At 38.3% G+C, this 72,089-nt stretch overlaps 1 pseudogene; it reads left to right on the plus strand.

Moving 5' to 3' along the window:
• Nucleotides 1–22,592: 22,592 nt before the first annotated feature.
• Nucleotides 22,593–24,836, plus strand: LOC110614372 (annotated as a pseudogene).
• The last annotated feature ends 47,253 nt before the right edge of the window (nucleotides 24,837–72,089 follow it).

The following is a 72,089-nucleotide window of genomic DNA, read 5'->3' on the forward strand; positions in this document are numbered from 1 at the left end:
TTGAAATTACTTTGTCCATTGCAGTATAAGCTTCTCTAAGACTTTCACTTCTTCTTGAAATTCTTTGATTTTCTCTTTTATGAGATCACAATTTTCACCTAAAGATTTAAGGACCTCTGACTAGTTCATTGAATGGAATTTCTTAGATCTTCTACACGCTATTTTTTTTCCTCAATCCTTTTTTTTTATAAATCACACAACTAAAATATTTTTTTTCTTCTTTTTTTTTTTTTTACAGAAATATAACATTTTTTTTTAGAATAAAATTAGAAGATAAACTAAGAGAAACTGAAACGAGATAAAATTAAAACTAAAATAAAAACAATTATAAAAACTTACGAAACAAGTAAATATAGATAAATAGGAATTTATCTATTACCATATTCTAATACCAATTAATGCGAAATTAAGGATCAACATGTAATCAAGAACGCTGAACACACTTGACATCAAATGAGGTTTAAAAAATTTCCAGAGATTACTTTACCATACTCCTAATTAACCAATATGATTAGAAACGAAGATTATGGAACAATAAACCAATTAGAAATACTACAAGGAAATCTTGATAAGTTTGTTAAACAAGGAGGCACACAAAGAAAACTCATCTTTGTATTAAGAAAATGGGTAATTTACAATTTAGTCCCTGAATATTGCCATTATTAATAAGTCAGTCCCTGTATTTTCAAAAACCTATTAAAACGTCCTTATGTTTTATTTCCATCAACGAAATAGTCCTTCCGTCCTATTTTCCGTTAAAATTAGATAAAGGAGGAGAGATAAAATTTTTAAAATCCAATTTTACCCTCAAATAAAACCATTTATTTAGTCCTTTTATATTGTAATTATTAACAAGTTAGTCCTTACATTTTCAAAAATCTATTAAAATATTTTTATCTTTTTTCATATCTATTAAAACGTCCTTATTATTTTTTTCCATCAATGAAATAGTCCCTATCTTTTCTCACATCTATTAAAACATCCTTGTCGTTTATTTAAGTCAACGAAATAGTCACTCCTCATCGTTTCTTTCTGTCAACGAAATCGTCTCTCCCTATATTTTTAGAAATATATTAAAACGTCCTTATTGTTTCTTTTTGTCAACGAAATAGTCCCTATCTTTTCTCAGATCTATTAAAACATCCTTATTGTTTCTTTTTATCAACAAAATAGTCCCTATCTTTTCTTTTCTCTTCCTCCTCCTCCTCCTCCTCCTCCTCTGAAAAAGAAGAAGAAGAAGAAGAAGAAGAAGAAGAAGAAGAAGAAGAAGAGAAAGAAGAAAAAGAAGAAGAAGAAGAAGAAGGAGAAGAAGAAGAAGAAGGAGAGAAAGAAGAAAAAGAAGAAAAAGAAGAAGAAGAAGGAGAAGAATGAGAAGAAGAAGAAGAAGATAAAGAAGAAAAAGAAGAAAAAGAAGCAAAAGAAGAAAAAGGAGAAGAAGCAGAAGAAGAAGGAGAAAAAACAGAAGCTGAAGAAGAAGAAGCAGAAGCTGAAGAAGAAAAAGGAGAAGAAGCAGAAGAAGAAGAAGCAAAAGGAAGAAGAATTAATGAAGAAGAAAAGGAAGGAGGAGGAGGAGAAAAATAATTGGAGGTAATTTAGTCTTTTACTATATTTTTAACGGCAAAAATAGACAGAAGGACTATTTCGTTGACGGAGAGAAAACATAAGGACGTTTTAATAGATTTCTGAAAATACAGGGACTGACTTGTTAATAATGGCAATACCCAGGGACTAAATCGTAAATTACCCTAAGAAAATTAAAATATTATTCATAACATTATCTCTATTGATTAATTCGTAGCTATCACCTTAAGGGTATTTTTATAACCTCTAAACTCTAATTTTAGTGTAGGAAGGTGTAATTATAATATAGGAAGGATATGTAGTCAAATAGTCAAATTTAGATTATATTAAAAATCATTTTTCTAAATTGTCTTAGAGAAATCTTCTTCCTAACAGGACTGCACAAATTTGACTTCTAAATTAGGACACATTAATTTAAAATAAATCTAACAAAATACTAAATACTAAAATAATAAAATTGATCTAAGAGCAATTCGACCATATATGAATTACGCGATCTGAAATTGAATTGTGTTCCATATGTGTGGAAGAGTGTGTTACTTATTTCCTTATTCTCTCCTGCTTTCCAAATATAGTTCTCATTTCGAATACCTTTCTTCTACATATGATAATGTTGATATTGGATGATTCAGAAGTTGGTTTCGAGTTTCATAACTTGCATGTTTGAAAATACTTTGAGCTCTTGTGTGCCTAAGTTTAAAGTAATTGCCTCCTTGTGCACGCATCACCATTAAAATGTCCAATCGATCAAATCGAACTGAATCGAATTAGACCGATTCGATTCAAATTGATTTATGTTTAAAATTGATTCTGTTCGATTTTCACAAATACTAATATTTTAATTTTCGATTTATTCAGTTATGTTCGATTCAAAACTGAACCGACCGAATGCTCACCCCTACTAGTAAATGTCATAATATATATTTATTTTTTTCATAGGCATTTCACCAATCATTCATAATTTTATGCATGTGAATATTATTTTAGTTTGGTCACTTTGGTGACTAATAAACTAAACAATTGTTGATATAGTTCGACCACTAATTTAGTGACTAATAAACTATATCATATTTATATAGTTAGGTCAATTTAGTGATTAACAAACTATATAAAAATTAAAATAAAATCATGCATAATATCAATAGTAATACAATAGCTATATCATATAAATTTAATAATAAAATTTAATTATTGTTCTTAATTAAATTGGATAATAAATATAATTTAATTTTTTAATAAAAAAATTAATATTATTTATTTATTTATTTCCTCATAGGAACCAAATCCCCAAATAATAATCCTTTATTCAAAAGGATATCTTCATGGTCTTATACAATTTGGCCAAACTTAAATTTCTTGTCTTATATAATTTGGTCAAACTTAAATTTCTTAACATAATAATAATAATAATAATAATAATAATAATAATAATAATAATAATAATAATAATAATAATAATTATTATTATTATTATTATTATTATTATTATTATTATTATTATTATTATTATTATTAAAAATTTTCACTTTGCTTAAACCGTTGAAAGCAAATTCTTCCAAAATCATCTTGAGGCGTGATTCTCATTTAGCCAAATTCATTTGGTTTTCATAATTTTTTTAAAAAATAAAATTCTTTACATCCCTCGGCCCAAAGGACTGCATCATGATTTTTTTGCCGTGATTTGGCAACTTGTTCAAATTGCAATATAATTATTAAACATAAATTTAAATTTTAGATTATAATTATATCCAAATCTAACATCAACAATATCAACAATATCAATATTATGTTATTCATACATTTTTAATGGAGAAAAGTAATTTATTCAAAACCAGCCCTTAATAATTTTTTTGTAATTATTATAAGCATGAATGTTATGTAATCATAAATATAAGATTCATCTAATACACAAATAATAGATCTTAAATAAATTAAATCTTACAGATATAAAAAAGCATACCTAATGCATAATTAATTTAAGTTATTTTAATTCAATAGAAAGGAGGCGTAAATTCGAATAATTGATTTCTCTCTCTTTAACCCTTCATGATTTTGTGCAACTTTAATGATGGATACTTTCTAAAACAGATGAATGTAATTATCTATGATACTTTAGAAAGAATATATGTATAAACTTATTCTTTTGACCAAATAAACAGATATAATTTGTTTTAATTAAAGTAGACATCATTATCATATCATTTTATTGGATAGAATTTTAATTTAGGAATTATAATTATGGACAAATTCTTAAAAGACACTTTTAGCTTTCCTCTTTGTATTTATCTATGGGTAGTAGTCCCAAAAATTATATTGGGTAATGAATTCACCTAATATTTCATAGCATCACTCAACAAATGAGGAGGAAAGACTATTTTCTATGACATTTTTTCTGAATTTATCTTTTTGCCTTCTATATGGGTGGTTCAAAGGAAGAAATTGGCAATAACAAAAAAAAAAAAAAAAAAAAAAAAAACACATAATTTTTCTCCATACTGCAAAATAAATGCTTTATTAGTTTCTATGCAATATGAACATGCTAATTTTCTATGTGTACTCTATCCTGATAACATATCATATATAGAGAAATTGCTTATTATCTGTAAAAGTACTTTTCAACTTATATCTCAAAAACTGTAAAAACACATCTAAATTCTTATTAGGACTTTTTGGACTTGGAATCACTATAGTTAAGAATATATAACGCTTTTTCATAGCCATCCAAAAAGACACGCTGTACACTACAATAATTACTAACGAACAAACGTAAGGATTGAAGTGTTGTCTAAAAGGATTAACACCATCGGTGCATAATCAAGTCGCCGTTACATTCAATTATGATCAACAAATATGATAAATATATTTTGAAATTGGATAAATAAAGTAATAAATATATAAAAGATGGCAAATAAAAACTAAAAACATATAATAAAGTAAACGGAGGATTAGTAATCTATAGTTGATTGCAATCAAACCATAATAAGTGGTTAGTATTAAACCAATTCAGATCAAAATGCGTAAGTATCATTATTTGATATTGAGTTAATTAAAGTAAGGTAATTACACAACGGACATGGATTTCTAAATTGAATATAACTTCATTTGCTTAAGGCTTCAATTTATTTAAAACAAAATTAACGGAAGATAAAATCTAAGTACAATTACAAACCTTATTTCTATTATTATAAGCCAAACCTTATAGTGAAAATTTCGTCACTGATACTAATATTCTGTAGTGAAAATTAGATAAATAAAACAATAAAATAAATATAAGATGGCAGATAAAAATCGAAAACATATAAAAGGTAAACTGAGAATTAGTGATTAATACTTGATTGCAAACAAATCACAATATGTGGTTAAACATATAACAAGGTAAGGTCAATTAAGTAAAAGAAAAATAGAAGCTATTAGTTAATTATGGGCAGGAAAAGGCTTTGTGCATATGATGTCATAGCACAAAGGTACTGGTAGATAAGCCTATGTGCACATGCACGTAATTTTTGGTCGATAAATTCCAGAAATGATGAATCACAACTAAAGTCAAAATTTCCATGCCTAAATTCTGCTTTGGAAACCTCTAATGAACCCAAATAAATACCACTATTTTATAAAAGGATTTAGAAAAAAGAAAATTAAAGAAAAAAAAAAGAAAAGAAAAGCAAAGAAAAAGAATGGAACCCTCTAATGGATCTTAAATGTAAATAAATACATAAATAAATAAACTGTTAATCAATCACTTGGCCATATAACGGAACCAATTAATAGTTAAATCTAATAATAATTTAAATTTAGAAAATAGAAATCCGACTTCTAATGGATAGATTCAGTATGGGATTTTGAGAACCATTGGACTGTTTAGGCTATATATTGTTGCTTTCTTTATTTTCTACTTCGGGCATGAGCTGTTATGAAATTGCCAAGTGGACAACTAGGAATAGGAGTCACCCAGAGAGAGAGAAGGGAAGATATGATATCATCAAATTATTAAGAACACATGATATAAATGAATTAGTAGGTTTAAAAGGCAGTAGTTTTTTTATTTTAATAAAATTTTACATTGCTTCTACCTACTGCAAGCTGATAAAGATTCAGAAACTAAGAAGGTCAGATCATGAAAACAATATCTTAAGGCATTAATGAGCGTGATTCAGACAAAGTTGGCCAAACCTGTATATATGGTATATTCATAGATAATATGATTTCTCATGTATAATTCTTGCTTCTCGTACATTAGATAGTTTCAGCAGTAACTGTATAAAATCAAGCTTATAGTTGCTTTTTACATTTTGTCCTATTAAGAAGGAAAAGTCGACTAACGTAAATTGCACTGTAATTAAATCCAGCAATCAAATCTTTCTATAAATAAAGTTGTGACTATTACACTTGAGGCAAGTTCAAGGCTTGAAAGGCAAAGCTTTATTGGAAGTCAAGTTTTGGAGGGCTCTGTTGGAATATGCTACTTGTTCGGAATATATGCTAAATGATTTTAGGAGAATATGTTAACATCAAATGAAAATACATTTTAGATTAAAATTAAGATTATTCATGATTTTTCTAAGATATGCTTGTTAAAATTTATATATTGTTTAGATTTTTCATTATGTTTTTTCTTATATATAAATCCATCATTCAATGAACAAAACGACAAGATCATATTCTCCTCCATCCAAAAAACAACAGGCTCTCCATACCTGGTTAATTGTATGAATTTTAGATGTGGCTTGAAGCACAGGGATATATTACCATGCAATTCAAGGTTCATTGAAGGTTCCTTTAGAAGAACATATGGGTATGGTTGTTTTTCCATTGTAACACTCCGATTTCAACAGCGCCAAATGGGTTTTAGATTTATTTTTCTACTTAATTTAAAATATTTAATTTAAATTATTTATTAATTTTTATTAACTATTTATAAAATTTTTAATTTTTTGAAATTTTTTTTTGAATTTTATATCCATCGTGGAAATGGATAATGTATCCAGATCATATACACTCACCTTTATTGAATTAGTTTTTAAAGTGAGTTAGACTGAATTTAAATTTAACATGATATTAAAGTCTCTCCATCCAATGATATTAAATCTAATATAAATATATCAGGTATCAGTAAAATTTTATGTGTGAGAAATGTATTAAATTTTATATCAATTGTAAAAAGGATATTGTGTCACTTATATAAATTACATTCACTTTAATCTTTTAAATTAATTTTTAATGTGAGTTGAATTTGATTTAAATTTAACGCTTTCAATGAACTGTCATGTTTGGTGAATAGTGTAGAGTCATGTCCAGCTATCTGCGACATTGTTTTTAGCCGGTTCTCGAATATTCACGGTGCTGATTGGCTCTTCTGGAACACCTTTAATGGTCTTGAACATGAGGTAGGCTCCACGTACCCTGCACTCTCTAGTTCTCTATGTTGTATAAAGACAAATATAAAATAATTATTTGTACTCGACTTCATGTATTTAAAAATAATCGTAATAGTGTGGAACCAATATCTTACTTCTTCTAAACATAATTGGACCCTGGTATTTGAGTGTCGGTGGATCTTCATCCTCACGTTCCAACATACAAGGCCTGCTGGAAAAAACATAATATTAATTTATCACTCAACATAAATGAAATAATTTAATTTGAATATTCAGTTAATTCATTGTTCAAGTCTTTTGTCCACTTTTGTTTGTTAAAAGTATAAGTAGGAATGCAGCTATTTCAGTTGTTAGTCCTCCTTCTCCTCTTATTTTTATTTACGAAATTCAAATTTTTCTCAAATTAATTTTGAGGTCTATAATTATCAATATTAATGAAAAAAATTTGACTTCTAATACTTTATTTATTTATGAAAAATAATTTATATTTATAAATTATTGTACGTAATAATTTTTTTAATAAAATAATTTATTTTTTATTATTAAATTTTAATTTAAAAATAAAATATATGAATGAAATTTATATATAAATATATTAAAAAGATCTTCAGAAATTTTTTATCAAAAATATTTTTTTATTAACTCATTCTTTAAAATATTTTAAATGCTAAAAAATATAAAAAACTATTTTTTAAAAAATATTTTCCGCATGAATATAAATTTATAATCATGAAATTGTCTCCTCTTTTGGATGTTTTTCTCTTTTGTCATTACCCAGATCCTATTCTAATCTGTTTCAATTGTTAGTCTTCCTTTGCATGTGGCACTACAAGATTGATACTGATCACTAACGGAGTTTACCAATGGATTGAAGTCCGTTAATGACACCAGCAGTATCTATAATGAAAGAGGATGCACTGTATTATTCACTAACAGAAATCCATACCGTTAATAATCCATAAATGAAATACTAACGGATATTGTTTCGGTTAGTAATCCGTTAGTGATTTAATTATTTTTTAATTTAATTTTTTTCACTAACGGATTAATCATCCGTCGATAAATTTTAACCCAAAATAGGCCTAATAGTAAATGAGATCCTAAATCGTGAGATTGAGAAATCAAAATCTCTCTGAGCGTCCAACCTCTCTGGTTCTTTCACCGCTGCTGCCATCCATCATCCGCCGCCGCTAACCGCCGCCGCTAACCATCGTCGCCGCCAACCATTATCCGTCGTCATCCACGGTCTGCCGCCATCCACCGTCGACAGATGCGCCCTTTCTCGGCATCATAGTCCACGAGTGAGCCCCTCTCTCTCTTCGGTCTTGCCTTTATCGACGGACACTGTAAAATCTCTCTAAACGTCCAACCTCTCTGGGTCTTTACCGCTGCCGCCATCCATCATCCGCCGCAGCTAACCATCGTCCGCCGCCGCCAACCATCGTCCGCCGCCATCCACGGTCTGCCGTCATCCACTATCGACAGGTGCGCCCTTCCTCGGTATCACAGTCCACGAGTGAGCCCCTCTCTCTCTCAGGTCTTGCCTTTATCGACGGACACTGTCCACAGGTACCCTATTTCCTTGCATGTACTCCATTCTTGTGAAATTGTTGTTAATTGTTTTATATATTTGAAATTTTTTATTTTTGTGAAATTTGTGAAATTATCCTCTGCCCCTTTTGATTTTTGTGAAATGTTTTACCTGATTCATGTTTTTTATTTTTTTAATTTAACCTCTGCATTTGTCGACTAATACTCAATTGAGTATGTGTCGCTTACGTTTAGGAGATATTAAGCTTAAAATAAATCTCGGAATCTATGATTTGTCACCGCTCCAATTTAGGATTATAAAGAAGATTAATCTATGTAATTTCTTACATGATACGCTACCAGATTGTCCTGATATGATGATTGGTACTGGCCAAGACCCTAATATGGTATATGTGCTTATGCCAGATAAGTCTGATGTCTTGGTCTTTATGGGTTTATCCTTAATGTTGTTTCGTCTTTCTCAAGGTGGCTGCTTGCCAAAAGATGGGTATCAAATAAATGATCAGCGTAAGTCCTTACTTATGAGTTTAACTTCAGTGGGAAAGGTAGATAGACTGTACCGTCTTGAGTTAAAGGCTTCATTAAGCATTATTCCATCCAGAGTTGTTTTAGAACATGTTAAGCAATTTGTTGGAGATGATGGTTTTGTCTATAAATAGAATTTAAGATCACTATCAGCAGGTGCACTGTGCACTATGAGGGCCTTGTGCTACCTCTGATGATCTCAAATATGCTTTGTGGTCCTTCAGGTACATCCAGAGCACCTGTGCTACCTCTGGTGAGGGTCTTTATGAGGGCTTGGACTGGCTCTCCAATAATATTGCTAACAAGGTAAAGATGAATGACTTTCTGCTCAACAAAAATTATGTGCATTGAGTATGTAATAATAAGCTACCAATCTATTGGAACTGCCAATTTTCATGTCTGCAAGTCAAGAATTTTGTGTAATGATCATGCTGTATGGTGTCAATGGTTAGGCAACTGCAATGAATTTCTAGTTTTATAATATATGCATTTTCCAATTCTCCATGCAATTGTCATTGCTCCATTTCTGTTTAAAATTCTCTGGTGATTGAGAAAATGGTAAAGATAATGAATTGCTCTATTTAGTAAGTTTGAGTTTTTAATGGAATATTGTCCTTTTTTCCCAACGTCGTAATTGGACTTGTACCATCATTTCTTGCAGGCGTGAAACAAACGATGAGACTTTTTGTGGATTGAGAATTCTGGATGCAGGGTGAATATTATCTAGTGATTTTGATTTTCTTTTTGAGAGAACTGGATTGTGTTTACATTCCTTTCCTTTTTGGGATGATCCTTACACTTGGGACCTGTAATACCCGGCTAGACTCCGGTATCAGAATTCCTACCGTCCGGTGGAATCTCGGATGTCGGAGATCCCTAGAGGGGTAAAACCATGTTTTCATGAAATGTCTTAATGTTTTTGATGATTTTAAGTAAGTAGAAAATGAGTTTTTGAATAAAAACACCCTTGGAGGAAACTCAGGTTCGGCCGCCGAAACTCAAAGTTCGGCCGCCGAACATGCATGCACTTCGGGAGTGCTTTAGGCCCCCGAAGGCATAAGTGAGGAAAGTCCAGGTTCGGCCGCCGAACCTCAAGTTCGGCCGCCGAACATGGCATGCATGCGGAGGCACTTTCGGCCCCCGAACGTGGCCTGGCCAGCCACTATAAAAGGGTCCCTTAGCCGAAAACGGGCGAGCTTTTTCCCCATTTTCGGCCAAGGTGAGTCCTTCCGCCATTCCTCACCATCTTTGAGTTCTTCCCTTCAAATCTTTCAAGTTTTTCACAAGCTTTTACTTTGTTTTGAAGATTTTCGAGTTTAAAGCAAGTTTTGGAGCTTTGAGGTTCAAGAACTCAAAATCTCCCACCTTCGAGTTTAGGACGTCTCTCTCTCGATCTTCAAGAGGTAAGAGCCGATCTTAAGCTCATTTTATGTTTAAAGTAAGTTTTATGCAAGATCTATGGGGTAGAATGCATGTTTAGCTCATAGTTAGGTTTTTGAGTTAATGTTATGTTTTGAGCAATGTATGTTGGATTTGTGTTGTTGTTGTGTGTTGTAGTTGGGGTTTAAGTTAGTTTGAAGCCCCTAGGAGCCAATGTATGTATATTTGCATGATTTGGATGAGTTATATGCATGTTGAGGGATTTGGGAGGCAAATGTGCATAAAGGAGCCAAGTTTCTGCCCTTTGGCAGAAACCAAGTTCGGCAGCCGAAGGAACTTTCGGCCGCCGAACATGGCTGGGGAGGCAGGCCTTTCGGCTGCCGAAGTTGCCTCCGAAAAGAGACTTTCGTCTCTGTCTGGGACTTTCGGTCGCCGAAGGTGCCGCCGAACCTGCCCTGTTCTGCCTTCCTTTACATGTTTTTGCATGATCGTTTGAGGTGTTTTAGGGGGTTTTTGGGGGATGTTTTCAGAGTAATGTTCTAGTTGTTTGGTCCCTCATTTGAGTCCGCCTGTGTAGGTTCGGACCCGAGGAACCGAGGACCCCAGCAGTGAGTTCAGCTACTTCTGAGTCAATAGAGCTTCAGCGAGAGGTGAGTGGAATGACTTTTATGCTTTAAATAAATAAATCAGTTTTAGCATGATTCACGCATCATGAATGCCATGAGATATAATAGGATGCTTGCATTAGAATCACGAATATGTTGCATTGCATATTATGTTTGATGATGTGGATGAATGTTGAATGATCCTTTAGTCCCCATATGTTATGATGATGATGATGTTACGGCACGGAAGACCAGTGAGGCCCATTCTACGCCCCTGGCACCATGTAAGAGAAAGACCAGTGAGGCCCATTCTACGCCCCTGGCACAGTTGGTCCATATTATGTTATGTTATGTAAGAGAAAGACCAGTGAGGCCCATTCTACGCCCCTGGCACAGTTGGACCATGTAGGGGGCTATTGGTGACAAATTCATCCTTGATGTGATTAGCTGTGATGTGATGCATTTCATGTTATCATGTGTTTTAAAATGTTTTATTATTCTGCTCACTGGGCTCTTATAGCTCACCCCTCTCCCTTAACCCCCAGGTTTGCAGGTACAGTGTAATACCCGGCTAGAATCCGGCACCGGAATTTCTGTTGTCTGGTGGAATCCGGGGTGTTGGGATTCTATATAAGGGTAGGAGTTATGTTTTCTCAGTGTTATGATGTGTTTTATGGTTTTACAGTTCGATAGTTTTGAGTTGAAATGAACCAAGGCAGAGGAGCCAAGTTCGGCCGCCGAAGATAAGTTCGGCCGCCGAAAGTGCCCAATATTCGGCTTCCGAATTCAGGTTCGGCCCCCGAATGTTGCATGGTTTTGCATGCGATTCGGCAGCCGAAGCTGAGTTGCTTAGCCAGCAGTTTTGTATTCCTTAGTGTATTCCTTAGTCAGCATTTTGGACAGGTGTTATGTCCAATTTGTTGCCAGAAGCTTGGCCACGTCTCCCCTGGTTTATTTGCTGAGTTTGAGCAGCTCATGCAGAGTGTTTTGCTCGTTCACAAGGTTTTGAATGTTTTGAAGCAAAATGCTCCGTTTGTGCGAGTTTGAGAGTTTGAGGAGTGTGGGTCCGTTTTCCTTAGTTCAGAGTGTTCAGCTTCTTGTTACAGGAGGTAAGTAATGCTCTTGAACCTGTTTATGTGTTTTCTGAAGGTTTTATGGAAGTTAAGGGAGAGAGATGCATGTTTAAGTGAGAAGTAGTGGTTTTGATGAGTTATGCATGTATACATGTTTCTGTGTTATGTTTGCTTTGTTGTTTGGGGTTATTAGATAGTTTTGGACCCCTGTGATCATATACGTGAGTATATGTGTGTTGAGGAGTTGGAGTATATATGGTTTGAGTGGTTGAAGGGAAGGAGAAGATGGTTTGCCGTTGAAGCTGAGTTCTGGATGAACTCAGGTTCGGCAGCCGAAGGTTCATTCGGCCGCCGAACCTCTTGCATGGTGGCTTGGCTGCCACAGCCTGTTTTGCATGTTCGGCTCTGTTTGGGGGATTCGGCCGCCGAAGGTACCGCCGAAGGTGCTTGAGTTTCGTCTCTGGAGAGGACTTTCGGCTGCCGAACCTGCCGCCGAAAGTGTCCTGTCCAGCTTTCTTTTGCATGCTTTGCATGGATAGTTGAGTGAGTTTAAGGGGATTCTTGGGGAAGTTTAAGAGAGTTATTTTTACGCTTGTTTGGTCCCTCATTTGAGTCCATCTGTATAGGTACAGACCAGAGGAACCAGAGAGAGCAGCAGTGAGTACTGCTCCAGAGGTTCAGAGCCTGCAGAGTCAGTCAGTCCAGATAGCCAGAGGTGAGTGGAACGAAACGTATGACTTTTAATTGAACCACAAACTGCTTTTAGCATATCTCATGCATCATGTTTATGCCATAGGTTGATTGCATTAGTATTCACGAATATGTTGCATTGCATCGTTATTTGGTGATGTGAGTGAATGCTGAATGATCTAATAGTCTCAGACAGGAAGTCCAGGAGCCTTTGACTACGCCCTGGCAGGTATAGCGAAGTCCAGGAGCCTTTGACTACGCCCTGGCAGGTATAGTAAAGTCCAGGAGCCTTTGACTACGCCCTGGCAATGGTAAGTACAGAGGTGTTATATACACATATACATATATGACAGGAAGACCAGGTGCTCGATTCTACGCCCTGGCACAGAGTTACTGGGACTATGTGGTGACAGGTTTACTCGTGATGTGGCTTGTCTGTGATATGGTGCATTCCATGCGATCATATTTTACTGAGATGTTTTACTGTTCTACTCACTGGGCTATAGAGCTCATCCCACTCCCTTAACCCCAGTTTTGCAGGTTCAGTGTACCGTGTTCAGTGTACAGTGTACAGGGACAGTCCAGCAGAGTACAGGAAAAGTAAAGAGATCTGTAATAGCTTAGAGTGGACATGTAATATTAAAGAGATGTACTAGTTGTTGCTTGACCTAGTGATGTATGTTTTGTACATGATCTGTATATGTATATATGTTTTCCTGTATGTGAAAACCAGGCTTAACAGGTATGAGTTAACCCCTCTAGAGCAAGCTCTAGTCAGGGATACATGAGTACAGAGTACAGAGCTAGTGCATGCACAGGTTAAGCCTTGGTTCAGAAAAGAGTTTTATTTTCACAGCAAATGTATGATCATGTATGAGTTGTACAGGTACACAGAGAGTATAGCAGGCTTGCTACGGGTTCTGGCGGCCTTAAGCCGACCTGAATCCTAGCGCCGGTGACGGTCCTTTTTGGGGTCGTTACAGATTGGTATCAGAGCCCTAGGTTCACATGATCGGACCTATAGAGACAGTGTTGGGCTCAGACAGGTTAGAAGTGGTCAAGCACAATAGGAAATCATGTCCACTAGGATAGGGTCTTGAGTCCTATCTGCTATGATATGTCATGAGTGTTGCATGTGTATGATTGATATGTGATGTTTATGTGCTAAAGTGGTATGTTATTTGTTGTGTGTCCAGAGTAAAGATGCGAGGAACTCGTCGATCAGCTCGATTGACTGGAGTCCCACCAGAGAATGAGAGACCAGCTGCTCGTCCTCCTGCATTGCCAAGGGCAAGGTCTCAGAGATCTAGCAGGGAAGGTACGTCAATAGACCCTCGAAGGTCTGTCGACGAGAGCAGAAGAGGTACAGCTAGGGGAGGAAGATCAGAGGAAAGGAGGGAAGCTATGGAGATTGATCAGTCTAGAGATGACAGCATAGGTATAGGCAGTTTTGAGGAAGGTATGGGAGAGTCGCAGGGAGGTGCTCAGACCTCAGGTTTTGGCTATCCAGAGTATCCGATGGGAGGTATGTCGGAGTACTCGAGTTTTGTGCCATATCCTCCTTATATGCCTTATATGCCTTATCCTTACTATCCACCATATCCTATGTATCCCTCTTCCCCTACCCATCCAAGTGCAGCACACCTAGAGCCAAATGAACCAGTACTACCACCAGAACCAGTAGCCCCTGTTGTTGACAAACATGAACCTAGCTCATCTGGAGGTAAAGTCCAAATGACGGAGTACTTGAAATTGGATGCTCCTAAATACAACACGGGAGATGATCCATTTGATTACCTCAGAGCAGTTAGGATGATAACCAGTGAATTGGGAGCAAATGATAGGAGAGCCATTGACATGGCAGGTTTCACATTAAAATGCAAGAAAGCCAGAGAATGGTTTAAGAATTATGTGGAGCCTAGAATGGACAGCATGTCATGGGGAGAATTCGCCAATGAGTTTGCAGGGTGGGCTTTTCCTGATAGTTCCAGAGAGATGAAAGTAATTGAATTTGAACAGTTGAGACAGACAGATGAGATGAGTGTTGATGACTTCACAGATAAGTTCCTGGATCTGCTTCAGTACGTGGGTCAAGCCTATGATACTGATCAGAAGAAAGCAAGGAGATATACTATGAGACTGCATCCCAGGTATGCTTCCTTGATTCTTCCAGCAGAAAAGGAGAGTTTCCATGCCATAGTAGACGCAGCCAGGAAAATGGAAGCTAGTGCCAATATTCAGAAACAGTCAAAGGCACAGGCTTCAGGTTCTAAAGCCCCCACTCCAAGCAGTAAAAGATGGGATAGAGCAAAAGGAACAAAGAGTAAGTTCTGGAGTAAAGTCAAGTCCGGTCTGGGAATAGGTAGTGGCTCAAGCTCTGGCACAGCTCCAGTCTGCAGACGATGCGGAAAACCACATGGAGGAGTTTGTCGGTTGGGATCTACAGCTTGTTTTCGATGTGGACAGGAAGGGCATATTGCTCGGGATTGTCCGCAGATGACTTTTGCACCATCCCAGCAGATGAGTTCAGGCAGTGTGGTACAGCCAGTTGTACGGCCAGTAGCTCCAGTCATGCCTCAGACTAGTGGCAGAGGTAGAGGGAGAGGGGTAGCCTCTACTTCAGCAGCAGGTTCCCGAGGTGGAAATCCGGTAGCCCCAGCACGGATTTTCACAGTGACACAGGAGGAGGCTAACACGTCGAACACAGTGGTGTCAGGTAATCTCATCATTGGGTGTTCAGATGTGTATGCTTTGATGGACCCCGGTGCTTCTCATTCCTTTATTGCTTCGAGAGCCATAGAGAGATTGGGTTTGATCAGTTCTGAGTTAGAGTATCCTCTCTGGGTCAGTGGACCTAGATGTGACCCATCAGTGGCAGTGTCAGTCTGTCGTTTCAGTCCAGTGTTTATCAAGGGTAGATACCTTCCAGCTGACCTTGTGGTTCTAGATTTGACGGATTTTGATGTCATTCTAGGGATGGATTGGTTATCTACATATAGTGCTACATTGGACTGTCGAGAGAAGCTAGTGAGTCTCAGAGACCAGGATGGGTCAGAGTGTGTCTTCAGAGGAGACAGGAGAGGTACACCCAGAGGTATGATTTCAGCCCTTCAGGCTCGTCGTTTGCTTAGGAGGGGTTGTCAGGGGTTTCTAGCTCATGTGAGAGAGCTAGACAGTCAGGTGAGGGAACCAGCCACAGTACCAGTAGTCCGAGAGTTTCTCGATGTGTTCCCAGACGATTTGCCAGGACTACCACCTGATAGGGAGATAGGGTTTGAAATTGAATTACTGCCAGGTACCAGACCTATCTCTATTCCTCCCTACAGGATGGCGCCAGCTGAGTTAACAGAGTTGAAAGAACAGTTGCAGGACTTGGTAGATAAGGGTTTCATCCGCCCTAGTACCTCACCTTGGGGTGCTCCAGTGCTCTTTGTCAGAAAGAAGGATGGATCCCTTAGACTTTGTATCGACTACAGACAGTTGAACAAGGTCACTATCAAGAATAGGTATCCCTTACCTCGGATTGATGATCTATTTGACCAGCTAGCTGGAGCAGGTTGTTTCTCGAAAATAGATCTGAGATCTGGGTATCATCAGTTGAGAGTCAGAGAGGCAGATGTGCCTAAGACAGCTTTCCGGACCAGATATGGGCATTATGAGTTCTTAGTGATGCCGTTCGGGTTGACTAACGCCCCTGCAGCATTTATGGATCTCATGAACAGGGTATTCAGTGAGTTTCTGGATCACTTTGTCATTGTGTTTATCGATGATATCTTAGTGTATTCCAGAGATGCAGAGGAGCATGCCCAACATCTGAGGATCGTTCTGCAGACACTGAGAGAGCATGGTTTATACGCCAAGTTCTCGAAGTGTGAGTTTTGGTTACGGAGCATTGCCTTCTTGGGACATGTGGTATCAGCAGAGGGTATTGAGGTAGACCCCAAGAAGATAGAGGCTGTAGCTAACTGGTCCAGACCCATGACAGTGACTGAGATTAAAAGCTTTCTGGGATTGGCAGGTTACTACAGGAGGTTCGTTCAGAACTTCTCAAAGATAGCAGCTCCTATGACCAAATTGACTCAGAAGAACCAGAAGTTTATCTGGTCAGACCAGTGTGACGAGAGCTTTGAGGAGCTCAAGAAGTGATTGACAACAGCACCAGTGTTAGCTCTGCCTGTCAGTAATGAAGAGTTCACAGTGTTCTGTGATGCATCTCGAGTGGGATTGGGTTGTGTATTGATGCAGAGTGATAGAGTAATAGCTTATGCTTCTAGACAGTTGAAGAAGCACGAGTGGAATTACCCTACCCATGACCTAGAGATGGCAGCAGTTATCTTTGCACTTAAGATGTGGCGGCATTACCTCTACGGGGTTAAATGCGAGATCTTCACCGATCACAAGAGTTTACAGTACATCTTAAGTCAGAGAGAGCTGAATTTGCGGCAGAGAAGGTGGGTCGAATTGCTCAGTGATTATGATTGTAAAATCCAGTATCATCCGGGTAAGGCGAATGTTGTCGCAGACGCCCTAAGCCGGAAGTCACTAGGTAGTTTATCCCATATAGCAGCAGAGCGGAGACCAGTTGTGATGGAGCTTTATAAGCTCTTTGACGAGGGATTACAGTTAGAGTTGTCTGGTACAGGTGCATTGATAGCACAGATGAGAGTGACACCTGTGTTTCTGGAGCAGATAGCTCAGAGACAGCATGAGGACCCTGAGTTGATGAAAATTGCCAGGACTGTTCAGTCAGGCAATAGTGTAGAGTTTAGATTTGACAGCAAAGGGATCCTTCGCTATGGGAATCGCCTTTGTGTACCAGATAGGGGCAGTGTGAAGGAAGACATTATGAGGGAAGCTCATAATGCGAGGTATAGTGTTCACCCAGGAACCACCAAGATGTATCAGGATCTGAAAAGGGTCTATTGGTGGCCAGCCATGAAGAAAGAAGTGGCGCAGTTCGTGACAGCCTGTGAGGTTTGTCAGAGGGTGAAATTAGAGCATCAGAAACCAGCCGGTATGCTTAACCCATTACCGATTCCAGAATGGAAATGGGAGAACATAGCCATGGATTTTGTAGTGGGTTTACCAGTAGCATCCAACAGGATAGACTCGATATGGGTGATTGTGGACAGACTCACAAAATCTGCTCATTTTCTTCCAGTACGGAGTAACTATTCTGTGGATAAGTTGGCACAGGTCTATCTGGATGAGATAGTGAGATTACATGGAGTTCCAGTGTCTATAGTTTCAGATAGAGGACCGCAGTTTACCTCCCGCTTTTGGCGGAGTCTGCAAAGTGCGATGGGCACGAGATTGGATTTTAGTACTGCTTTCCACCCACAGACTGATGGACAGTCAGAAAGGACCATCCAGACCATAGAAGATATGCTTCGACTATGTGTGTTAGACTTTGGCGGTTCTTGGAGGCAGCATCTACCTTTGGTAGAGTTTGCCTACAATAACAGCCATCATGCGAGCATCGGGATGGCTCCTTATGAAGCTTTGTATGGGAGGAAGTGCAGATCCCCTGTTTGCTGGGAAGAGGTAGGAGAGAAGGCTCTTGCAGGGCCAGAGTTAGTAGACATTACCAGTAGAATGGTGCCCATGATCAGAGAGAGAATCAGAACAGCTCAGAGTAGATAGAAAAGTTATGCAGACGTTCGCAGAAAGCAGTTAGAGTTTCAAGAAGGTAATTGGGTATTGCTGAAAGTGTCTCCAATAAAAGGAGTGGTTCGTTTTGGAAAGAAAGGTAAATTGGCTCCACGGTACATTGGACCCTTTGAGGTGTTGCAGAGGATCGGAAATGTGTCGTATAAGCTGGATTTACCTGCTTCTATGGAGAGAATTCACCCGGTATTTCATGTTTCTATGCTACGACAGTTTGTGTCAGATCCGAATCAGGTTCTGAGTGAACCTGAGGTGGAGATTCATACGGATCTCACCTATATAGAGTAGCCAGTACGGATTCTGGACACGCAGATCAGACAGCTAAGGAACAAGGAGATTCCGATGGTGAAAGTTCTATGGAACCACCATAATCTAGAAGAGTGCACCTGGGAGACGCGGGAGTCTATGCTCCAGCAGTATCCACATCTGTTTTGAGGTTAGTTTCCTCCTTGTGTTTTGTTTTTGTTGTTTTAGGAACATCCGAGGACGAATGTTCTTAAGGAGGGGAGAATGTAATACCCGGCTAGAATCCGGCACCGGAATTTCTGTTGTCTGGTGGAATCCGGGGTGTTGGGATTCTATATAAGGGTAGGAGTTATGTTTTCTCAGTGTTATGATGTGTTTTATGGTTTTACAGTTCGATAGTTTTGAGTTGAAATGAACCAAGGCAGAGGAGCCAAGTTCGGCCGCCGAAGATAAGTTCGGCCGCCGAAAGTGCCCAATATTCGGCTTCCGAATTCAGGTTCGGCCCCCGAATGTTGCATGGTTTTGCATGCGATTCGGCAGCCGAAGCTGAGTTGCTTAGCCAGCAGTTTTGTATTCCTTAGTGTATTCCTTAGTCAGCATTTTGGACAGGTGTTATGTCCAATTTGTTGCCAGAAGCTTGGCCACGTCTCCCCTGGTTTATTTGCTGAGTTTGAGCAGCTCATGCAGAGTGTTTTGCTCGTTCACAAGGTTTTGAATGTTTTGAAGCAAAACGCTCCGTTTGTGCGAGTTTGAGAGTTTGAGGAGTGTGGGTCCGTTTTCCTTAGTTCAGAGTGTTCAGCTTCTTGTTACAGGAGGTAAGTAATGCTCTTGAACCTGTTTATGTGTTTTCTGAAGGTTTTATGGAAGTTAAGGGAGAGAGATGCATGTTTAAGTGAGAAGTAGTGGTTTTGATGAGTTATGCATGTATACATGTTTCTGTGTTATGTTTGCTTTGTTGTTTGGGGTTATTAGATAGTTTTGGACCCCTGTGATCATATACGTGAGTATATGTGTGTTGAGGAGTTGGAGTATATATGGTTTGAGTGGTTGAAGGGAAGGAGAAGATGGTTTGCCGTTGAAGCTGAGTTCTGGATGAACTCAGGTTCGGCAGCCGAAGGTTCATTCGGCCGCCGAACCTCTTGCATGGTGGCTTGGCTGCCACAGCCTGTTTTGCATGTTCGGCTCTGTTTGGGGGATTCGGCCGCCGAAGGTACCGCCGAAGGTGCTTGAGTTTCGTCTCTGGAGAGGACTTTCGGCCGCCGAACCTGCCGCCGAAAGTGTCCTGTCCAGCTTTCTTTTGCATGCTTTGCATGGATAGTTGAGTGAGTTTAAGGGGATTCTTGGGGAAGTTTAAGAGAGTTATTTTTACGCTTGTTTGGTCCCTCATTTGAGTCCATCTGTATAGGTACAGACCAGAGGAACCAGAGAGAGCAGCAGTGAGTACTGCTCCAGAGGTTCAGAGCCTGCAGAGTCAGTCAGTCCAGATAGCCAGAGGTGAGTTGAACGAAACGTATGACTTTTAATTGAACCACAAACTGCTTTTAGCATATCTCATGCATCATGTTTATGCCATAGGTTGATTGCATTAGTATTCACGAATATGTTGCATTGCATCGTTATTTGGTGATGTGAGTGAATGCTGAATGATCCAATAGTCTCAGACAGGAAGTCCAGGAGCCTTTGACTACGCCCTGGCAGGTATAGCGAAGTCCAGGAGCCTTTGACTACGCCCTGGCAGGTATAGTAAAGTCCAGGAGCCTTTGACTACGCCCTGGCAATGGTAAGTACAGAGGTGTTATATACACATATACATATATGACAGGAAGACCAGGTGCTCGATTCTACGCCCTGGCACAGAGTTACTGGGACTATGTGGTGACAGGTTTACTCGTGATGTGGCTTGTCTGTGATATGGTGCATTCCATGCGATCATATTTTACTGAGATGTTTTACTGTTCTACTCACTGGGCTATAGAGCTCATCCCACTCCCTTAACCCCAGTTTTGCAGGTTCAGTGTACCGTGTTCAGTGTACAGTGTACAGGGACAGTCCAGCAGAGTACAGGAAAAGTAAAGAGATCTGTAATAGCTTAGAGTGGACATGTAATATTAAAGAGATGTACTAGTTGTTGCTTGACCTAGTGATGTATGTTTTGTACATGATCTGTATATGTATATATGTTTTCCTGTATGTGAAAACCAGGCTTAACAGGTATGAGTTAACCCCTCTAGAGCAAGCTCTAGTCAGGGATACATGAGTACAGAGTACAGAGCTAGTGCATGCACAGGTTAAGCCTTGGTTCAGAAAAGAGTTTTATTTTCACAGCAAATGTATGATCATGTATGAGTTGTACAGGTACACAGAGAGTATAGCAGGCTTGCTACGGGTTCTGGCGGCCTTAAGCCGACCTGAATCCTAGCGCCGGTGACGGTCCTTTTTGGGGTCGTTACATACAGGGTAGACCAGGAGACCGCAAGAGTAAAGAAGTCTTGTGTATGTAATAGTTAGAATGTGGACATGACAAATTGTATAATGATGTATAGATATGTAATGTAACGATGTTGAGGTTAAAAGTGTGCTTGACCATAGTTATTGTAATCCCTTTTTGATACATGATCTTAATGTTTATGGATGTCCATGTTTAGCCAACTCAACTCTTGTTATGCCACCCATTGGGGGCATTGATGAGATCCCACAGAGGGGTCAAGTTTATGATTATGTATATGTTCAGTGCATGCACAGGTTGAGTTTGGCGTATGATAGAATGCATGAAAGAGAAGTTTTAAATTTTTATGTATGATGTTGATCATGTATGGGATTAAACAGGTTTTCAGGTTGTATGTTAGGCTTGCTACGGGTCCCGGCGGCCTTAAGTCGACCCGGATCCTAGCGCCGATAGCGGTCCGATTTTCGGGTCGTTACAGGACCCTTCAGATGGTTATATGTTCTTGTAGAATATTAGGTGGATGTACCCTTAATGTATATAGCCATGTAGTTTTACAATGAATAAAGATTATCCTTTGTCCTGTAATTCAGTTTCTGGGGTTGTAATATTTTTTGGGTAGCGGTTTCATGGTGTGCAAGAGATTGTAGCAGTTTCATGGTGTGCAAGAGATTGTAAAATCTTCGTTTTTCTCATTCTTCTGTGCTCTAGATTTGATTGCACATCCTATCATTCAATTATTGGTCAAGTTTAGGATTATGCAACAAATAGTATCACTTGAAAAACCTCTTCTACGTACATGCTACAGCCCTCGTAACAAACACACTGACGACTCCTTGTGAGAACTGGGTTATGGGTGAATTAAAAAAGAAGAATTTCCGTTGGTGTCATTTTGAGATCACTGACGGATTTCTAACGGAATTTCCGTTGGTGTCTATTTTTATTCACTAACGGATTACTAACCAAGAAATCAGTTAGTGTCACTAACGGAAATTATCGTTGGTTATCCGTTAGTGTCACCAACGGAAATTTTCGTTGGTAATCCGTTAGTGTCACCAACGGATATAAATTCCGTTAGTAAATAATTTATCAACGAGAATTTTCCCAACGGAATGAATCTGTCACAGATTCGTTAGTGAAAAATTCCACTAACGGAATATCAAAATTTACCGACGGAAATTTTCGTTGGTAATTTTGTAAATTCTTGTAGTGTGGTGACTTAGACCTATGGAGAGATCTAAATGACAGCTGGATATAACATGCTATAACTCCAAATCATTAATAAAATCAATTTGCTCATACAAAATAAAAAAACTGGATAAACCTGGTTTATTATTATTTCAATATCAATGCTATCATCTCTTTAACTACCACTACTCATTCTTCTTTCAAGCTCACATCTCTGCATTCCAGTGTCACATTCAGATTTTAGAAAGAGAGAGAGAGATGGAGAAGATAGAAGGAGCTGCTAGAAAACATGTTCTAATACTTCCTCTCCCTCTGCAAGGACACATAAATCCAATTCTTCAATTCTCCAAGCGACTAGCCAGCAAAGGACTCCAAGTGACACTACTCACCTTCACCGGCAAACCATCCACCGAAGGCGAAGATGGGTTAATAACTTCGAATCCCTTTCCAATACTAGCGAAGAAATCAGCAAGGATATGGATGCTGATGATACGAAGAAATTGCAGGACACGGTGGCACTAAAATTGCCGGAAATTGTTGCAAAGCATAAGGAGTCTGCCTTCCCTGTTAGTTGCCTTATCTATGGCTCCATCATGCCATGGGCTCAGGAGCTAGCCAGAAAGATTGGAATCTCTACAGCACCATTCTTCACAATTTCATGTGCAGTTTGTGCTATCTATAATGCAGTTCATGAAGGGAAGCTTAAAATTCCCATTGCCTCTGCATCAATACAAGGGATGCCACCCCTTGAGGCCTATGACTTGCCATCTTTCTTTTATGACTTGGGCAAGTATCCAGGTGCATTGAGCTACTTGGCATGTCAGTTTTCGAACATTGGAGAAGTTGATTGGATCTTTTGCAATACTTTCGACATCTGGAACAAGAGGTATATAACTGAATTAATTTTAAATATTTAAACTCGGTATATTTCATAAGAAATATTTTTTAAAAATAATTTTCATATTTTACAGTGTGTAGAACTTAAGAAAATTTATGAAAAGAAAATACTTTTTTAACAAAAAAATTAAGTCGAGTTTAATAAGAAAGATATTTAATAAGAAAAATATCTTCATCTTTTTTTAAAAATGAAATTGTTTTCATGATTTTGAGAATGGTATTGATAGTATTGAACTTTCTATAAATTAATTATGTTAACAATTTTTGTTTTCTAATATCACAATTAAACAATAAAAAACTTACTTTTAAAAAACAATTTTTTTTTCAAAAAAATATTTTTAAATATAAATTATTTTTACAAAACAAATAGAGTTTTAATATGTTGAAAAACAAAAATTAACGGAAAATATGCATGTTTAAGAGAATTAACTTTGAATATTATTCATTAAGAATTTGTTACGTATATATTTGCCACTAAAAATAAATCACAATTATTGATAAGTTTTTGTTGCTTGAAAATTAAATTAATTACGTCTTTGTCCAATTTTGATTAGTGGGACTAATCGAATTTTAACTCTTATTTTAATTCCATTTCAAAAAAAAAAAAAAAAACTCTTATTTTAATTATTATTAATAGAAAAATTGAAACTACATACACTTTATTTAATTTCTTAACGTGTAAATAAGAATGCAACTAAATATGATCGAAAAGAAAGGCTAGATTCACTCACTATTCAAATGATTTTTTTATATAATTTATTATTAAATAATAATATTTCCTTTTTCCTCTAAATTTGAGCAAAACATTTTTTTGGCTTAATATTGTGTGCAGGCCTATATTCTAATTTCTTATTAATACAACTTACTAAATTATCAGGTGGTGAATTGGATGGCAAGCAAATGGCCGATCAAGTCAATTGGACCAACAATTCCTTCAATGTTCATAGACAAGCGGCTGAAGGATGATGAGGAATATGGTCTCAGCCTCTTCAAAACCAATTCACATGCTTGCATGAAGTGGCTAGACAAGGAACCAGGCTCTGTTGTTTACGTATCATTTGGGAGTCTGGCAGCCCTTGGAGAAGCACAAATGGCAGAATTGGCATGAGGTCTAAAAAGAAGCAATATTTGCTTCTTATGGGTAGTAAGAAAACCTGAAAAAGAAAATCTCCCAAACAACTTCATAGAGGAGACTAAAGATATGGGACTAATTGTAACATGGAGTCCTCAATTAGAAGTCCTAGCTCATAAGTCTGCGGTGTGTTTTGTAACTCATTGTGGGTGGAATTCAACCCTAGAGGCATTGAGCTTGGAAGTGCCAATGGTGGCCACGCCACAGTGGACGGATCAGCCAACCAATGCAAAGTTTGTGAGTGATGTTTGGGAAGTAGGAATTATAGTGAAGATAGATGAAGAAGGGATTGTTACTAAAGAAGAGATCGAAAGATGTATAAGAGATGTCATGGAAAGAAAAACAGGAAATGAGATGAAGAAGAATTTAGATAAATGGAAGAAACTAGCTTGCATAGTTGTAGATGAAGGGGGAAGCTCTGACAAGAACATTGACGAATTTGTAACAAAACTTGGGTGTAGTTCTAATGGTTTTAAAGAGTGAGAAACAATTTGTAATACCCGACTAGACCCCGGCATCGGAATTCCTACCTTCCGGCGGAATCTCCGTTGGAATCCGGAATTTCTCAGATGTCGGAGCCTTCTAGAAGGGTAAAATAAAGGTTTTCTAAAAATGTTTTTATATGTTTTTATGGTTTTAATGAAAAAAGAAATTGAGTTTTGAAAAAGAAAAGAGCTTGAAGGAAAACCAGGTTCGGCCGCCGAACCTCATGTTCGGTCGCCGAACATAGGGCGGATGCGGAGGCACTTTTGGCCCCCGAAGGTGGTCTGGCCAGCCACCTATAAAGGGCCCCCTGTCCGAAAATGGACGAGTTTTCTCTCTCCATTTCCGGGCAAGGTGAGTTTCCGCCACCCCTTGTCAATCTTGTGCTTTTCCTTCAAGTCTCTCATGATTTTTATGAGTTTCTATCTTGTAATGTAATGTAAAGTATTGTACAGTAATGTAATGAGGATTAGTATTGTGCTTGGCCCTAATGTATGGTTAATCCCTTTGGTACATGATCTTTATGAAATATTTTTAATGATAATATATATGGAATCAAGCTTGATGTATGTAATGTTGACCCAACTAGAGCATTTGATGAGGGCTCTAGTAGAAGGTTTGTATGTATAGAATTATGGTGCATGCACAGATCAAGCTTGGTATATGAAAAGTTTAAGTTTTTATGGAAATGTATGATCATGTATGGGATTATCAAGTATGACAGGATGTATGTTAGGCTTGCTACGGGTTCCGGCGACCTTAAGTTGATCTGAATCCTAGCGCCGGTAGCGGTCCGGTTTTCGGGTCGTTACACAATTAGTTTTTCCATTAGATTAATAAATCAATGATGGATTTAATTTCTGTTTGTTTCTGGGTAAGCAATTACAGGTTCAAAATTTCAGCCAGCTTTCCTTTAAGAATTTTCAATATGATGCGGTCGAAAAATAGAGTTGTACTATGATTGGCTAAACCTACAAAAAAGAGAATGTGAGGCGGTGGGTGCTTACAACAGCCACTCTGATTCTCAAGTCAGTAAACTGAAGAATATGACGAATATAGAACTTGAGAGTATTTGTGTAAGAGAGTTGTGTACATTTGCCTCTGTGATCGTTCCCCTTTTATACTGTAAGAAGATGGAGATAAATATAGTATTCTTGATAATCCGACAATGATGTAGTCAGTTGCTTGATAAGGGATCCTGTCGGATTGACTGTCAGGGATCCCGTGATTACAGGTATAATGGGAGTCTGTTGGATTATGCCTGCTAACAGTAACTTTATCTAAAGGCTTGACCTCTTTAGGGAAGGGTGATTCTTGATGAAGAATCAGGTATAACAGTATCCGGGTATTCTTTTCCTCAGATAGGACTGGATACTGGCTTATCAGATGCTTGCTATGTGGCCCTATTTTGTGGTGACAGCTCATGGTTCACTTTGGGCAATTCTTATGTAGCATTAGAAGTCCTCCCGTTGGTCTTCGATTCTTCAGATTCGAAGATGACAGTTGTTCTCACGATCTGGAACATGTGGTCCATTGAGACTGGTCCTTACCTAATCATGCCATTTTGCCCACCTAGCTCTTCAATGATAGCTGCCTCGTTTCTCAAGCCGCATTTAAAACATGCCATCAAAATCGTCTTATAATAAACCTTTTATCTTTTCCAAATATTACTTTTGCTCCCATATGTAATCTCTACTTTCAAAAAGACTCAGTCACTCCTTTCCCGATTACTCTCTTGCTCTTATGGTAATTCCTTTTTTTCTTTTAAAAATAATAGGAATACTTCTTCTTCTTCTTCTCTTACTCTTGGTGGAAGCTCCGCCTTGAGTTCCTCTTTTGATGGCCCCATCCGTGCCCCAGCCCTTATCGTCCTACTGAGGGCGGCTCACCAAAAGTGAAGGCAGCCTAATTAATGACATCTTCTCCATACTATTGGACCAAGATGTAGGTCGTCTTTACGACCAATACCAAATTTCTTGAGAGGATTTCCGTATTTTGGCTCATTCCTCGGACCTTCATGTGACTGACTAGATCTCTACAGAAGATACTATCATAATCTTCAAAAAGCAAAAGGCGAGTCTTCGATTTCTTATGGACCCATTTTTCATTGAGATTCTTCGATTTCATAAACTTGCAGTCGCCCAGCTGCATCCTAATAGTTGGAGAATTTTGGTGACCTTTGAGTTTGTTTGTCTTAATAACAATATTGAGCGAGTGTGGCCTTTTTCTCTCAGCTGTACCAGTTGGGTACTCGCAAAAATGAAGAGTTCTAGTTTTTTAGCCATCGGACGCACCAGAAGATGTTTGACTGGATTCCTTCTTCATTAAAATGATGGAAAAATAAATTTTTTGTACTCCATCACCAAACGTCCAGGGGTTTCAGGCACCTTTGAACGAGTTGGAACCTGTGGGTGGAGTAGAGGAAGGATGAGGTCCAACCACAATGGGATGAGGGCAAAGCTCTAAACTTTCTTTTGAGGATGGCTAAGTCTCCAAAGAAAATGGATATCACCCAGGCAATGAGGAATGCCATTTTGTCTTGGCAAATTCGTCTCCAAGCGAGGCAAACTCGGGGTCCTCACCCGCCCAGCATTCCTAACCTTGGGGAGAGCACTTCCCTAGCTAGAGATTAGGGTATTTTTCTTTCTGCCTTCTTTTAGATTTCAATCTGCATTACTTGCTTACTTTTCAACTTACGCAGATGGCTGAGTCAAGAAGCAAATTTTCTGAATCGACACGTGTTGCCCATAAAGACAAGGCTTTTCTGGGGCAACTGGTCCCCTTCGAAAGTGTGCACACCAGGTAGAAGAAGTGATCATGCTTCTTCCTCTTCCCCCTTAACCTATAGAAGAAGAGTCGGCCTACTCGTAAACTAAGTCTTCTAGAATGGGCAACTCTGCACCTGTCGCAGCTTTCAAGCTTGCTGTCGTCATTCCCACTCCTATTAAGCCCATTCCTGCAAACGTGGGAGTTGACTCCTCATGGCCTCCCAGCATCCAACACTTGGCATTGGCTCTAACCCAAATGCCTTCTCTCCTTTATGATCCGAACCTGGCCATCCTGTTAACCAAGAATGCCCTGAGGCTTGGGGACTGTCGCTGCTTGAATGAGCTCAAGACAGATGAGCTTTTTGATAATGTCATGCACTCTGCCCTTGAGAGCGCCCTTTGTGCCTATATGGCTAAAGAGCATAACAAAGTCTTGAGCAAGAGTTTGCTAAAATAGATAGAAGGCTCTTGGTAGAGGAGTGCTCGAGGCTGAAGACTTGGGTTGATGAGGTGAAAGGCGCCATGAAGGAGACACTAGAGTTAGTGGATAGGCTCTAGGCTGAGTTGGGTGAGGCAAATGCTTCCAAACTGGCCGTAAAGAATCGAGCAAAGAGCAATGAGGATTAAGTGTCCATGCTTCAGCGCTAAGTTCAAGATCTGCAATCCTAGGTTGAGGAGAATCGGGCTGCATCCAATAGAGTTGCTAAGCTAGAGGCCGAGCTTTAAAAGATAGTGGCTCGAGGAGGAGAGATGTTTGTTGAGGGCCTAGATTCTATAAAGAAGGAGCTAGTGAAGCAGTTTCCTTCTAAAGACTTTGCTTGGATAGGTGACATCCTTCCAGAGGAGGAGGAGGACAAGGACGAGCATAAGGAGGGGAGAGTTGATGATATTGACCAAGCTCCTACAGAAAATATAATAGATATAGGGAATGCTGACATAGTAGAGACTCCTAGAGTTATCCCTCCCCCTTTGTAATCTTCCAAAGCTTTTAATGAAGAATATTTTTGTCAAATCTTTATTATCTATGTGTGCTTTGTATGATTGATACTCGCCCTCATTCATTTATTTGTTAATCCAGATTTCTGCTAAGGGATCAACACCCAATCATAACACTTGGTCTTTGGTTTAATGACTGGTCATAAAATAGCCCATCCTTTTTGTAAAATAGGACCAACACCTAGGCATGTGGCTTGGCGGATACCCACCTACCGGCATGAAATGGCTTGAAGAAATCTTCATATAGGACTAACACTTGGCTGTTGCATCTGGCTGACACCCGCCTTGTGTTCAGGTATCCAATGCCTTAGAAACATTTATATGGGATTAACACCCTATCATTGAGCCTGACGGGTACCTGCCTTGTAGCCTAGCATGAATGCCTTATTTAGTGGGACCAATGCCCGGTCTTCTAGCTTGGCGAAACCCACCTTGTAATCTTGTTTAGTGGGACCAACATCCGATCTTTTAGCTTGGTGGAACTCATTTTGTGGTCTTGTTTAGTGGGATTAACGCCTGTTCTTTTAGCCTGGTGGGGCCGCCTTGTGGCCTTATTTAGTGGGACCAATGCTTGATCTTCTAGCCTAGTGAAACCCGCTTTAAAACTTTTATTTAGTGGGTCCATCACCCAAATGGCTTGGCGATTGCCTTATGGCCTTTGTTTTAGTGGGTCCAACATCCAGATGGTCTGGCTAAAATTGCCTTGTGGTCTGGCATAAGATGCCTTATTATGCGGGACCAACACCAGGATGGCCTTGTGACCTTTTATGAATTTGTTTTGTTTTCACGGTCTACCGCTCAGATTATGGCTTGGCTAAAGTTGCCTTGTAACTTGGTATAAGATGCCTTATTATGCGGGACCAATGCTCGGATGGCCTTGTAGCCTTTTAGTAGGACTAACACTCGGATGGCCTAGTGGAACTCATCTTTTGGCCTTTGTTCTTGTCTCCACGCTTTCATCCATCCAATATTTCTGATTTTTCTATCAAAAAAGAAGCTTGGAGAATGCATCCTAGTTTTATAATATTTCCATAAATCACAAATATTTTTCTAAGGATAAAATAAAAGACTCGGTCTAACTTGAGAACATCTGTGACATTCTCCTTATTGTCACTCCTATTAACACTTGTTCCTCCTGCAGTTACATGAATAACCCCCACAGTTTCACTATGAAGGATGGTTTCGGGAATTGTTACCTTGAGCTCGGTTCTCCTATCTTTTCTAATCTTTCTAAAGAATTTCCGAAATGTGTCATTCCATGGTCCTCATGAAAACGATAGTACTTGGTCTTATATTGCCTTCTGCCTTTCTTAAGGTTGAATTTAAGAGGCCATCTAACTTCCTTATCATTTTTCCTAATCTACACTAAAATATGTGTTTGTGAGTCATTCAATGGAGTGTAATTCTTATACTTACCTAGGTCATTCTTTCCTCGGGAGACTGGGTAACTTTTGTATTCTTCCTCGTATCCTTCTTTAGCTTTTGGTTTTGCTTTTGACCCATTCTTTTGTCCTCTTCCTGTCCTTCTTGATAGGGCTGAGCAGTATTCGGTTCAAACCGAAAAAATCGATCGAACCGAATCGATTTGAAAATTTGGTTCGGTTTTTTATATATTTCGGTTCGGTTCGGTTTTTAATTTTAGAAATTTCGATTATTTCAGTTCGATTCGGTTTTGATCAGAAAAAAATCGAAAAAACCAAACCGAACCGATTAGTGAAAATAATATATTTTTTCAATAATATAGAGAAATTAAATCATATTAAAATTAAAATATTTTAATTAAATTTTAAAATACTAAAAATAAAGTGTAAAAAATAAAAAAATTATTAAAAATCGAAACCGATTAAACCGAACCGAATCGAATCGAATCAGACCGGTTCGGTTCGATTCGATTTCTGACCAAAATCGGTTCGGTTCGGTTTTCATAAACATATAAATTTCGGTTTTCGATTTATTCGGTTCGGCTTTGCACCGAACCGACCGAATGCTCACCCCTACTTCTTGATACCTTTGAGTAGCCCGTATTGACTTCGAGTCGATGCCTTTTGGAGCGTCGTCTAATGACTCCCCTTTCTCAAACTTGTCTGTAACGATCCGAAAATCGGACCGCTACTGACGCTAGGATCCAGATCGACTTAAGGTCGCCGAGACCCGTAGCAAGTCAAACATACAACCTGTCATGCTTGATAAATCCCATACATGATCATATATTTACATAAAAAATTTAAACTTTTCACAAACCAAGCTTGACCTGTGCATGCACCATAACTATAAACATAAAACCCCACACTAGAGCCCTCATCAAATGCTCTAGTGGGGCATCATATTATATGTCAAGCCTGGTTCAACATAACTCATCATTAAACATTTATTAAAGATCATGTACAAAAAGGGATTACTATACATTAGGGCCAAGCACAATATTAATCCTCAATACATAACCATACAATACCTTACATTACATTACATTAATTTACATATTATGTCCACTGCTAATCTATTACAATAACATAGCTTTTACCCTTGACGACTTCCCGGTCTATCCTGAACCTACAACCCTGGGGGTTAGGGAAAGGGGTGAGCTACTAAAGCCCAATGAGCAGAACAATAAAACAATTTAAATATCACATGCTTTTATGAAATGCATCACAACACAAGTAAATCACCTTAAGATGCTATTGTCACCAATAGCCCTCTACATATCCAATAAATGTCCGGCCCTCGACGGAGCTCCTCAGGACTTCCTCTTAAACATAACATAACATGTCCAACTATGCTAGGGGCGTAGAATGGGCAACCCTGGTCTTTCCCTTACTCTATGCCAGGGGCGTAGAATGGGCAACCCTGGTCTTTCCGTACCATATCATATCATATCATATCGAGGACTAATGGATCATCCAATGACCATCCACATCAACATCATATTATGCAATGCATCATATTCGTGAATTCTAATGCAACAACCTATAAACATGGCAATCGTGATGCATGAACATGTTTAGGAGTTTAATTACTTTTAAAATAGAAAGTAGTTCTGTTCTACTCACCTCTGGCAGATACTGGACTGACTCTGAAGCAGCTATCTCACTGCTAAACTTCTCGGTTCCTCGGGTCCGATCCTACACAGGTGGACTCAAATGAGGGACCAAACATACTCTAACATGACTTTAAACATCTCCCCAAAAACCCCCTAAAACATCATAAAATATTCATAGAAAACATGCAAAGGAAGGCTGGACAGGGCACTTTCGGCGGCAGGTTCGGCGGCCAAAAGTCCCTCCAGAGCCGAAAGTCAGGCACTTTCGGGGGCAGGGTTCGGCCGCCGAAGGTTCTTCCAGAGCCAAAAGTCACCAACCTTCGGGGGCAAGTTCGGCGTCTGAAACCTCCCTCCAGAGCCGAAAGTCCAACTTTCGGGGGCGAGATATGGCGGCCAAAACTGCCTCCACAAGCAGGTTCGGCTGCCGAAACTGGCTTCGGCGGCCAAACCTAGGCTTCCCCAAGGGCAGAACCCAATTCTGCCTTGCAAATCCAGCCACCCTCAACAACCCAACATGCATCAAACCATACTAAAACATGCATAAACACATTTCCAAGCATATAGGGGCATAAAACTAACCTATACCCCAACAACATCACATTAAGCATACATTTAACAATAACCACACATAAACCCTAATATTTTACAATTAGCCTAAACATGCATTAAAACCCCTTTACCCTTCATAAAACTTACTTAAAAATATCAGAGAAGATAGGATCTACACTTACCTCTTGAAGATCGAGAGGAGAGGTGATCCAAACTTGGAGATTGGGAGAAATCGAGCTCCGGGGGTGTCCAAGCCTCAAAACTTTAATCTTAGCTCAAAAATCTTCAAAACAACGTAAAACTCATAAAAAACTTGAAGAGATTGAAGGAAAACACAAAACCAACCAAAGGAGGGTGAAATCTCACCTATGCCCGAAAATAGAGAGAGAAAACTCACCCATTTTCGGACATGGGGCCTTTTATAGGTGGCTGGCCAGACCACCTTCGAGGGCCAAAGGTGCCTCCGCAAGAGGCCAATGTTCGGCGGCCGAACATGAGGTTTGACAGCCGAACCTGGCTTTTTCCTTCCTTGGTCTTTTCTTTCAAAACTCAATTTCTTTCTTTATTAAAACTATAAAAACACATAAAAACATTTTAGAAAACCATGTATTACCCTTCTAGAGGGTTCCGGCATCCGGGATTCCACCGAAAAGTGGGAATTCCGATGCTGGAGTCTAGCCGGGTATTACATTCTTCCCCCCTTAAGAACATTCGTCCCCGAATGTTCAACAAACAGACATCGCATGGCATAAACACACATAACAACAAGGAAGCACATAAACAAACACACTAACCTTAGAAGAGATAGGGGTATTGCTGGAAGATAGACTCCCATGTCTCCAAGGTACATTCTTCTATGTTGTGGTGATTTGATAGAGCATATTTTAGTCCACTTTCTCATTATGTTCTTGATCTTTATTTGCACCTTTTCTACCTAATTTTGTGGTTTTAATCATGTTTTGTAGAAATTAGGTGTAAAGAGACAATCTGGAGAAAATGCTCTTAAAACTGCCAAAAAGTGCCAAATATGGAAAGTGCCAAAAAGAAAAGTTTTCAAATATGGAAAGTGCTAAATAAGGAAAGTTTTCTGATAAGGAAAGTGCCAGAAAAGGAAAGCGCAATCAACAGATTCTTTGAAATTCAAATTGCAGATTCTTCTTTCCTTATTCAGAAGGTGAAGCCAATTATGAAAAGTGTCAAATCAGGAAAGTTTTCAGAAAAGGAAAGTCCTCAAATAAGGGAAGTGCAGAAGCAAAAGCAAATAAGGAAAGCTTAGTCAGAAGATTATTTGAAATTCAAATTACAGATCTTTCTTTCCTCATTCAAAGATATGCACACACTGCAGCAGTCAAATCTTCCTATTTAGGCAGCAAGATCTCATGAAGACGCACTTGCCTCTTTTGCATTCAACATTCAAAATTCAAATGAAGGCTCCACCTAAAAAGGAAAGACTGGACATATTCACTTTCCCTTCTGTATTCAATGACTGCGCTCCACTTCCTCTTCTGCAATCCGTGCGCATCCTTCCTCTTTTGAAGCTTGATCCGCGCGCCTCCTTTCTTCTAGAGAATTTGCAATGCGATTCTTTCCTTTTCAGCACTTTGGGCAGCCTCTTCACTAATTAGGAAGCAAGTATGACCTAGAGCAGCACTTTCAACTATAAAAAGACACATAAGGAGCCTCCACACAATCTTTAAGCCCCCTTTGGGAGGCACCTACGAGATTCACATCTCTTCTTCTACATTTCTTCTTTTCTTTTATTTTTGGTTTTTGTGTCAGCCATGAGAGGCTGAAATCTTTTGTTCTAGTTGAAGATTAGGTGATGCTTTAGTTGTTTTATGGATTGGGAGACTTGATCAAACATGGTTTATCTTTTGGTTATTCAATATTCATGCAATCTCATGCTTAATTCCATTGTTGCTTTGTTGTTTTGATCAATATGGCCAATTGATTCTTGATTGCAAGGTAATTAATTGTTAGTTTGGATAATTTTTAGTCCGTAATTGCTGGAATTATTCAAACATAAGAACACTTGGTGTAACAACTAAGGAATTGTATGATCTAGCAACATCTCTTGCGTTTGAGTAGCTAGGATTGGATCTCTCTCTTTCTTCATGCAATTAACAATTGTTTAATGCCTAAGTCCCAAGGACGTTCCTTGGCAATTTGTTAATTAGTAAGTAATTAGAGGACGTTCCCTAATTGGTTTAATCATAAGGAGAGATATGGTGGTGAGAAGCGTCTTCCATCTCCATAACTAATCTATTGAATCAATCAAAAGAAACTAAGTGTCAATGATCAATCCCAACAACTGAAGTGGATCCAATTCTTCAACTAGAGCTTTCTTATTATTTATTTCTCTTTTATTTTATTATTCGCTTATTTTAATTGCTTTCAGTAGTTTGTTAATTAAATCAATCTCAAACCCCCCATTTTACTTTTACTGCAATATATTTTCATTCCGCTTTCAGTTTATCTCGTTTTCAGTTTTATCTCGTTTCAGTTTATTTCGCTTTCAGTTTATTTTGCTTTCCATTTATTTCTCTTTCAGTTTAACTCGCTTTCATTTTTATCTCGTTTCAGTTTATTCCGCTTTTAGTTTTATCTCGTTTCAGTTTATTTTGCTTTCAGTTTATTTCTCTTTCAGTTTATTTTTGTTTCAGTTAATTCTCTTGGTCTTGGTAAGAAAAATAGGTAAGTATTCAATTCCCTGTGGATTCGATCCTTTCACCATTATCTGCAGTTGTAAATTGTTGATAACCGGAAAGGTTATTTTTGACCGGCTTCGACAACCGCGAGTCAAAAATTGGCGCCGTTGCCGGGGAATTGATTTAACTAATCTGTTTTTCTTTCATGACCAGATCTGAACTCAAGAAATTGATTCATGGATGAGGTAAGTACATATGCTATTTCCTTTCAGCTTTCTGAACTGACCTCTCTTGTGAATAGATATGTCATAGGTCGTGCTCAACAATTTCAGCCACCAAGGCCATGTAGGATCTGTGTACATATAGGACATCCAACTGATCAATGTTCTACACTTTATGAGGATTACCAACCAGTGCATACATTTGGAGGATTTTATGAACAGCCAAGACATGATCCATACTATAATACATACAATCCAGGTTGGGGAGCCTATCCAGACTTCAGTTATGCAGAGGCTAATAACTACCAGAATTATCAAGGATATCAAGCCCAACCAGAACCTCCAAGTTCCAACCAGCACCTTGAGAAGATGATAGAGACATTGGCAATTTCTACGCAATGCCTTCAACAGCAGATAGATCAATTGGCCACCTCAATGAATGCAAGAAAGGAAGAGCTTCGAGATGATGAGACAGATGATAAAAGCCCACAAGTACAAGAACAAGCTGCTGAAGAAACACAACCAGAAAACTGTTTGTCCAAACAAACTGGTCAAACAGAACCTGTTGATAGTTTAGATATCATTGATTGTTTGAGCAAAGATGTTTTTTATATAAATCAAGATGATATTCTAAACAATGATTTTTGCAGGGAAGAAAACCAGAAAGAGCCAGAATTGAAAGAAACTGACTGTTGCATCCAACAGGTGAACTGCAGCCAAGCACAGACTGAAGAGAGCTCTGTCGCACCTCTTCAGGAGAATTCACAGATGAGCTTTGCGTAACCTGAAGCCACCTCCATCGCATCCTTTCAGCTTCAAACGCAGTCAAGCTCCTCCATTCCTCCTTTTCAGTCAAGCCTTGCGCAGAAGGAGCAAACTGAAACCATTTCAGCCATAGATCCAACCCATGCTCACAAGGAACAAATGGTATTCCAAGCACCTAAACTAAAGGACCATGCGGATCAATGCCTTCCCAAACCTCCGGATAAGGTAGAGTTTGTTTTGCCTGAATTCAGCACTAAATTGCAGCTAACCATAGAAAAACATGAATTGGAGTTCAAAGTGCTTCCCAATCATCTAAAAAATGCAAACATAAGGGCTAGAGGCACACCTCATCTGAAAGAGGAGAAGCTAATCATGTTACTTCATGAGTACATTGAAAAAATAGGATGGGCTATGACCAAATCAAAAGGAGTGCTACACTTTCTACTCAATGCAATTGGGACCCTTTTCCCTTCCCCAATTACTTGAGCCTTGATCAAGTGGATCGCACCATGCACACCACACCTAGGGGAGTACTCAGTTTCTTTTGCATTTTAATATTTTCTATACATTGAGGACAATGCATGATTTAGGTGTGGGGGTGCATATTTCTGACTTTTTATTTTTAATTTTTCCTTTAGTTTTCAGTTTGAATTTTTGTTTTCATTTTGAGTGTGATTTTTTTTTCAATTTTTTTCATTTTTCCACAGCTTCTCGTTTGTGTTTTGATTTGCTTTACTCAAACTTATGAACTATGTTGGATGAGCTTTTCTTTCCACGACCCCATTGATGTGATGACTCTTTAAACTTATGTTGAATCAATTGCAGTGAGTTATATTCATGCTTGAGAATTGCCTTTTGAATTGAATCTTTGAGCTTGCCATGGTGAAAAATGTATTGATGACACTCATTAGAGAGAATGAATTTAAATTGTGTGAATGAACTTAACGTGACTTGTTTTAGCAATTGGTGTTGATTTGCCCAAAGCATTGAGAGAAAGAAAATTCAGCAAAGGCAAAGACCTCAAAAGCATAAAGTAAAAACTATTTCAATGGTCAAAAGACTATGAACAGAGCTAGTAGCCACTTGGACAGGTGACCAACTGAGTAACTGGGGGTGGGTATCACCAATATGTACCTTCACATCAAAAGGTTGGTGACTTTTTCAAGCAAAACTTAAATGCAAAAGGCTGAATATGGTACTTCAAGGTAAGGGCAAATCACTCCGAAAGCTAGAAAAAGTCTTAACTAAACAAAATATGTGCATGTATAGTCTCTCTCTTGAGTAAAACAAATCCTAGCCATGGTAAGTAAAGGGAAACAAGGAAAGAAAGTAAGTAATCTTCATGCATATATTTTTCACTGCAATGATTCAAAATAGGGGTCTAGAGTAAGAGTTTAAGTGGAAATAAGGATCTAGAGTAAGAAAGCTTGTTTAACTATGTTTATTTGCTTGAGGACAAGTAAAAGGCAAGGTGTGGGGGTACTTGATAGAGCATATTTTAGTCCACTTTCTCATTATGTTCTTGATGTTTATTTGCACCTTTTCTACCTAATTTTGTGATTTTAATCATGTTTTGCAGAAATTAGGTGTAAAGAGACAATCTGGAGAAAATGCTCTTAAAACTGGCAAAAAGTACCAAATATGGAAAGTGCCAAAAAGGAAAATTTTCAAATATAGAAAGTGTTAAATAAGGAAAGTTTTCTGATAAGGAAAGTGCCAGAAAAGGAAAGCGCAATCAACAGATTCTTTGAAATTCAAATTGCAGATTCTTCTTTCCTTATTCAGAAGGTGAAGCCAATTATGAAAAGTGTCAAATAAGGAAAGTTTTCAGAAAAGGAAAGTCCTCAAATAAGGGAAGTGCAGAAGCAAAAGCAAATAAGGAAAGCTCAGTCAGAAGAATATTTGAAATTCAAATCGCAGATCTTTCTTTCCTCATTCAAAGATATGCACACACTGCAGCAGTCAAATCTTCCTATTTAGGCAGCGAGATCTCATGAAGACGCACTTGCCTCTTTTGCATTCAACATTCAAAATTCAAACGAAGGCTCCACCTAAAAAGGAAAGACTGGACAGATTCACTTTCCCTTCTGTATTCAATGACTGCGCTCCACTTCCTCTTCTGCATTCCGTTCGCATCCTTCCTCTTTCGAAGCTTGATCCGCGTGCCTCCTTCCTTCTAGAGAATTTGCAATGCGATTCTTTCCTTTTCAGCACTTTGGGCAGCCTCTTCACTAATTAGGAAGCAAGTATGTCCTAGAGCAGCACTTTCAATTATAAAAAGACACATAAGGAGCCTCCACACAACCTTTAAGCCCCCCTTGGAAGGCACCTATGAGATTCACATCTCTTCTTCTATATTTCTTCTTTTCTTTTATTTTTGGTTTTTGTTTCAGCCATGAGAGGCTGAAATCTTTTATTCTAGTTGAAGATTAGGTGATGCTTTAATTGTTTTATGGATTGGGAGACTTGATCAAACATGGTTTATCTTTTGGTTATTCAATATTCATGCAATTTCATACTTAATTTTCATATTACTTTGTTATTGAGATCTACGTTGATTTTTTATTGCAAAATAATTATTTGTTAGTTTGAATAATTTAAGTCCGTAATTGCTTAGATTATTCTTACATAAGAACACTTGGCATAGAAAACCAAGAAAGTTGCATGATCTAGCGTTATCTCCATACGTTTGGGTAGTGACTCACGGTTGTCGAAGCCGGTCAAAAATAACCTCTACGGTTATCAACAATTTTACAATTGCAGATGGTGGTAAAGGATCGAATCCACAGAGATTTGAATACTTATCTATTTTTCCTAACAAGACCAAGAGAATCAACTGAAAGCATAATTGGAAGCAAGTAACTGAGAGCAGAATAAAAGTAAAGTGCAATAAAGTAAAAAGGGGGTTTTGAGAATGATTTGACTAACAACTATTGAAAGCAATTAAAACAGCAAGTAACTAAAATAAAAGAGGAAATCAATGTGAGAAAAGTCTAGTTGAAGATATGGATCCACTTTGGTTGTTTGGATTGATCATTGAAACTTATGTTCCCTTGATTGGTTCAATAGATTAGTTATGGGTGTGGAAAACGCTTCTCATCACCATGTCTCTCCTTATGATTAAATCAATTAGGGAACATCCTCTAATCAATTACTAATTAACAAATTGCCAAGGAACGTCCTTGGGCCTTAGGCATCAAAACAATTGTCAATTGCATAAGGAATGAGAGAGATCCAACCCTTGCTACCCAAACGCATGAGATGTTGCTAGATCATACAATTCCTTAGTTTTTACACCAAGTGTTCTTAGGTCAAAATATTTCCAGCAATTACGGACTAACAAATATCCCAACTAACAATCAATTAACTTTGTGATTAAGAGTCAAATGGCCAATTTGATCAAAACAACAAAGCAATCTTAGAATTAAGCACACAATTGCATGAATATTGAACAAACCAAAAGCAAACACTTTATGTTCAGATCTCACAACCCTTTAAACAACCTTGGTTTCAACCAAACTTCAACTAGAATTAGGGTTTCAGCCACTCATGGCTGAACCAAAACAGAAAATAGAAGAAGAGAAGAAGGAAGGAGGAGCGGCGGCGGCAAAAGTGGAGGAGGAGCGGCGGCCGAAGGTTGGAGGAGATGGGGTCTTGAATTCTTGGAATCTGCCACTTCTTGTCTTCATAAGGCCTTTAAATATGTCTTGGGAGGTTGTCTAGGGTTTCTTAGGTGTCCATGCATCTTTTAGAGGTTGCCCAAAGTGCCCTTGGTCTTATATGTGTCTTCTAGGTGCATGTGTGAAGTTGCAAGGACTTTTTGGTCTTTTAATTGCTGCCCAAGTGTGTCCAAGAAGTTTCCTTCACATTATTCTTGCCACTCATGCACTAAAGAGGAAGGTGGAGCCTCTTTTGAATTTTGAATGTGCATGGCATGAAGTAGGAAACATGTGATCTTCAAGATTTGGCTTCTTGAATAAGGAAGAGGCAAGTTGGGAGGATTTTCGGCCGCCTAAGCTTATTTTCGGAAGCTGGGCTTTCGGCTCTAGAGCAAACTTTTGGCCACCGAAGATGCTGCCGAAGATGGATGACTTTTGGCTCTGAACGAGACATTCGACCACCGAAGGTGCTTCCGAAGGTAGTTGAGTTTCGGTTCTGGACGACCCTTTCAGCCGCCGAAGGTGCTTTCGAAGGTGGCTCTTCTAGATTTGGCAATTTTTGGCATTTTTGAGAGCATTTTCTCTTGATTGTCTCTTTACACCTAATATCTGCAAAACATGATTAAAACCACAAAATTAGGTAGAAAAGGTGTAAATAAACATCAATAAGATCATGATTATATGGACTAAAATATGCTCTATCAAATACCCCCCACACGTAGCCTTTTGCTTGTCCTCAAGCAAATAAACATAGTCAAATAAGCTTTCTTTGCTCTAGATCCTTATTTCCACTTAAGCTCTTACTCTAGACACCTATTTTGAATCATTGCAGTAAAGAATATATGCATGAAGATTACTTACCTCCTTTCCTTGTTTCCCTTTGCTTACCATGGCTAGGATTTGTTTTCCTCAAGAGAGACCATTCATGCACATTAATTTGTTAAGACTTTTTCTAGCCTTTGGAGTGACTTGCCCTTACCTTGAAGTACTTTATTCAGGCTTTTGCACTTAGATTTTCCTTGAAAAAGTCACCAACCTTTTGACGTGAAGGTACATATTTGTGATACCCACCCCCAGTTACTCAGTTGGTCACCTTTCCAAGTGGCTACTAGCCTTGTTCTTAGTCTTTTGACCATTGGAACAGTTTTTTATTTTGAGCTTTTGAGGTCTTTGCCTTTGCTGAATTTTCTTTCTCTCAATGATTTGGGTAAATCAACACCAATTGCTAAATCAAGTCATGTTAAGTTCATTCACACAATTTTCAATTCATTCTCTCTAATGAGTGTCATCAATATATTTTTCACCATGGCAAACTCAAAGATTCAATTCAAAAGGCAATTCTCAAACATGAATACAACTCACTGCAGTTGATTCAACATAAGTTTAAAGAGTCATCACATCAATGGGGTCATGGAAAGAAAGACTCATTTAACATAGTTCATCAGTTTAAGTAGAGCAAATCAAAAAGAAGAAGAAGGTTGTGGTTGTGTGTGTTTTATTGAAAGCAAAAACTAAAAAAATTCAACTGTGGCTATTCAGAATGAGTAAATCGCAAATGCTGAAAGAAAAGAAAAAATTTTCGCAGAACTGAAGCTATGTAAAATCGCAGAAGGAGAAAGGAAGAAGAATAGAAGAAGAAGAGGAGGAGAGAAGAGATATGCACCCCCACACTTAAATCATGCATTGTCCTCAATGTATAAGAAACATAAAAGAACAAAGGAAACTAAATACTCCCCTGGGGTGTGGTGCATGTTGTGATTTATTTAGGCTGAGGGATGTTGTAGTGGAATTTCTTCCACCACTTGTACTGCGAATCCTTCAAAGTATGGCTTCAGACGATGTCCATTCACCTTGAAGATTTTTTTCAGTTTCTATGCTTCAGATGTCTACAGCTCCATGTGGGTAAGCATGTTCTACTATGAATGGTCCAATCCACCTAGACTGTAGCTTTCCTGGAAACAATTTCAAACGAGAGTCAAAGAGTAAGACTTTGTCACCAACCTCAAATTGTTTTCTTGAAAGATGACTGTCATGGGAGGCTTTGGTTTTTGTTTTGTAGTTCCAAGAATTGTCATATGCATCTCGTCTTATTTCCTCTAGCTCTTGCAGTTGCAGTTTGATCCTTTCTCTGATGATGGGTACTACTTTACTGGTGATCTCTACTAGCTCAGGCCCTGCTAAGGCCTTTTCTCCAACTTCTTCCCAGCAGACAGGTGACCTGCACTTCCTTCCATACAAAGTTTTATATGGAGTCATCCCTATGCTAGCATGATAGCTGTTATTGTAGGCAAACTCCACCAAGGGTAGATGCTGCCTCCAAGAACCGCCAAAATCTTGCACACACATTCTGAGCATATCTTCAATTATCTGGATGGTCCTCTCTGACTGTTCGTCAGTCTGTGGATGGAAGGCAGTGCTAAAGTTCAGCCCGGTACCCATAGCACTCTGCAGACTTCGCCAAAACCTGGAAGTGAACTGGGGTCCCCTATCTGACACAATTGAAACGGGAGCCCCATGCAACTTGACAACCTCTTCCACATACACCTGCGCCAATTTGTCCACAGAATAGTCACTCCTGATAGGGATGAAGTGAGTAGATTTGGTCAGTCTGTCCATAATCACCCATATGGAGTCCAATCTGTTGGACGTTGCTGGTAACCCCACCACAAAATTCATAGCTATATTCTCTCATTTTCACTCTGGAATCGGTAGTGGGTTAAGCATCCCAGCTGGCTTCTGATGTTCCAGCTTCACCCTCTGACATACTTCGCAGGCGGACACGAACTGTGCCACTACTCTTTTCATAGCTGGCCACCAATAAACTCTTTTCAGATCCTGGTACATTTTGGTGGCTCTAGGGTGAACACTGTATCTGGCATTATGAGCTTCCCTCATAATGTCTCCCTTCAGACTCACGTCATCTGGTACACATAACCTGTTCCCATAGCGGAGGATCCCCTTGCTGTCAAATTTGAACTCTTCATTCTTGCCTGACTGAACAGTCCTGGCAATTTTCACTAACTTTGGGTCCTCATACTGTTTCTGAGCCACCTGCTACAGAAACACGGGTGCCACTCTCATCTGAGCTATCAAAGCACCTGTACCAGACAACTCCAACTGCAGCCCTTCACCAATGAGCTTATAGAATTCCCTCACCACCGGTCTTCTCTCTGCTATAATATGGGATAGACTGCCAAGTGATTTCCGGCTTAGGGCATCTGCCACAACATTTGCCTTACCCGGATGGTACTGAATTTTGCAATCATAGTCACTAAGCAGTTCTACCTATCTCCTCTGCCTCAGATTCAACTCTCTTTGACTCAAGATGTACTGCAAGCTCTTATGATCTATGAAGATCTCACATTTAACCCCATACAGGTAATGCCTCCATATCTTGAGTGCGAAGATCACAGCTGCCACTAGGTCATGTGTAGGATAATTCAACTCATGCTTCTTCAGCTGCCTAGAAGCATAAGCAATTACTCTCTCATTTTGCATCAACACACAACCTAGTCCCACATGGGACGCATCACAAAACACTGTGATGTCTTCATTACTAGTAGGCAGAGCTAACACTGGTGCTGACATTAACCTTTTCTTCAGCTCTTCAAAGCTTTCCTCACATTGATCAGACCACACAAACCTCTGATTCTTCTTGGTCAATCTGGTCATAGGAGTGGCAATTTTGGAGAAGTCCTGTATGAACCTCCTGTAGTAACCTGCCAAACCTAAAAAGCTTTTAATCTCTGTAACTGTAGTGGGTCTGGGCCAGTTAGCTACAACTTCTACCTTCTTGGGGTCCACTTCAATACCTTTTTCTGACACAACATGTCCCAAGAAAGATATGCTCCTTAACCAGAATTAACATTGGGAGAACTTGGCATACAAGCCGTGCTCCCTCAGGGTCTGCAAAACTATCCTCAGATGATGGGCATGCTCCTCTGCGTTTCTGGAATACACTAAAATATCGTCAATGAAAACGATAACAAAGTGATCCAGATACTGACTGAAAACTCTATTCATGAGATCCATGAATGCTGCAGGGGCATTGGTCAGCCCAAACGGCATCACTAGGAACTCATAATGCCCATATCTGGTCCTGAATGCCGTCTTCGGCACATCTTCCTCTCTGATTCTCAGCTGGTGGTACCCAAATCTCAGATCTATCTTGGAGAAACAACTTGCTCCAGCTAGCTAGTCAAATAGATCATCGATCCTAGGTAACGGATACTTTTTCTTGGTAGTGACTTTTTTCAACTACCTATAGTCGATACAAAGTCTTAAGGATCCATCCTTCTTCTTTACAAACAGCACTGGAGCATCCCAAGGTGAGGTACTCGGTTGGATGAAACCCTTGTCTACCAACTCTTGCAACTGCTCCTTTAGCTCCTTCAACTCTGCTAGTGCCATCCTGTAGGGAGGGATAGAGATTGGTCTGGTTCCAGGCATCAATTCTATTTCGAACTCTATTTCCCTAGCAGGTGGTAGTCCTGAAAGCTCGTCTAGGAAGACATCTGGAAACTCTCTGACCACGGGCACTGAGGCGGGTTCCCTAACCTGACTATCCAACTCTCTCACATGAGCTAGAAACCCCTGACAACCTCTCCTGAGCAACCTACAAGCCTGTAGGGCTGATATCAGACCTCTAGGCATACCCCTCCTGTCTCCTCCGAAGACAACCTCTGATCCATCCTGATCTCTGAACCTGACTACCTTGTCTATGCAATCCAAGGTAGCACCATGAGTAGATAGCCAATCCATCCCTAGAATGACATCAAAATCTGTCAAGTCTAGAACCACAAGGTCGGCTGTAAGGCATCTACCCTCAACAAAAAATGGACTGAACCGGCAGACTGACTCTGCCACTGATGGGTCACACTTGGGTCCACTGACCCAGAGGGGACACTCTAACCCAGAGACTATCAAACACAACCTCTCTACGGATCTCGGAGCAACAAAAGAATTAGATGCACCAGGGTCCATTAAAGCATACACATCTGAACAACCAATGATGAGATTACCTGACACCATGGTGTTGGATGTGTTTGCCTCCTGTTGTGTCATAGTGAAGATCCGAGCTGGAGTTGATGGACCTTCACCCCGGGAACCTATTAAAGAAGAGGCTGTCCCTCTCCTTCTGCCTCAGCCACTGCCCTAAGTCAAGGCTGGAGCTACTGGCTGAGCCACACTACCAGAAGCCGTCTGCTGGGACGATGCCATAAAAGCTGCCCTAGGACACTCCCGAGCCATATGTCCCTCCTGGCCGCACCTGAAGCAGGCCGTTGTCCCAAATCGACATACTCCCTTGTGTGGCTTACCACACCTCAAGCATTCTGAACCATCTGAACCTGAGCTCGAGCCACCACCAAAACCCAAACCTGACTTCAAACGGTTCCAGAACTTATTCTTCTTGGGCTTGGCTCTGCCCCACTTTTTACTGCCTGAAGTTGCTGCACTCAAAGAAGAGGGATCTAACTTTCTCCCGCCTGGGGTCTTGGAACCCGAGGACTGTGCCACTGTCTGCTTAACTGTCCCCTGAATAATGGCACTAGCCTCCATCTTTCGTGCTGCATTCACTATGGTGTGGAAGTCCTCTCTCTCAGCTGCTAAAATTAGGGAGGAATACCTAGGGTGGAGCCTCATGGTATACCTTCTGGCCTTTTTCTGATCTGTGTCATATGCCTGGCCCACATATTGCAGCAAGTCCAGAAACCTGTCTGTGTATTCATCTACACTCATATCCTCAGTCTGCCTTAGCTGCTCAAACTCTACAACTTTCAGCTTTCTGGAACTATCAGGAAAAGCCCATCCTGCAAACTCATTAGCAAACTGCTCCCAGGATAAGCTCTCCAACCTCGGGTCCACATAGTTTTTAAACCATTCTCTTGCTTTCTTGCATTTCAGCATGAACCCCGCCATCTGAATGGCTCTACTATCATTTGCCCCCAACTCATCTGTAATCATCTTTACCATTTTGAGATACTCAAACGGATCATCTCCCATCTTGAACTTGGGAGCATCCAGCTTCAAGTAATCGGTCATCTTTACCTTGCTCCCCACAGATGAGCTAGGCTTGGGTGTTTGGATTCCAGGGGCTACTGGTTCTGCTGGTGGAGGAGGGGGTGCAGCATTCCCTGGGTTAGGGTTTGCTGTACTTGGGTAGAAGGGTGAGGGTGGATACATAGGGTATTGGGGATATGGTGGGTAAAAAGGAGGGTAGGGCATATAGGAGGGATATGGGTTGAAACTGGAGTAATCCGATGTACCCCCCATCGGATACCCTGGGCCCTGAGGAAAGGGTTGATACTGGGGTGGATAACCAAACCCCGAGGCCTGAGCACCTCCTTGAGATTCTCCCATGCCCTCTTTCGACATGCTCATGCCCAAGCTACCATCTCTTCTCTGCTCATCCTCCCTTGATCCCCTTACATCAGCTGACATACCACCCTGAACGGTTCTCCTTCTGCTCACATCAAAAGACCTTCTAAGGTCCCTTGATGTTCCCTCTCTACTTGATCTACAAGACATTGCCCTTGGCAAAGCAGGGGGACAGGCATCCATGCCCTCATTCTCTGGTGGGACTCCAGTCAATCATGCAGATCAATGAGTGCCTCGCATTATGTTTTCTGAGAAACAACAGAAAACACAAAAACATTAACATCATATGGTTCATGTGAAAACACATGAACCCACATCACATACATAGCATATCGTTAATGCACATGCATATAGTCATGGCATTTCACATCATTATCAAGACAGGACTCTATATCCTATCCTGGTGGACATGATTTTTCCTATTGTGCTTGCCCTTCTATGATATCTATGAGCCCGACACTCTAGGTCCGACCATATGAACCTAGGGCTCTGATACCACTCTGTAAAGACTCGAAAACCGGACTGCTACCGGCGCTAGGGTCCAGATCGACTTAAGGTCGCTGGGACCCGTAGCAAGCCAAACATACAACCTGTCATGCCTGATAAATCCCATACATGATCATACATTTACATAAAAATTTTAAACTTTTCACACACCAAGCTTGACCTGTGCATGCACCATAACTATAAACATAAAACCCCACACTAGAGCCCTCATCAAATGCTCTAGTGGGGCATCATATCATATGTCAAGTCTGGTTCAACATAACTCATCATTAAACATTTATTAAAGATCATGTACAAAAAGGGATTACTATACATTAGGGCCAAGCACAATACTAATCCTCAATACATAACCGTACAATACCTTACATTACATTACATTAATTTACATATCATGTCCACTGCTAATCTATTACAATAACACAGCTTTTACCCTTGACAACTTCCCGATCTATCCTAAACCTTCAACCCTGGGGGTTAGGGAAAGAGGTGAGCTACTAAAGCCCAGTGAGCAGAACAATAAAACAATTTAAATATCACATGCTTTTATGAAATGCATCACAACACAAGTAAATCACCTTAAGGTGGTATTGTCACCAATAGCCCTCTACATATCCAATAAATGCCCGGCCCTCGATGGAGCTCCTCAGGACTTCCTCTTAAACATAACATAACATGTCCAACTGTGCCAGGGGCGTAGAATGGGCAACCCTGGTCTTTCCCTTACTTTGTACCAGGGGCGTAGAATGGGCAACCCTGGACTTTCCGTACCATATCATATCGAGGGCTAATGGATCATCCAATGACCATCCACATCAACATCATATTATGCAATGCATCATATTCATGAATTCTAATGCAACAACTTGGCAATCGTGATGCATGAACATGTTTAGGAGTTTAATTACTTTTAAAATAGAAAGTAGTTGATAGAACATATTTTAGTCCATTTTATCTTGATATTATGGATGATTATTTACATGATTTCTGTTTAATTTAGTGCTCTTGATATTATTTTGCAGAAAATGGTGAAAAAGGACTTTTTGGAGAAAATACCCTTAAAACTGCCTTAAATGGAGCAAAGGAGAGCAAGCCTGCCAAGTTGGAATCAAGTGAAGCTAAATAAGGAAAGTTCTAAATAAGGAAAGTGGCAAAGAAGGAAAGAACATTCAGCCAAAGCAATTTGAAATTCAAATTTCAAATCTCCACGTAGCCTTTTCCTTATTCAAGAAGCCAAGTCTCAAGTTGCCATAAATGAAGAGCCAAATAAGAAAAGTATTTTGAAATTCAAATCTTCAAGATTCATATTCAAATTTTGAATTTCAAAATCCAGCTTATTAAGGAAGCTAAATTCAAAGATCACATGCTTGCCACCTCATGCCTTGCACATTCAAAATTCAAATTGCAAAGGAGGCTCCACCTTCCTTATTAGTGCATGGGCGGCAAGGAGAGTGTGAAGGCAAGTCTTGGGCACCTTGGGTAGCATCTTGAAGACACTTGGGCAGCAAGCAAAGACCAAAGGTCCCACTCCTTGCACTTGAACACATGCCCCACGTTTTTCCCTTCTCACATGTGCATGGATGGCACATCTTGGACCAAGGGCATTTTGGGCAGCCTCTTGAAGTCTTTTGGGCAGCCTCTTGACACCTTGGGCAGCATCTTCACTAATTAGAAAGCAAGTATCATCTAGGGCAACACTTTTCAAGTATAAAAAGACACATAAGGAGCCTCCTCATGCTCTTTCAAAGCCCCCCTTGGAGGCACCTACGGGATTGCAAGTGACACCATCTCTTTTTCTTCTTTTCTTTATTTTTGGTTTTTGTTTCAGCTATGAGTGGCTGAAACCTTTTTTTCTAGTTGAAGATTGGTTGAAACTTTGGTTGTTTTATGGATTGTGAGATCTGAAATTAAGTTGTTTATCTTTTGGTTATTCAATATTCATGCAATCTCATGCTTAATTCCATTGTTGCTTTGTTGTTTTGATCAATATGGCCAATTGATTCTTGATTGCAAGGTAATTAATTGTTAGTTTGGATAATTTTTAGTCCGTAATTGCTGGAATTATTCAAACATAAGAACACTTGGTGTAACAACTAAGGAATTGTATGATCTAGCAACATCTCATGCGTTTGAGTAGCTAGGATTGGATCTCTCTCTTTCTTCATGCAATTAACAATTGTTTGATGCCTAAGGCCCAAGGACGTTCCTTGGCAATTTGTTAATTAGTAATTAATTAGAGGACGTTCCCTAATTGGTTTAATCATAAGGAGAGACATGGTGGTGAGAAGCGTCTTCCATCTCCATAACTAATCTATTGAATCAATTAAAAGAAACTAAATGTCAATGATCAATCCCAACAACTGAAGTAGATCCAATTCTTCAACTAGAGCTTTTTTATTATTTATTTCTCTTTTATTTTATTATTCACTTATTTTAATTGCTTTCAGTAGTTTGTTAATCAAATCAATCTCAAACCCCCTATTTTACTTTTACTGCAATTTATTTTTATTCCGCTTTCAGTTTATCTCGTTTTCAGTTTTATCTCGTTTCAGTTTGTTTTGCTTTCAATTTATTTTGCTTTCAGTTTGTTTTGCTTTCAGTTTATTTTGCTTTCAGTTTATTTCACTTTCAGTTTATTTGGCTTTTCGTTCATCTCATTTCAATTTATTTCTCTTTCAGTTATTTTTATTTCAGTTTATTCTCTTGGTCTTGATAAGGAAAATAGGTAAGTTTTCAATTCCCTGTGGATTCGATCCTTTCACCGCTATCTGCAGTTATAAATTGTTGATAATTGGAAAGGTTATTTTTGACCGGCTTCGACAACCGCGGTCAAAAATTGGCGCCGTTGCCGGGGAGTTGATTTAACTTATTTGTTTTTTTTCAGGACCAGATCTGTCACCCAAAGAACACCTCATCGCAGATCTGAACATAAAAAAAAAAGAGGAAGTGAAGACCACTTTCGCGCAGGAGCACCTTCTGCAACACATTCGGCCGCCGAACCTCATCCTCATTCGGCCGTCGAACATCTCGCCAAAGGCATAGTCACCATCACAGATCTGAATCATGGATGAGGTAAGTACACCTGCCACTTCTTCTCAGCTTTCTGAACTGACATCTTTTATGAAAGATTTTGCCATAGGACTAGTTCAACAGGTTCAAGCATTTCAGCCACCAAGGCCATATGGGACCTATGCATATGTAGGACACCCAACTGATCAATGTCATATGCTTTATGGGAATAGTCAGCCTAGACATACATTTGGAGGATTCAATGACCAACCAGTTCCTGCATATGAAGGATTCAATAGCCAGCCTAGACATGATCCATACTATAACACATACAATCCAGGCTGGAGAGACTATTCAGACTTCAGTTATGCATGGGATAACAACTACCAGAATTATCAAGGATATCAAACCCAACCAGAACCTCCAAATTCCATCCAGCACCTTGAAAAGATGATGGAAACAATGGTAAGTTCCATGCAAAGCATGCGACAGGACATAGGACAATTGGCCACCTCAATGAAAGCAAACATGTTAAGAAGAGAGCAAGAGCTTCAAGATGTCGAGGATGATGATGAAAGTTGGCAAGTACAAGAACAAGCTGTTGAAGAAACACAACCAGAAAACTGTTTGTCCAAACAAACTGGTCAAACAGAACCTGTTGATAGTTTAGATATCATTGATTGTTTGAGTAAAGAAGTTTTTTTATGTAAATTAAGATGATATACTAAATGATGATCTTTGTAGGCAAGAGAGCCGGAAAGAGCCAGAATTGAAAGAAACTATTTGTTGCATCCAACAGGTGGATTGCAGCCATGCACAGAATGAACAGAAGCAGATCGCACCACTTTAGCTTGGTGCGCAGATCAACCTTGCACAGTCAGAGAGCATTCCAGGCATGGCTCTTCAGCTTGAACCGCAGGACAGTCATCCTTTTCAGGTAAGTCTTGTGCAGTAGGAGGCAACTGAAACCAATTCAGCCATAGATCCAATACAAACAGCCCATGCTCACAAATAATAAATGGTATTCCAAGCACCTAAACCAAAGGACCATGCAGATCAATGCCTTCCCAAACCTCCGGTTAAGGTAGAGTTTGTTTTGCCTGAATTCAGTACTAAATTTCAGCTAGCCATAGAGAAACATGAATTGGAGTTCAAAATGCTGCCCAATCATCTCAAAAATGCAAACATAAGGGCTAGAGGCACACCTCATCTGAAAGAGGAGAAGCTAATCATGTTACTTCATGAGTACATGAAAGAAATAGGATGGGCTATGACCAAATCAAAAGGAGTGCTACACTTTTTGCTCAATGCAGTTGGGACGCTTTTCCCTTCCCCAATTACTTGAGCCTTGATCAAGAGGATCGCACCATGCACACCACACCCAGGGGAGTACTCAGTTTCTTTTGCTTTTTTAATGTTTCTTATACATTGAGGACAATGCATGAATTAGGTGTGGGGGTGCATATCTCTGAATTTCCCTTTTAGCTTTTTGCGATCTTTCTTCTTCTTTTTCTTTCAGTTTTTGCGCAATTTTTTTTCTTTTTTTCCTTTCAATTTGCGATTTTTTTCCTTTCAGCTTTTCTTTTAGTCTTTGCTTTCAATAACACACATAACCACAGTCTTCTTCTTTTTGTTTTGCTCTACTCAACTGATGAACTATGTTAGATGAGCTTTTCTTTCCATGACCCCATTGATGTGATGACTCTTTAAACTTATGTTGAATCAATTGCAGTGAGTTATATTCATGTTTGAGAATTGCCTTTTGAATTGAATCTTTGAGTTTGCCATGGTGAAAAATATATTGATGACACTCATTAGAGAGAATAAATTGAAAATTGTGTGAATGAACTTAACATGACTTGTTTTAGTAATTGGTGTTGATTTGCCCAAATCATTGAGAGAAAGAAAATTCAGCAAAGGCAAAGACCTCATGAGCACAAATTCAAAACTGTTCCAATGGTTCAAAGACTATAAACAGAGCTAGTAGCCACTTGGACAGGTGACCAACTGAGTAACTGGGGGTGGGTATCACCAATATGTACCTTCATGTCAAAAGGTTGGTGACTTTTTCAAGCAAGATCTAAGTGCAAAAGACTGAATAAAGTACTTCAAGGTAAGGGCAAGTCAATCCGAAAGCTAAAAAGAGTCTTATCTAAATAAATAATATGTGCATGAATGATCTCTCTCTTGAGTAAAACAAATCCTAACCATGGTAAGTAAAGGGAAACAAGGAAAGAAGGTGAGTAATCTTCATGCATATATTCTTCACTACAATGATTCAAAATAGGTGTCTTGAGTAAGAGCTTAAGTGGAAATAAGGATCAAGTAGCAAAGAAAGCTTATTTGACTATGTTTATTTGCTTGAGGACAAGCAAAAGGCTAGGTGTGGGGGTATTTGATAGAACATATTTTAGTCCATTTTATCTTGATATTATGGATGATTATTTACATGATTTCTACTTAATTTAGTGCTCTTGACATTATTTTGCAGAAAATGGTGAAAAAGGACATTTTGGAGAAAATACCCTTAAAACTGCCTTAAATGGAGCAAAGGAGAGCAAGCCTATCAAGTTGGAATCAAGTGAAGCTAAATAAGGAAATTTCTAAATAAGGAAAGTGGCAAAGAAGGAAATAACATTCATCCAAAGCAATTTGAAATTCAAATTTCAAATCTCCAAGTAGCCTTTTCCTTATTCAAGAAGCCAAGTCTCAAGTTGCCATAAATGAAGAGCCAAATAAGGAAAGTATTTTGAAATTCAAATCTTCAAGATTCATATTTAAATTTTGAATTTCAAAATCCAGCTTATTAAGGAAGCTAAATCCAAAGATCACATGCTTGCCACCTCATGCCTTGCACATTCAAAATTCAAATTGCAAAGGAGGCTCCACCTTCCTTATTAGTGCATGGGCGGCAAGGAGAGTGTGAAGGAAAGTCTTGGGCACCTTGGGCAGCATCTTGAAGACACTTGGGCAGCAACCAAAGACCAAAAGTCCCACTCCTTGCACTTGAACACATGCCCCACGTTTTTCCCTTCTCACATGTGCATGGATGGCACATCTTTGACCAAGGGCATTTTGGGCAGCCTTTTGAAGTCCTTTGGGCAGCCTCTTGACACCTTGGGCAGCCTCTTCACTAATTAGGAAGCAAGTATCATCTAGGGCAACACTTTTCAAGTATAAAAAGACACATAAGGAGCCTCCCCATGCTCTTTCAAAGCCCCCATTGGAGGCACCTACGGGATTGCAAGTGACACCATCTCTTCTTCTTCTTTTCTTTATTTTTGGTTTTTGTTTCAGCCATGAGTGGCTGAAACCTTTTTTTCTAGTTGAAGATTGGTTGAAACTTTGGTTGTTTTATGGATTGTGAGATTTGAAATTAAGTTGTTTATCTTTTGGTTATTCAATATTCATGCAATCTCATGCTTAATTCCATTGTTGCTTTGTTGTTTTGATCAATATGGCCAATTGATTCTTGATTGCAAGGTAATTAATTGTTAGTTTGGATAATTTTTAGTCCGTAATTGCTGGAATTATTCAAACATAAGAACACTTGGTGTAACAACTAAGGAATTGTATGATCTAGCAACATCTCATGCGTTTGAGTAGCTAGGATTGGATCTCTCTCTTTCTTCATGCAATTAACAATTGTTTGATGCCTAAGGCCCAAGGACGTTCCTTGACAATTTGTTAATTAGTAATTAATTAGAGAACGTTCCCTAATTGGTTTAATCATAAGGAGAGACATGGTGGTGAGAAGCGTCTTCCATCTCCATAACTAATCTATTGAATCAATCAAAAGAAACTAAATGTCAATGATCAATCCCAACAGCTGAAGTGGATCCAATTCTTAAACTAGAGCTTTCTTATTATTTATTTCTCTTTTATTTTATTATTCGCTTATTTTAATTGCTTTCAGTAGTTTGTTAATCAAATCAATCTCAAACCCCCTATTTTACTTTTACTGCAATTTATTTTTATTCCACTTTCAGTTTATCTCGTTTTCAGTTTTATCTCATTTCAGTTTGTTTTGCTTTCAGTTCATTTTGCTTTCAATTTATTTTGCTTTCAGTTTATTTCGCTTTCAGTTTATTTGGCTTTCCGTTCATATCGTTTCAGTTTATTTCTCTTTCAGTTATTTTTATTTCAGTTTATTCTCTTGGTCTTGATAAGGAAAATAGGATGTGGATTCGATCCTTTCACCACTATCTGCAGTTGTAAATTGTTGATAACTAGAAAGATTATTTTTGACCAGCTTCGACAACTGCGAGTCAGTAGTTCTGTTCTACTAACCTCTAGCAGATACTGGACTGACTCTGAAGCAGCTATCTCACTGCTGAACTCCTTGGTTCCTCGGGTCCGATCCTACACAGGTGGACTCAAATGAGGGACCAAACATACTCTAACATGGCTTTAAACATCTCCCCAAAAATCCCCTAAAACATCATAAAATATTCATAAAAAACATGAAAAGGAAGGCTGGACAGGGCACTTTCGGCGACAGGTTCGGCGGCCGAAAGTCCCTCCAGAGTCGAAAGTCAGGCACTTTCAGAGGCAGGGTTCGGCGATCGAAGGTTCTTCCAAAGCCGAAAGTCACCAACCTTCGGGAGCAAGTTCGGCGGCCGAAACCTCCCTCCAGAGCCGAAAGTCCAACTTTTGGGGGTGAGGTTTGACGGCCAAAACTGCCTTCACAAGTAGGTTCAGCGGCCGAAACTGGCTTCGGCGGCCGAACTTGGGCTCTCCCCAAGGGCATAACCCGATTCTACCTTGCAAATCCAGCCACCCTCAACAACCCAACATGCATCAAACCATACTAAAACATGCATAAATACATTTCCAAGCATATAGGGGCATAAAACTAACCTATACCCCAATAACATCACATTAAGCATACATTTAACAATAACCACACATAAACCCTAACATTTTACAACTAGCCTAAACATGCATCAAAACCCCTTTACCCTTCATAAAACTTACTTAAAAACATAAAAGAAGATAGGATCTACACTTAGCTCTTGAAGATCGAGAGGATAGGTGATCCAAACTTGGAGATTGGGAGAAATCGAGCTCCGGGGGTCTCCAAGCCTTAAAACTTTAATCTTAGCTCAAAAATCTTCAAAACAATGTAAAACTCATAAAAAACTTGAAGAGATTGAAGGAAAACACAAAACCAAACAAAGGAGGGCGAAATCTCACCTATGCCCGAAAATAGAGAGAGAAAACTCGCCCATTTTCGGACATGGGGCCTTTTATAGGTGGCTGGCCAGACCACCTTCGAGGGCCAAAGGTGCCTCCGCAAGAGGCCAATGTTCGGCGGTCGAACATGACGTTCGGCGGCCGAACCTGACGTTCGGCGGCCGAACCTGACGTTCGGCGGCCGAACCTGGCTTTTTCCTTCCTTGGTCTTTTCTTTCAAAACTCAATTTCTTTCTTTATTAAAACTATAAAAACACATAAAAACATTTTAGAAAACCATGTATTACCCTTCTAGAGGGTTCCGGCATCCGGGATTCCGCCGAAAAGTGGGAATTCCGATGCCGGAGTCTAGCCGGGTATTACATTGTCTTTCCCTTTGGACTGCATTTGGATGAGGCTTTCTAACTTCCCTTGTGAGCTATGAGTGATGCCTCCTCCCGAGCTTTGCATTGCTCGAAAGTAACCTGCAACCTTTTGACGTACATGAGCATTTGCTCGATGCTTAGATTGTTGAGATTTACTTTGTTGACAATAGAGGGTGTGCTTTGTCCACTGCTAAGAGTGGAAAAAAATGATGGCATTCTCATTAGCAATAACTTAGCAGCAGCTCGTGAAATGCCAGCTGTAATACCCGGCTAGACTCCGGTATTGGAATTCCTATCGTCCGGTGGAATCTCGGATGTCGGAAGCCTCTAGTAGGGTAGAAACATGTTTTCATAAAATGTTTTAATGTATTTCATGATTTTAAGTAAAAAGGAAATGAGTTTTTGCATGAATATAATCTTGGAGGAAGACCCAGGTTCGGCCGCCGAACCTCAAGTTCGGCTGCCGAACATGCATGCGCTTCGGGTGTGCCTTAGGCCCCTGAAAGCATAAGTGAGGGAAGTCCAGGTTCGGCCGCCGAACCTCATGTTCGGCCGTCGAACTTGCATGCGTTGCGGAGGCACGTTCGGCTCCCGAATGTGGCCTGGCCAGCCACCTATAAAGGGGTCCCTTAGTCGAAAACGGGCGAGTTTTTCTCCCCATTTTCGGCCAAGGTGAGCTCTCCGCCGTCCCTCACCGGTCTTGAGTTTCTTCCTTCCATTCTTCATGATTTTTATGAGTTTGCAACCTTGTTTTGAAGGTTTTGAACATTTGAGCAAGTTTTGGAGCTTGGAGGTTCAATGAACTCTCTCTCTCCCATTTTCCGAGCTAGGGTCATTCTTCTCTCGATCTTCAAGAGGTAAGGGCCGATCTTGAGCTTATGGCATGTTTTAAGTAAGTTTTAAGTAGATCTATGGGGTAGAATGCATGTTTAGCTTATGGTTAGGTTTATGGGTTCATATTATGTTTTTGGACAATGTGGATGTTTGATGTGTTGTAGATGGGGTTTAAGATAGTTTGAAGCCCCTAGGAACTTGTATGCTTGAGTATGTATGTTGTAGATTAGGAAAAATGCATGTTTGGATGATTTTGGGAGGCAAATGTGCATGAGGAACCAAGTTTCTGCCCTTTGGCAGAAACCAGGTTCGGCAGCCGAAGGACTTTCGGCCGCCGAACCTGCCTGGGAGGTAAGCCTTTCGGCTACTGAAGCCTGCCCCCGAAAGAGGACTTTCGTCTTTGGAGGGCAGTTTCGGCCGCCGAAAGTGCCGCCGAACATGCATGAGTTTCGTCTCTGTCTGGGAGTTTCGGCCGCCGAAGGTGCCGCCGAACCTGCCTGACTTTCGGCTCTGGAGGGACTTTCGGCCGCCGAACCTGCCGCCGAAAGTGCCCTGTTCAGCCTTCCTTTGCATGTTTTGCATGATTGTTTTGAGGTGTTTTAGGGGGGTTTTTGGGGGATGTTTTTAGAGTTATGTTCTAGTTGTTTGGTCCCTCATTTGAGTCCACCTGTGTAGGTTCGGACCCGAGGAACCGAGGACCCCAGCAGTGAGTCAGCTGCTTCAGTCATTGTCAGAGCTAGTTGAGGTGAGTAGAATAAATACTTATGTTTTAAAGCAAATCAATATAAATTTGAGCATGTTCATGCATCACGAATGCTATGTGATATTCTAGGTTATTTGCATTAGAATTCACGAATATATTGCATTGCATAATTTGATGATGATGTGGATGGTTATTGGATGATCCTTAGTCCTCGATATGATGCGATGTGATATGATACGGTATGGTACGGAAGTACAAGTTGCACCCATTCTACGTCCCTGGCACTATGTAAGAGAAAGTCCAGGTTGTACCCATTCTACGTCCCTGGCACATTGGAATGTTATGTTATGCTATGTTATGTTAAGAGAAAGACCGGTTGACCCATTCTACGTCCCGACACTTTGGAATGTAGAGGACTCTTGGTGACAATACCATCCGTGATGTGATTTGTCTGTGATGTGTTGCATTCCATTATAGCATATGATTTAAATGTTTTATTATTCTGCTCACTGGGCTCTAGTAGCTCACCCTTTTTCCCTAATCCCCCAGGGTTGCAGGTACAGGCTAGACAGAGAAGTCAAGGTGAATGAAGTCTTGAGTTGTAATAGTTAGAATGTGGACATGACAAATTGTATAATGATGTAAAGTTATGAATAGTTATGTTATGTAAATATTGATTTAGAGATTGAGGTTTAGAAATTGTGCTTGACCGAGTTTGTATAGTAATCCCTTTTGTAAACATGATCTATGTTTTATGATGCTTTTGTAACCAAACTCTATATATATGATGTCACCCCATTGGGGCACTGTTGGGACTCCAAAGAGGAGTCAATGTTTATAACCATGTTATGTATAGTGAATGCACAGGTTGAGTTTGGTGAATGAATGAAAGAATGAATGAATGTAAAGAAAAGTTTAAATTTTTATGTATATTCTTGATCATGTATGGGATTAAACAGGTTTATAGGTTGTATGTCAGGCTTGCTACGGGTCCCGGCGGCCTTAAGCCGACCTGGATCCTAGCGCCGGTAGCGGTCCGATTTTCGGGTCGTTACACCAGCCATTTCGAGAGATAAAAGAGAGATTATTTTTTAAGAGAAAAGGATGAGAGACTGGTTTTAATCTAGATGAACAAAGATAATTCAATGGATCCTCCCAACAACAGAACTAAATGATGCAGTCGAAAAAACAGAGTTGCGCTGTGATTGGCTAAACCTGCAACAAAGAGAACGTGAGGTGGTGGGTGCCTATGGCAGTCACTTCGACGCTCAAGTCAGTAAACTAGAGAATAGGGTGAATATAGAACTTGAGAGTATTTGTGTAAGAGAATTGCATGTCTTTGCCTCTGTGATCATTCCTCTTTTATACTGTAAGAAGATGGGGGTTTAATTTATTCTTAGTTTTTAAGGGTTATGTTTAGTTTTCTCTACATAAACTCCAGTCGTCCTTTGCGTAGGAGAACTTTTAATAAAAATTCACAATTATTCATGCTATTTGCATGTCGTTGTTATTATGAGAGTGTGAGATTGCATTCTTCCAATTGCATCAAGAATCAAGATAAACTTATCAATTCAATTGTGGCGTTTGTTTTGTTTCTCTAATCATTAATTATTGGTGTTCTTGTCGTCCTTTGCGTTGGGTGCCATAAAGGGAAATTTATTGTTAATCTTTGGAACTATTCTATCTTGTCATAGAGTTCTTGAACTTACTCCATAGGATTCCATATCAGTTGGTATCAGAGCTAAATGTTAACATAAATTTTGATTTATCTTAGTTTAGGGTTTTAAATTTGAGTTTTCTTGCGTTTTTTATTTCTGGAGTTTTGGTCTTGTGCTACTTTAATTCGTTTAGGGTCTAAACTTGTTTAAGCGTTTGTTAATTTAATTTTAGTTGTTAAATTAATTAAGTTTCATTCTTGATCAATTTAGTAAAAAAAAAAAACACAGAAAATTAAAAGAAGTAGAAGAAAGAGAATCGAAAAAAAAGAATAAGAAGAAGAAAATCGAAAAGAAAGGAAGAAAAAGAAAGAGAATTCTTAATGTATCTTGGAGGAATCCTTCTCCTTGTTAGATTTATTTTCTTTTCCTAGTTGAATTAGGACTTGAGGTTTCTTGTGCCTAAAGAATTGCTTCCTTTGCCCTAAATTTTCGGATTCTTCTGTTTTAGGGGCTGTTTGGATTGACTATCTCTTATTTTTAATTAATTTGATGTCATATTTGATCACACACACATCTATGCATGTTTAGAGTTTAAAATAAATTTCTTTGATATAAAATAATTAATTTGGCTTGAAAAAAATTAATTATACATGTGAATTCTGATTTAGTTTAAGTATTTTTACTTTCTTGCTTTGTTAGGTAGGAGTATTTTAGATTCAATATTTTATTTGCTTTGTAGTAATTCAAATTCTTATACGTTGGCCTAATTGTGTATTTCTCAATTCTTGTTTGCTAAATTTTTAAGTCTTGCTGTCTTTATTTCCTTTATACTATTAGGGTGTTATTTGATTGTAATTACACTCTAAATTGATATAATCAAGTAGTACATAGTCTTATCTTTGCACTACAATCCATTTTTGACTAGTGTATTCTTTCTAGTGTGTTTGAGCTTACTTTTCTTTATTAGGATTTTAATCTTTATTTCTAAGTATTATTTTGAGTTGTTGGGTTGGCCTAAGTTTTGAAACTTAATTGGAGGAATTGCAAAAAGTGGTAAAAGAATGCAAACACGTAAGGGAGCGCTTTACTACTAACTCTATTTTCTTTGGTGATTTATGTTTTATTGAACTAATCATGAGTAAAGATAAGCATGGAGATGGACATGAGAAGGAAGAGCATATTAAAGATCCTCAATTGAAGTGCTTCGTGCATGCGGTTGAAGGGCAGTTTCAAGTGTTCAATAACTTCCTCCAAAGCACGAGGGAGGAGTTGCAAGAGATAAAGGCTTCACAAAACTCTAGTTCAACAAGAGCACCTCATCATACTCCTACCCTAACTAGACTTCAAGTCCAAGAAGATGATTCCCTTGAAAAGGGTTTCAGACAAGGAAGGGGGAGAGACTATGCTAACTATGGAGGTAGAGGTAAAGGTGGAAGAGGAAGAGATGAGCTTGTTCATTATGTCCAAGAAGAAGAAGAGGTCGAAACCAATAATATTCCTGAAGTTGATGGTGATTTGGGATCAATTAAAATGAAAGTTCCAAAATTCAAAGGTAACAACAATGCTAAAGAATACCTTGAGTGGGAGATCATGGTCACTCCTTTTAAGCCCTTTAAAAACTAGCCCCATACCTTTAATTGAGTGACCATGAGTAGAGCTAGTAGCCACCTGAGCTGAAAAATCTAGGACAAGTGGCTGGATAACCATTTATTTCATGTTAACTTTATTGATTTCTGGCAAGATATAGTAAAAGTGTAATGAAACCCCCCTCCCCCAAAGTCATTCCTTATTGATCTTATGTGTTATTGGATGAACCTACTTGAGCTTAAATTCATATGGTCTTGTCAAGTTCTTAGCGTTTGTTTCTCTCGAGGGGTGACTTAATTTCAAAGATGGCATTTTAAAGTTTGTGTTTAACTTAAATCAAAGGTCTACTTTATATCTTGAAAACATGTTTTAAAGGAAATACTTGATGTAGTGAAACTTAAGCTATTTCTGCTAGCATCTTACGACATGATAATTTAATTCTTTGATATGGACAATTGAGGTTCAATTGGTTGAGCAAGAGGCTATTTTGGGAAATATGGAATTTTATGCTTGAGGAGAAGCATTATGCAAGTGTGGGGGGATTTTGATGAGTTGTTAAACTCATCCTTTTATTCATATTAATTTCATGTTTTTTTATTGTGTTTTTAATGTCGAAAAAAAAAAGTTTTCAATTGGTTTTTGAATTTTGGTCAGGTATGAAGTAAAATGCACTGAAAGGAATTGGAAGAAGCCACTTTAGAGCTGTTTTGGACTAAAGACAACTAAGCTAGAATCTGCCTTAGCTAAAATTGAACCCAAGCTCGACTTGACAAACAGGACAAATCTTTTGACAACTATAAATATTCAAAGTATATTTTAGCCAATTATAAATGCGATCAAATATTCAAATCAAGGATTAGGATGACAAGAAGTCAAGGATTTTTAGATTTGATTTCTTTTGAATTTGAATTCTCCTATCTTTTAGAGAGTTCAGCCTATTTATAGGATTGTTTTAGGAGCAAAGAGGATGAAAAAAATAGATGAATAAAATCCACTCAATTTGTAATGGCTCTTTAAAGTTAGAACCCCCTTTTAGTTGAAGATTAATCCAATTGAGATTTTTTATCAAGCTGTAAGCTCCAAACTCACTTGTTTTCATTTTAAATTTCTCTTTTTATTCTTTTATGTTTTTTGAGCAATTTCATCTTTATTGTTGTCTTTTTAGGTATTCAAGAGTCCTATTAAATATTTTATTTAGACATCATTTTGCTAATTAATTTAATTAAATATATAATTATTTAATTAGATTAATACAAGCATCAATTTATGTTAAGAAATAGAATTACTTGATTTAAATAATTTTACTTGTAAATTGTTAATTAAGTTTAGATTCTTCTTTTCTAAATGCAGTTAATTGATTAAATCTATTCGCTTATTAGGGTTATCAATTAACTAGAATTAGTTTAGCGCTTAGCAAATTAATTCATTATTAAAAAAGAATTGGTGGGATTCGATTACTTGAATACTTTAACTTAACGATAAAAAATTAGGTGAATTATCTTTAAAGACCAATAGTCAATTGATGGAAACTATGAATTTGGATTACCTTTATCTAAATACTTATTATTGATTATTTACTTTAATTAATTATTTTTAATCTTTCTTAAGTGAATATTTGAAAATCAATTTTCTTTTCTACTCTTTTCCTTACATGAAATTAAAAAGAAATAATTTTATTTCAAGTCTTTGTGAGATATACACTCATTCACCCTATCTACAAAATAATTTTTAGAAATACAATTATTTCATTACATTTAATAGTTTCGATGATTGGCATAAATAGGAAAAATTATTAGAAAAAAGTCTGTAACGACCCAGAAATCGGACTGCTACCGTATCATCATAACGTAGAATGGGTCCTGGTCTTTCCCTTACATAACATATCATAACATTCTAATGTGCTAGGGATGTAGAATGGGTCTTCCTGGACTTCCATACCGTATCATCATCATGTCATATCATACCATACGAGGGCTAATGGATCATCCAATGTTCATCCACATCAACAACATAATATGCAATGCAACATATTCGTGAATTCTAATGCAAACACCCTAATATATCTCATAGCATTCGTGATGCATGAACATGCTCAAAATTTATTTATTTACTTTGCAATATAAAGAGTCATTCTACTCACCTCAGGCTAGCTCTAAAAAGACTCTAAAGCAGCTATCTCACTGCTGGGGTCCTTGGTTCCTCGAGTCCGAACCTACATAGGTGGACTCAAATGAGGGACCAAACATAGACTAACATGACTCTAAACAATTTCCCAAAAACCCCCTAAAACATCATAAAACAATCATAGAAATCATGCAAAGGAAGGCTGAACAGGGCACTTTCGGCGATAGGTTCGCGGCCGAAAGTCCCTCCAGAGCCGAAACTCAGCCACTTTCAGCGGCACCTTCGGCAGCCGAAAGTTCCTTCCAGAGACGAAACTAATGCATGTTCGGCGGCACCTTCAGCGGCCGAAACTCCCTTCCAGAGCTGAAAGTCTAACTTTCGGGGGCAGGGTTCGGCAGCCAAAAGCTTGCCTCCACAGGCAGGTTCGGCGGCCGAAAGTCCTTCGACCGCCGAACCTGAGTTCTTCCAAAGTGGCAGAACTCAGCCTCCTCATGCACATTTTGCCTCCCAAACCTTTCAAACATGCTTTTAACTATTCTACAACATGCATACACACATACATAAGTATATATGGGTCTCAAACTAACCTAAACCTTAACACAAACACATATAGCAACTCATACAACATACATTATCCATAAACTCAACATTAACCCTAACAACAATCAACTAACCTAAACATGTATTTCTACCCCATAACCTCTCAAAAGCTTGTTTAAAACATGGGATAAGCTAAAGATCTACCCTTACCTCTTGAAGATCGAGAGGGGAGGTGACCTAAACTTGGAGAAATGGAGGAAGAAAGCTCCGGGGTCTCGAAGCTTCAAATCTTGATCTTAGCTCCAAAAATCTTCAAAACCAAGTTAAATAACTCATAAAAACATGAGAGACTTGAAGGAAGAACACAAGATCGATAAGGGAGGTCAGAGACTCACCTTGGCCGGAAATGAGGAGAGAAAACTCACCCATTTCGGACAGGGGACCCCTTTATAGGTGGCTGGCCAGACCACTTTCGGGGACCTAACGTGCCTCCGCATACATCCCATGTTCGGCGGCCGAACTTGAGGTTCGGCGGCCGAACCTGAGCTCTTCCTTCATTCTCTTTCTTTCTTTTCTTTAAAACTTTAACTCAAATCCTTTCTTCACAAAAACCATAAAATACATGAAAACATTTTACAAAAACATGATTTTGCCCTTCTAGAGGTTTCCGACATCCGAGATTCTACCAGACGGTAGGAATTCTGATACCGAAGTCTAGCCGGGTATTACAAAGTCCCTCCTAACATATTAAGTTAGCATTGGCCATATGATTATTACTTTTTTTTTCTTGTGACGATGTGCTTTTTATATCCATTTTATTGTTTATAGACTAGTAGTTTTTTAAAAATTAAGTGGGGAACCTAAACATGCATGGCTTCTAAGTTCAAGTTTAGCACATATAACAAAAAATAAAGGGCTCACTAAGTTTCTAGTATACATCTTTAAAGTCCAGTTTTATAGTCATCTTATCCTAAGATCATTACTACTTAGCCATTTTCATACCAAAGTGTAAATCACCTTCTAAGCATACATAACTATATCTCTATCATGCCAAAGTTGCTTTTAAATTACCAAGTGAGTTACCTAATTTACTAATTTAATGCATAAAATAAAACAAATACAGAAAGAAACTAAAAATAATTCAAGTCCTAAGCTAAAGAAAAAAGGAAGAGAATAGAATTAATCCTAAAAGGCCATAAGGAGGGGAGGAGAAAAGAATTAATTTACAAAACCAAAAAATAAAATAATAATTAAAATCCACAAACTAAGCCTAAGCTATTACAAGGCCTTAGGCCCATCACCCTTTGTAAACAACTTTCAAGACACTCTAATAGGCCTCCATGTTTAAATTGACTTTCACCACATACTCTATAAGTCTAATAAAGAAAGGAATTGAAACTAAAGGAGAGGGAGGTTTTGGCCAAGACTTATATTGTATAGGCAACATGATTCTCTCCCTTTATTCAAGTTTACGTACTATAATTCAACTTATCATAATTGAAAAAGACAAAATAGAAAATAAACAACCAGAAAAAGATAAGAAAATGAATTCAAAAAAGGAAAGAAAAGAACTAAAATAAGAAAATAAAATAATTCAAAAGAGAAAAGAAATAAATTAAACATAGAAAGGAATAAATTAATTATGGAAAGAAATATTTTTAATTCAGGAAAAAAATAAAAAAGTAAGAAAATTTGTAGTTTTTTTTTTATTTAGGTAAGAAATTTATTCTAACATGAAAAGAGATACTCACAAAAGCAATACAACTTGACATGGAAAGAAATTATACAAACATGGAAGGAAATTATGCAAACATGGAAAGAAAATTAATTAATTAATTAATTAAGAAACCATAAAAATTAAGAAAATTACAGTAATTAAATAATTTATTTAGATCTAAAATTTAAGGAAAATAAATTTTAAAAAATAAAGAATGAAGCAGACCAATCCTTCCAATTATGAAAGAGAAGTTCGGCCAACCCTAGCCACCAAAGGGAAATTCTAGACTCCTTCTACCACTTTTTCTAATGCTCAAACACAAGTTAATAACAAGAAATCAAATATCAAAACACAAAAGAATAAAAATAAATAATCAAGAACACAAAAGTTCAATAAAAAATAGCAAACATGCTCGAAAACTATAAAATTTTATAGGGATATCATACACACATAAAATGCACGAAAAACAAAATAAAAACATCAAAAAATTTTGTATTTTTTGAGTTATTCCCATTGTAATTAAACTATCACAGTACAAGTTTTAATTTTTGCACCTATATTTTTTTATAATATAGTGCTATGCTAGGACTAGAAATGTGAAATTAAAAATATAAAAGTTGTAGTGGACTTCTCAAACTTAATTTTAGACTTAAGAATCACTTAATTTGGTGGCTAGAAGATCAAGTTATTAGTCTTTGAAATTTCAGGTACTACACTGTGATCGACTAAAATTCCATATTTGTCTCTATAACTTTAAAAATTCATAAATAATTCAATAAAAATTAGAGAAATGCAATAATATATGAAATTGAGGGTAATTTCTTGAACAACTTAAAAAATATTTAAAGAGTTATAATCTCATCCGAACAGAAATTCCATACAGATTCGATTGCTTCCATGATTTCATGCAAAATTTGTATTGCCCTCAATTTTCACATCAAAATTGATTTGACTGCAGGATAACTATTACGAAAAGTAATTTTTTTCAAAAGACATGTCTATTTACTTGATAACTATTATGAATAGTTGTGTCTAAACTAAACTTATAATATAAATACATGTACTAATTGGATCATTTGACATAACCCATCTTTATTAAAATTTATCTCTCGTTTACTACTTTATCTCTTGTAAACACTCAAAATATTTTTTATTCTGTTTATAAGAGAATTTTTATAGTTGCTATATAGAATTCCATTAGTTTTATATCAGCCCTGAAAGGAACCTGTCATATTCCCAATCAGCAACATAGTGGAGATTTAATTTTTTAAAAGACAATAATATCACGTACAAAGGATTTTTCTATTATTTTTGTTATTTATTCTACCATATTCGCAGCCCCCTAGCATTAGCAGCGCTCCTCAGTTTCCTTTCTCTACCTAGCAACTTGTGCATTAGAGTTCTTTGGCTCTCTGTTGTGGGCTGTAGCTGGACTCTTGTGGGAATGAGACTCTTCTGTTGATTCTGTTATTTGGCCTTGGACTGTTGCAACTTTAGCCATTAATAAAACAAATATTGCAATTCAAAAAAAATCATCAAAAGATTAATTAAAATTTTAATTTCACCCTCTATTTGTTGAGAATGTTCAATTTGAATCCTTTTTTCCAATTTTTTACTAGATTAGCTAAGACTTTCAATTTAAACTAAAAACCAAAATTTCTAAACCAAATTTCTTTATTTAAATAAAAAATTAAGAGGCTTAATTTATAAATTTTCAGTTAAATTTTTTGATTTAGTCTAAAAATTAAGAAATTAAATTTCTTAATTTTCTTAATATTTAAGTTAATTAAACTTAAATTAAAACGATTAAGCTAATTTAGACAAAAATTAAAAAATAGAGGGGATTGAAGTTCTACCAAATAAAAGCTACTTTTAAACTAAGCTAGCCAAATAAGAGACAACAAAATTACACAAAACTCCAATGATAAAGAATACAAATCCTTAACAATTGCCAACTACGAGAAAAATTTATTGTTCTCGCTAGCTTACATGTACAGTAAAATGGGAAATGTTAGTAAAAAATTATTATGGACGAACACACTTACAATTGGAATAGTCACTTAATTAATTAATTGATTAGTTGTTTTCTACTCAAGAAATTAAACGAAGGTTCTAATCCACGTAATCTTAGTTGCTACCTGGGCCAGAAAACAAGGGCAAGAAGGTGAAGAAATTTGTTTTTTTTTTTTAAAGTTATTTTGTGATAAAAAAAAAAGCTTTTTATTATATTAGTATTATTAACGTGCAAGCGTTTCATCATTTTAAATATAATATAAAATTATATTATAAAAATATGTCTGTGTTTATATTTTTATTATAAAGATCATAATATATATTTTATAATTAGATATTAAAATAATAATATTATAATAAAAAATTTTAAAAATACAATTAACTCAATTAATTTTTTATTTGAAAATTATAATATTATACATAAACAATTTAATTATATAATTAACTCAATCAATCTCTAATTTGTTATTTATACATATAATGAAATTCATAAAAATACAAATTAAAATAGAGAAAAATAATAATATTTCCATCCCAATCCCTAGAAAAAAAAAACAAATAAATATGTAATATTACTACTAACATATAAATATTTACAAAAGAAGTAGTTTTTTTATTTTGTGGTGATATATACCTCTTTTCTTATTTCTTGATATATTTCAATGGTGATGACTATTTTTTTTAATTCATTCTTCTTTAAGGTGTTATAATTTGCTCATTCTGAAAAACCTAATTTCTTTTAGCAGGAAAAGATTTATCAATATAAAGATAATGACAGAATTATATGATTTTAAGATGAGATTAATCCAATAGAATTTATAGATTAGAATAATATTACTGTCGATAATCCTATCATATTTTATATTTAGTTTTAAATTAAAAATTTTAAATAATAGTAAATTTACTTATTATTTTTTTAATCAATCAAGTAATTTATAATAAATGTAAATATAATAATTTTAAATAATTTTATTATTTGCTACTTCTGTTACTTTGATGGTATAAATTATATGTAAACTAAAAAATAAAAAAAAATTATATGATTTAATATAGATAATAATTCAATTAAATTAATGTTTGATTAAATACTTTTTTATTTTCTTTATAAATGTAATATATTATAAAATTTTACTTTATCTTACTTTTTATTAGTATTATTATAAATATTTTAATACTTTTTACAAAATCTATTTGATGGAGCCAAAAAGAGAGTTGTGTGTGATTAGCTAAACCTATAAGAAAAAGAACGTGAAGTGGTTAGCACTTACAGCAGCCACTCTGACACTCAAGTTAGTAAATTGGAGAATAGGGCGAATGTAGAACTTGAGGGCAGTTGTGTAAGAGAATTAAATATTTTTGTCTCTGTGATCGTTTGGCCTTTATACTGTAAGAGAACGAAATTAAATATAACAGTCTCTGATAATCCGGTAATGATGTGGTCGTCTACTTGATAAGAGATCTCGCCGACTAATTGGTCGGTGATCCCGTGATTACCATCGTAATGAGAATATATTGCATTGTGCCTACTAACGGTAACTTTATGCCAGGACACGACCTATCCATTAGAGGGCGAGTCTTGATGATGAACCGAGTGTCACGGTGTCCAAGTCTTCCTTTTCTCAGGTGGAACCGCGTTCCAGGCTATCAAATTCTTGTCATGTGACCCTATTTTGTGGTGACAGTTCATGGTTTACTTTGAGTGATTGTTGTATAATATCAAAGGTCCTTGCTATTTTTCAATTTTTCATATTTGAATGTGACTGTTGTTCTCACAATCTAGGACATGTAGCTTATTAAAATTGGTACTTTCTGCTCACGTCGCTTTGCTTACCTAACTCTTCAATGATGATTGCCTTGTTTATCGAACCGTATTTAAATCCTGTAGTCAAAACTGTTTTATAAGAACCTTTCTTCTTCTTTAATTATCACTTTTGCTCACAATTGTAATCTTTACTTCTAGAAATACTCGATTGCTCCTTCTTTCTCGTTTATACTCTCTTATTTTCATGGTAATTTCTATTTTCTTTTTTCCTTTTAAGATGAATAGGAATACTTTCTTTTCTTCTCTTTCTCCCGATGAAAGCTCCGCCTCAAGCTCATTCTTTGACGGCCCCATCCGCGCTGTAATACCCGGCTAGAGTTCGGCGTCGGAATTATACTTTCCGATGGAGTTTCGGATGTCGGAAGGCTCTAGAAGGGTGAGAGTGATGTTTTTCTACCATGTTTTGGTATGTTTTATAGTGTTAACGTATAAGGAAATGAGTTTTGAGTGAATTGAACCAAGGCAGAAAAGCCAAGTTCGGCCGCCGAACATGCATGGCTTTCGGTTTCACGTGTGGCCGCCGAAGGTGGTCTGGCCAGCCACCTATAAATGGCCCTCAGTCGGTTGACGCGGTAAGAGCACTGTTTCTTTTGTCTTCTGAGGTGAGACCCTGTCCTTTGTGAGTATTCTTTCATATTGTCATCCAATCTTGCAAAGATTTGATTAGTTTTTATGGTATTTTGAAGGTTTTAAGCTAAAAACTCCAAGTTGTGAAGTTTGGAGAGTTTGAAGGACAGTTGCTCCAAAACTCCACGTTAGGATCGTTCATCTTCTTGGTTTCAAGAGGTAATTGAAAGATAAACTGCTTTCAGCATAGTTCATGCATCATGAGTATACAGCAGGTTGTTTGCATTAGCATTCACGAATATGTTGCATTGCATAGTTCATTGTTGTTGTGGGTAAATGCTGAATGATCCAATAGTCTCTGAGAGAAGTCCAGGAGCCTTTGACTACGCCCTGGCAGGTACAGAGAAGTCCAGGAGCCTTTGACTACGCCCTAGCAGGTCTATAGTAAAGTCCAGGAGCCTTTGACTACACCCTGGCAATGGTAAGTACAGAGGTGTTATATATACATATACATATATGACAGGAAGACCAGGTGCTCGATTCTACGCCCTGGCACGGCAGAGTTATCGGGCCTATGTGGTGACAGGTTTACCCTTGATGTGGATTGTCTGTGATATGGTGCATTCCATGAGATCATATTTTACTGCGATGTTTTACCGTTCTACTCACTAGGCTATAGAGCTCATCCCACTCCCTTAACCCCAGTTTTGCAGGTTCAGTGTACAGTATACAGAGGAGAGCCACAGAGTATAGAAAGAGTAAAGAGATTTGTAATAGCTTAGAGTGGACATGTAATAGTAAAAAGATGTAATAGTTGTGTATAAAGTTAGAGATGTGCTTGACTTAGTGATGTTGTTCATAACATGATCTGTCCATGTATATCTGTTTTACTGTATGTATGTGAAAAACCAGGCTTAACAGGTATGAGTTAACCCATCTAGAGCAAGCTCTAGTCAGGGGTTCAGAGTACAGAGTACAGAGATAGTGCATGCACAGGTTAAGCCTTGGGTCAGAAAAGAGTTTTTATTTTTATAGAAAATGTATGATCATGTATGAGTTTTACAGGTACACAGAGAGTATAGCAGGCTTGCTACGGGTTCTGGCGGCCTTAAGCCGACCTGAATCCTAGCACCGGTGACGGTCCATTTTGGGGTCGTTACACGCGCCCCAGCTCCTATCATCCCATTGAGGGCGTCTTAAGAAAGTGAAGGTAGCCTAATTAGTGACATCTCGTCCATCCTATTAGAGTAGGATGTAGATCGCCTTCATGATAAATGCTAAATTTCCCAATAGACTTTTTGTGTCTTTGCTCCTTTCTCGAGCGTTCCTGTGAATGACCTGATCCCTGTAGAGGATACTATCATAGTCTTCGAGGAGTAGCTAAAGGCGGGTCTTTGATTCCCCATGGACCTTTTTTTGTTATTGTCCTTCAGTTCCATAAGCTTTCGGTTGCTCAGCTGCATTCCAACAGCTGGAGAATCTTGGTGGTCTTCTAGTTCGTTTGTCTTAATAACAACATTGAACTGAGTGTAGCTCTCTTCTCCCAACTGTACCAACTGGACACTAACAAAAATGAAGAGTTCTGGTATTTTAGCAGGCAAAAATACCATATAATGTTTGACCGGATACTTTCTTCAATAAAGCGGTGGAAAAATAAATTTTTTATCCTCCATCACTGGACGTCTTAGGTTTTGGACGCTCTGAACAAGCTGGAACATGTGAGTGGAGTTGAGAGAGGATAGGGTACAACCATAGAGGGATGAGGATGAGACTTTGGCCTTCCTCTTGACAATGGCTAGTCTTTTTAGAAAATAGACATCACCAAGATGGTGAAGAACGCCATCTTATCCTAGCAGAGCCTTTTCCAAGTGAAACAGGCTCGGGTTTCTCACCTGCCCAGCCTTTCCCATCTTGAGGAAAGCACCTCTCTAGCAAGCGAGCATGGCATTTTTCTTTACGTTTTCTCTTGTCTTCATACTATCTTACTTAGTCACTTTTTATTCTGTGCAGTTATGGCTAGGAAGAAGAAAAAGTTTGCTGATGTGGCTCATGCTGCCTGCAAGGGCAAAGCTATTTCTAGGGCAACCGGTCTCCCTCCCAAGTGTACTCACCAAGCAAAAAAAGTAATCATGCTTCCTCCTCCTCCTCAATAGAAGAGTCGGCCCCTTCACAGCTCGAGTCTTCTGCAATGGGTGCCTCTGCATCTATCTCAATTTTCGAGCCTTCTACTGCAGTCCCCTCTTCTACTGAGCCCATTCCTGCGAACATGAGGGTTAATTCCTCTTGGCCTCCTAGCATTAGCGCTAACCCGAATGCCCTCTCTCCTTGAAGATCCTAACCTGGCCATCCTATTTACCAAGAATGCTCTGAGTCCCGGGGACCATCATCGCCTGAACGAGGTCGAAACGGATAATCTTTTTGACAATATCATGCATTCTGCCTTGGAGAGTGCTCTCTGTGCCTATATGGCCAAAGAGCGTAATAAGGTCCTAAGGCAGGAGTTTGATGCTTAAGAAACATACAGAAGACTCTTGGCAGAGGAATACTCGAGGCTAAAGACTTGGGTTGATGAAGTGGTAGGCACAATGAAAGAGACTTTAGAGTCAGTAGACAAACTCCAGGCAGACCTGGGTGAGGCCAACGCTTCCAAACTTGCCTTTGAAAATCGAGCTAAGAGTGCTGAGGATCAAGTGACCATTCTTTAGCACCAAGTCTAGGAGCTACATTCTCATGTTGAGGAAAAAAGGGCCGCCTCCAATAGAATTGCTAAATTAGAGGCTGAGCTTCAAGATAAGATGGCCCGGAGAGGAGAGATGTTCATTAAGGGCCAAGACTTAGTCAGGACAGAGCTGATGAAGCGGTTTCCTTCTCAGGACTTTGCTTAGATAGATGACATTCTTCTAGAGGAGGAGGAGGGTGAGGATGAGCAAGAGGAGGAGAGGATTGATAATATTGACCAAATCCCTACAAAAAATATAATAGATGTAGGGAATGTTGATGTAATAGAGGCTCTTGAAGTCATCCCTCCTCCCTTGTAATCTTCTAAGTTTTTGATAAAAATTATTTTATTATCTTTGTGTGTTTGTATGATTAGTAGTCGTTCCTAACCCCTTCCATTTATCACTAATCCAGACTTGAATAACTCATAAAAATTACTAAGAGGTCAACACCCAATCATAGCACCTAGTCTTTAGTCTAACTTTTGGCCATAAAATAACTTGCCTTTTTTGTAAAACGGGACTGATACTTGTGGCCTGGCGGATACCAGCATTATGGCCTAAGCATGAAATGGATTAAAGAAATTTTTATATAGGACTAACACCCGGTCGTTGAGCCTGGCAGATACCTGCCTTATAGCTTAGGCATCAAATGCCTTAAAAACTTTCTATAGAGAACTCACACTCGGTCTTCTAGAGTGGCAAAACCTGCCTTGTGGCCTGATATGATTGCATTTTTTAATTGGACCAATGCCCGGATCGTAGCCTGGTAAAACCCGCCTTATGGCCTGGTATCAAATGCCTTATCAACTTTTTATATAGGACTCTGATTCGCGGTTGTCGAAGCCGGTCAAAAATAACCTTTTTTATTATCAA

This window comes from Manihot esculenta, chromosome 5 (assembly GCF_001659605.2).
Source record: "Manihot esculenta cultivar AM560-2 chromosome 5, M.esculenta_v8, whole genome shotgun sequence".
Lineage (NCBI taxonomy): Eukaryota > Viridiplantae > Streptophyta > Magnoliopsida > Malpighiales > Euphorbiaceae > Manihot > Manihot esculenta.